The sequence below is a fragment of the Chiloscyllium punctatum genome, chromosome 2, assembly GCF_047496795.1.
Source record: "Chiloscyllium punctatum isolate Juve2018m chromosome 2, sChiPun1.3, whole genome shotgun sequence".
NCBI lineage: Eukaryota > Metazoa > Chordata > Chondrichthyes > Orectolobiformes > Hemiscylliidae > Chiloscyllium > Chiloscyllium punctatum.
Window position 1 is genome coordinate 45555991 of NC_092740.1, and position 60948 is coordinate 45616938.

Genomic DNA, 60948 nt, shown 5'->3' on the forward strand with positions numbered 1-60948 from the left:
TGTTGTAAACTAATTCTAACTTCAGCCTTTATATGTGCAATTCTCTGCCAGCCAGGGAAGATTGTCTAAGAACTAATACATGTTTTTTCCAGACCGCTGTTTTTCCCTGATCCAATCTTGAACTGTGAAATTTCTCCAAACACAGAAGTATATATCAACTACCCTCAATAATTCCTCATATTGGAGTCATATTTAAATTAGACCAGGTGAGGACAGCAAATTTCTTTTTACAAAGGACTGCAGTGAATCATTCCGGCTTTCCCAACAATTTCGTTAGTCATTCACATATTTTTTACTGAAAGCAGCTTTTTCCTTCTGGTTTTCTCAATGTGGGCTTTGACCTCATGTTCTCATGGTCATTAGGTGAAAGTGAGGACTGCAGATACTAGAGATTAGAGTCAAGAGTGTGGTGCTGGAAAAGCACAGCAGATCAGACAGAATCCGAGGAGCAGGAGAGTTGACATTTCGGGCAAAAGCCCTTCATCAGGAATGAGACCTCTCATGGTTATTAATCCAGGCCCTGGGTTCCTTATCCACAAACAGTTTGAGATTGTACGTTAAGAGCCTTCCACAGAATCATGGTTATATTATTAGAGTTTAATTGTAGGCTAATGATTTATTGTAATAAGTTCTTCTTTGAGGCTTCAGTCATAATAGCTTTACTCTCAAGTTTAGGAGCATCAAATTAGGAAACAGAAGCAATATCTAATTTCCTTTGTCTGCCAACTAGATAAAGTATGCCTCAAATTTACAAAATTATTCCTCGGGTGAAATATCCCACACATACTCAAAAACTTTGAAATGGGCAAATAAAAGTATTAATTGTTAATGTACTTAGAACACCTAAAAATCAACGAATAGATTTAAGATATGTTTTCTTTTGAAATGTATAGCATTTGAATTTGTTTTGCTTAAAACTTATTTTGGACTTTAGAAATGTCTCACACAATGATAGAAATGATAGGGTTGTTTTCCAAAAAACATTTTGGTTGATTGGTCTGGGAATAAACCTTCAAATGTATATACTTAGATTAGATGTTGTCATTATTAATGTGCACTTGCCTTCCCCAATGTAATGTTTATTTCAATATTATCCAAAAAGGTGACAATTTGGGATGGCAGGATTGGCCGTAAGGCTTGGTAAGGATTATATTTACTGGCGTTTAGAAGAGAGAAACATGAGCTCATACAAACATACAAAAATTCCAACAGAACTAGACAGGGTAAATGTGGGATGGATGTTCCCAATGAAAATAGAGGTCACAGTCTATAGATGTGGTATAGGCCATTTCGGAGAATGTTTTCACCCAGTGAATTCACCCCAAAGTAATTCATCCAGCTTATGGAATTCTCTGCCACAATAAGTAGTCAAGGCCAAAACTTTGTATGATTTCAAGAAGAAGTTGGATACAGTTCTTAGGGATCACGGTGTATGGGGAGAAATCAGGAACAGGTTACTGAGTTGGGTTATCAGCAATTATCATATTGAATGGGGGATAATGCAGATAAATATTCTTTTCCTTCTTCCTTGTTGACCCAGCACAATATCTACAGGCTAATTGGTGCAAGTATTAGGTGGACGAATGCATTAGAATGCTTGAGGTAATAAAAGGCTTTATAAATTCTCCACAGGTAAATTAGTAGTGGTCCTTAATAATATCTGTTGCAAATCCAAAGATTTCTGATGACACAACAAAAAAATTATTACATTACTGTGCTAAGGTGTTTGGACTATTGTAGCTAGTGTGGTATGTGAGTCTCAGAAAGTTGTCCTGGGTTCAGAAATAAACGCTACACATAAACAATTGACATTAAGCACTACATATCATATATTAAAAATTAATTTGACCGATCTAAGTAGTTTGAAAGGAATTTTGAAACAATTTTGCTCTGTGTGCCATGTTAATTCTCCTCAAGCATGAGTTCATTAAATTTGACAGACTTCTATAGGGGAGCGAAAACATAAGCAATGGTACATAGAACATACCTGATTATTTCGTGCTCTGGTCCTTGGTAAGGTGGGCAATTGTCATCTCCTGCAAAAGCTGTGCTATCCAGAGGGTAGATGGTGTAGTACTGTGGAGGACATGGGCTTGTTCCGGTATTGCCATTAGCTGGATTAGTGCTCTGAGCGTTGTTCAGCGATTGCAAGCAGGTTGTGTTCATGGTAATGCCATCCTGGGCAGGAGATGCATATGGAGGAGGAATATACTGTACAACAGTAGCTCCATGGAAAGTTATAGGTTGATTAATTCCTGTAAAAACAAATGATTGTCCACATGGCATTTGCTCAGGCTCCAATGCACTCTCATTAATTTGCTTGCAAGTTTTGCAAGTTAACATTCGAAACTTACAAACAGCAATCAGAACAAAAGTGACCCCCACAGAAAGTAAAATTGGTCCTAGTAACTGTGTCCATTCTAAATCACTGGTGCCATAATATTTAATCCAGCCCATTATTGTGAAAGTTATGCCCACTAGAACCAAAAAAACACCTGAGAATAACAATGTGGCCCCAGCCTTATCACCATCTGACACCTGGACTCCGGGGGTTCTGGGTTGACAGGGAGTCACAGAAAATACATTAACAGGGAAATCTTCCGAATTGCTGCTGCGCGGCTCCATTTGTATTGCTCAGTCAGTGCCGTATAATAGTCCCATGGAAGTAAAGGGATAGCTACTGTTGGAGTAGTATATAATGTTTAAAGTTCAGTCTAGTTACAATAAAAGCACTTAGGGACAAGTTAATAATTGATGTCAAAATATTAAAAATTCTTGGAAGTTGCAGAACTGGATTGTGTCATCTTTGCATTTTCTATTTTGATGACTAAAGCATTTAATGAAGCATTAAACTAAAAGATCTACCCCAGCGTAGCCTTTCACTTGGTATACCTGTTGGGAAGCCTTCCTAGTCACAATACACATAACAGCATTTATTTCCACAATAGATTTCCCTGTACTTTGAAAAATCCTATTTCAACTTTCTATTACTTTGCTGGTCTTATAGGCAAGTTACATATCAAAACTTTCATAGACATCTGGATCAACAACTGGAACCAACTGTTATCCTCCCACAGACATGATCAATAAACATATTTTCCTCTATTGTTACTTTAAGTTAACATTGTTTGTGAAATAACGGCTACTATTAACTAATGCAGAAAGGGATCCTATGAGAATATTATACATGTAATTGTCATCAGGTCAGTAGTATTTTCCACATTCTTGCATAATTATTTCTAGTCGATGATAAGTTTTCATCTAGTGGAATGTAGCACTTAGTAACATAAATTAAAGCACAGATTACTGATTTAAGTTTTGTTAATGAGATTCTCTTACTGTGTATTGGCTGTAATTGTAGGTAAATACTTTATGAAATCAGATTCACACAGAAACCTTGTTTTTCACAAGCAAGAGTTTTTGATAATTTCGTTTGAGAAAATTATTTTAAACAAAGTGAACTTCATGTTCTTTGAAGTAACATTACCTGCAACTTGTGGTTTTTAAAATGCCTTGGCTAATTAGCCAAACAATTAACCGCATCGATACTGAGAAAGATAAAAAGGTTAAAATTAAGTGCATTGATGGAAGTGGTTTAGAATGAAATTGTTGAAAAAGATGGGATAAGTCAGAGGTACACCATCAAAAGCTGAACAGTTTGCTAATGAAAGAAAATGGACTGCTTTTAATAGCTTCCTCAGCATTGGATCATAGTGTCAATCTGAATTAGGTAGCCAAGTGCTTGATCCTACAACCTTCTGACTCAGAATCAAAAGCACGAGCAATCACACCAATTTAACACAATTGATCAGGAACTATATAAATATTGCAGGAGGACTGTCATGGAAATGTTTGTGAAAGAGAAGCACTTCTGTGCATAATTAATTCTCAAATGATTTAGGATGGAAAAACATGCATGTGAAAACGTCAAATAGATGGTGAGAATTGCCTACTCCAGGGATTCGTACTGGAACCCCAACAGTGGTAAATTTGCAAGGGTTCACTTTTGACTTAGAGCCTCACGAGATAACAGCATGGATCACAGAACTGGCCTTAATTACTGTATAAGCTCCCATGCCGTGAGGCTCCATACCATGATGCCCATGAAAGGATAGGTGATTTACAGTCAGGTGACAAATAGATTTCGGTTTGGCACTTAATAGATGGGCACTGTAGGGTGTGGAATATGTCGTGCAGTGTTTATGTCACTCAACTAGCAACATTATGGTGCAGTTCCAGAATTCTAATTTAACAAATCTGGTGCTTTGAAAGCGAAGGGCTGAAAAATGACAGCTGCCTGATTGTTGTATAAACCAAACTGTGTCAATCATCTCCACCAGGGAAGGAAACTTTTATATAATAGCCCATCAGAAAAACAGAATCCTTGACAGAGCACCACAAAAATATTAGCCAAGATGTTGCACTCAACATGGAGTACAGTTTGCACTTGTGACTTGAAAGCTACCACTGACAGTTGAATTATGGAATACATATGTAGACATAAATTAAATTGTAACTGTGTTTCCTGAGGCAGAGAACTATTTCTTGTTGTTCATTAACACACTTGTTTCAATGAGATCTTGACTGTAACAGTTATGTAAATAAGTAGCTTAAAATCTTTGCCAACTTTCAAGTGATGTCCTTAAAAATTGATGAGCCAGATCTAAAATGTAAAAAGGAATTTGGACAGTTGCCCCAATGACTTAATGGTTAAATGGCTTAACGGCTAAAAAAAAACTTTTGCTATGAGTTCTGTGTCTTACGATCTTATACTCCACAACCACCTGATGAAGGAGCAGTGCTCCGAAAGCTAATGCTTCCAAATAAACCTGTTGGACTATAACCTGGTGTTGTGTGATTTTTAACTTTAATGGTTAAATGCATCACTTGGTGAGACACAGAGACAGACTGGATCCCTGACTGTACTGAGTTACCAAATTTCCATCTTGTAAACGGGCATCATTTAACTCAATGTCACAGAGTAGGGGGGGGGGAGAAAAGTCATGATAATTGCTTAGACACATCCACCCCTCCTTGGAAGGTATGTAATTGGAGGTGCGGGCAATGAAAGTCTAATTTACAGTCTTTCAGAAATACAAAATAACTTTGGTCTTTGGCAACAGTGCAACTTGACCAATAATGAACTGGTGGAGCATTTTGCAACCTGTTTGATTTTCATATCAATGCAGAATGAATTATTGGTTCTGACCAATTTACAGGCTCAACAATGATTTAACTTTCTGCTTGTGATCAAAACCATTTCAATTAATCAACCTGCCAAGGTACCAGACCCCTCTTTACTACATTATTTATTTTATTTATTTATGGAATATGGGGGTTATTTGATCATTTGTGGGTGCTGACATTTCATTCCCCTAAATGCACTTGAAGTGAATTGCTAAACAGGGTGGTTACGAATTGATCATATTGTAAATCTTGAGTCACACGTAGGCCAGGCTAGGTAAAGATAGCAGATTTTCTTCCCCTAAAGGAAATTAATTAACCAGATGGGCTTTTAAAACAAATTGATGACAGCTCCATGGTCACCATTTTGATGACCAGCTTTCGATTCCAGAATTTTTTAGATGATGATTGGCTTTGAAGCCATGTCCCTTGGTCACAAGCCTGGATTTCTAGATTACTAAGTCAGTGACATTATTACCATCTCCTGCACACATGGCTGACTCCTGGTGATGACATGCCCTGCATATCTATTATCAGATACACTTATTCATGCCCAGGCAGGTCCTAAGTGCCTGGAAATAGCCAGCCATGTGTAACAATTGACCTACTGCAACTACACAGCAGCCAGTTAATAAATGAAGTAGAGATACTTGGTCTAATCAATTATGGATCTCTGGGTTGGCATTCCAGGCACCTGGGCATAGCTGCAGTGACTACATGACAGCACCTTCACTGCTGCAGAGAGGAATCCAACTCCTGAACAAACCTCCAATCTCAAGCTTTTAATCTACCTTTGAGCCCCCAGGGATCATCAGAGTTCCAGAATGAACCATGGGGGCATCCATCTGGCATCCATCTCAAAGCAGAGAAAGGCTGGCCCAGGGTTGAGCCCTGTTTCCCTCCAAGTTCTCCCCGAGGCTCTCTGGGAATATCGGAGGTACGCTTCCCCACCGACAGCTTTAAGAGACCCTCATGCTTGTCTAAGGAAATGTGGACAGAGATTGTAGTGCAGGCTAGCGACTGTGGTGTTCAAACTAAAACAAAAAGGGCACATTTCCACTAAATGGCCAGGGTAAGTAAGATGGTGCCATTAGAACGGTATGGCCAAATTAAGGGCAACAAGCAATGTCTCTTAAGATAGGGAAGGAGCAGACATCCATGAGAGAAGAGTTTGACCCAGCAGCAGCTGCACCATGAGGCTTGCATACATGATGGCAACAAATTGCAGCCCAACACTTTTCATTGTTGTCAGAAGATTAAGAGTGTGGATATGTTACCAGGGAGCCTTCATCGCTAGCCAGAATAATGTAAACTGATAATACAGTTAATTGACAATTGAGTTGAGACTCATCCTCTTTTTCTGCCCATAGGAAATAATGCCAGAAAGCAAACAAAAATGCACGAAGAATGTCTAATATTCAGATGTTTATGTTGTAGAGAAACTGCCTGAGTAGCATCACCAGGCATCACAAACAGAGAAACAGGACTGAAGGGAGAAGAATCTAGCCTGGATGTAAGTGAATAAAATCATAGTGTCATAGAGTCTTGCGACATGGAGACAGATCCTTTGGCCCAAACTGGTCCATGCTGACAAAAATGTCCATCCACGATAAACCCCTTTCCCTGCACTTGGCCCATATCCTTCTAATCTTTTTCTATGCATGTATTTGTTGTCAATGTACCCACCTCAACCACTTCCACTGGCAGCTCATTCCATATGAGTACCACCCTCTGTGTAAAAAGGTTGCCCCTCAGGTTCCCTTTTATTCTTTCCCCTCTAACCTTAATCTGATGCCTCTAATCCTTGATTCCCCAACCCCAGTGCATTCACCCTATCCATGCCTCCCATGATCTTATACACCTCTATAAGGACCCTGCGCAATCTCCTATGCTCTAATGAGAAAATTCCTAGCTTGTCCAACTTCTCCCTATAACTCAGACCACTGAATCCAAGCAACATCTTTGTAAATTTCTTCTTATTTCCAGTTTAATAACATCCTTTCTATAACAAGGTGACCAAAACTGAACACAATACTCCAAGTGCGTCCTCACTAATGTCCTGTATAACTGCAACATAACTTCCCAGCTTCTATACTCAGTCCCCTGATTGATGAAGGCAGGTGTGCCAAAAGCCTACTTCACTGCCCTGTCTACCTGTGTCACTGGCTTGGCCAGCATTTATTGCCCATCCTTAATCCCAGTTAAGAGTCAGTCACATTATTTGGGTCTGGAATCACATGTACACCAGAGCTGGTAAGGATGGCAGTTTCTTTGACTGTGAGATTATGTCCTCTAGTCCTCAACTCTCCATCAAGGGGAAACAACCTATCCCCATCTAGCCTGTCATGTCCTCTGAGATTCTTGTAGGGAAATGTCTTCTGTTGGCAATACACCTACTGTCAGATGTGATTTTTGTGATTGAACATGTCAGAGACTATAGTGAATGATTCAACTTTTGATTCCTGAAAGCTTTTCCGATGCTTGCAAAACTCATGTCTGGAATATAATGAAATACATATCAGTTGACAGGATGGGTGCAACTCCAACAAAACTCAAGAAAATAGACACCATCTAGAATAAAGCAGCTCACCTCAATGGCATCCCACCCATCATCTCAGTGACCTCCAGCAATTTTGGTTGATTGTGTCTGCACTTTGTGCCATCTACAACGTGATTACATGCGGGCTGGAGGGGGTGGAAGAGAGGAGAGGGTGGAGAGGGGGCGGCAGGTGGGCACGGTGGCTCAGTGCCTCACAGTTCTAGGGACCCAGGTTTGATTCCCGCCTTGGGCGACTGCCTGTGTGGAATTTGCATGTTCTCCTCATGTCTGTGTGGGTTTCCTCCCACAATCTAAAGATGTGCAGGTCAGGTGAATTGGCCATGCTAAATTGCCCATATTGTTAGGTACATTAGTCAGGGGTAAACATAAGATAGGGGAATGGGTCTAGGTGGTTACTCTTCGGAGGGTTGGTGTAGACATGTTGGGCCGAAGGGCCCGTAAAGAATCTAATCTAGTTACCTAACTACTCATAAAGACATGTGCTAAAGGACAGGATTGAACACAATGATCTCTGTGCCTAAATAGCCATTTCCTTGACTCACATGTGCAGCATACATACTCAATTGAGATGGCAGACCAAAGCCATGGAATATCTCAGCATCCAGCACAATCAAAGTTTAGGACAGTATGATGAGGGCAAAGCCCTGGGGACTCATGCTTATGTCTGATCCATTAATATAAACAAACAAACTGTGTGGCGAATCTCAAGTCAATGACTAAGAAACATTTTTGGAATGGTCTGATTAATCACTAATGTTAACCAGCAATACTGGAAAATTCCAACAGTTTATTTTCTACCTCAGGTGATCACAGTGTAATCATCACAGGTCAAGGCTGTAGTTAATGCCATCTTCAGCTGTTTTACTAACTAGCACACTCAAAAGTGGATTCCTGAAAAGAAATGCTACATGTCCTTCCAGGAGGAGAAATGCCAAGATGTAATACATGAACATGGAATGGGGTTCACTGTAAAACACTTTATTCACAATGATTGAGCACCCACAGAATGCTCAGATGGACTTCTGACTCTTCATTTGTGAATAAGCACAGGTCAGTTCTCCTCATGTGCAACTATGCCCTGACATGCAAGTCCACCCCAGATGTCAAGGATCAATTCTAAGAGGCAGCGGGATTTCCATCAACGAAGGACTGTACCTTCTAAGGTCTTTTATGTGTACTGACTATGCAGATTGGCCAATAGGGCACAGTGTACCAGGGAGTCATCAAGATAAATAAAATGGACAGAGGTCACTGGAGTTTTGCTCTTACCATGAACCCTATGTGATGAGCAGCTACTTCCTAACCAAGCCATGCACACGATGTCCTAGAGACAATGAGATCACACCACTGGCAGCAGCTATATCTCATCATAAATTATGTATCCCCCTCAATAGTGTCCTCATCACTTGTAGCTATCACTTTGCTGACTGTGAAATGACCTACTCCCTGGTGTGTAGCAAAGTCAGGATTCAGCCAAGGAAATTCTACCACTCCAGGAAGGAAAGTAGCCATCAGATCAACATTTAATGTATCGCTAACCCAGAAAGGCCCCAGGAGTTCCTCAGCATCCTTAATCAGGCTTTCAAATAACAATACTCAGGTCTACAGTACAGTGTCAAAGTGGGTTCATTTGCCCAATAAGCCAGGACACCTTGCATTCAGAAAAAGAGTTTGGAGGAACGATGACAGGTGAAGGCTTATTGAACAGAGATGGAGTTAGTTACTGCAAACATGAGCTATGTGTCCCCATTAAACAAAATGGAATCTAGCCTCAGCAGAGCACTCAGCAGACTTTAGCTGAGGAATTATGTGCAGCTCAGGGCCATATTATAAAGAAGAACCTTTAAGGTAATAACTTCATGATTATCATCTGATTCATTAGCAATTTGACAGGACAAATATGGTTAGAGAGTTAAATGTGTGGCTGAAAGATTGCTTTGGGAGAAATAGATTTTGATTCTTAGGGCATTGGCAGCACTGGAACATGTTGGAGCTGTAAGGTTGGGATGGCATTCACCTGAATCATGCTGGGATCAGTATTCTGTTGAGTATCTTAGAGCAACAACTTCTAGAGTCAACCAGAAAGCAGGCTATAGGGAATTGGTAATGTAGCAGAACTTGATTAAAGACCTCATAGTGAAGGAACACCTAGATAGCAGTGATCAAAGTATTAATGAATATCTTAGAAAGTTTGAGAGGCAGAAAAGTGGATGTGAGGACAATTATTCAGGCACAACAACAAAGCTGGTGAAAGTGAACTGGGAAATTAGTTTATGGGTATAGGTCAATGAAAGGTAAAGGTACCATAGTCTCAGAGAACCATGGAACTGCTCCCTCTTTAGAGAAAGCTGACTGGTGATGAGCTTAACCTGAAGGTCTCCACGCCTAATGCAAGAGGCAAGATTGAGAAGGCAGGAAACGTCATGCTAACCTCAGCCAGTGCAGAGGGTCTATAGGTTCATAGAAATGCAGTGACAAACACTTATGGAGATATTTCAAAATACTCAGAAAATATGTACTCCAGTAAGAAAGAAAGTCTCCAAGGTAAGGACACACCAATTCATGAAAGAGAAAATGCAGAATTCTGCAAAGATGAGTGGCAAGTCACAAGAGTGAATAAAATATTAATAAGATTAGAAAAATTAGAACATCATAGAAAGCTAGCTAGAAATATAAAACAGGTAGTAAGAGTATCCACAGGCACTTAAAAGGAAAAGAGTAAATGTTGTTCTTCTAGACAATGTGTCTGGGGAGTTAATAATGAAAAATAAGGATCTGGCAGATGAATTGCACAGATATTTTGTGTCTGTCTTCAATGTAGAAGACAGCAATAACAGACCAGAAATAATTGTGAATCAGAAGATGAAAGGAAGGGAGAAAATAAAGCAATTACATTCACCAATAAAAAGTTACTGAGAAATTTAGTAGACTTAAAAATTGACAAGTGCCCAGGTTGAGAAGAACCTCACCCTAGAATCTTAATTGAAGTGGTGTCTGGAATAGTAACTGCATTGGTTCTTATTTTCTATATTTCCCTACATTCAGGAACATTCCCATCATATTTGAAAATAATGAATATAATACCTCTTGCCAAGATTGGATGGCGATAAAAAACAGGCAACAACAGGCCAGTTAGTCTAATATAGGGAAACTGCTGGGAAATGTTACTAATAATGGTATAGTGTGGTATTTTAAAAATCTCAATGTAACTATGTGGAGTCAAAGTTTTGTGAAAGTCAATTTTGACTAGTTTATTGGAGTTTTTTGAAGAAGTAACACATAATGTGGATAAAGCAGAACATGTGTATCTGCTATACTTAAATTTCCAGGAGGCATTTGACAAAGTGCTACATCAAAGGTTGCTGCATATGAGTTTACTGTGTAGTGGAAACATTACAGCATGATTGAAATTTGGCTAATTAATAAAAAAAAGAGATGGGTTAATGAGTCACTTTAGAGTTGGTAAAACACGATAAGTAGGCGAGGCAATAGCCAAGTGGTAGTATCACTAAACTGTTAATCCAGAGACCCAGGGAATATTCCAGGGACCCGGGTTCAAATCCTGCCATGGCAGATGGTGGAATTTTAATTCAACGACATATTTGGAATTAAGGATCTAATGATGAATTGTTGATTGTCGGAAATCACATCTGATTCACTAATGCCCTGCCCCTTAGGGAAGTAAATGCTGTCCTTACATGTGACTCCTGATATAGAATAATATAGTTGATGCCTAACTTATCTCTGTGTGATTTGGAATGGGCAATTACTGCTGGCCTGACCAGCAGCACCCATACCTCAAATGAATAAAAAAAAAGCAAAAGGCCACAGGGTTCACTGCTGGGTCAGGAATTATTTGTAATTTATGCTAATGACTTGGATGAAGGAACTGGATGTATCATTGCAAAATTTGCTAATTGCCTAAGAGTAGAGAGGGAAGTAAGTTGGGAAGAGGGCACGTGGATTCTGTAAAGAGATATAGATAGGTTAAATGAGTGAGCAACATTTTGGCGGATGATGTTTTCTCATCATTCATGGGATGTGTATGTAGCTGACTGGGCTTATATTATTGTCTATTCCTAGTTGACCTGATGAGTGGTGGTGAGCTGTCTTCTTGATCTACTGTTGTCTTTGAGACTGCGGGGACATCCATAGCATTGTTAGGGAAGGAATTCCAGAATTTTGACCAAGGAATACTGAAAGAACAGTGATATGGTTCCAAGTCAGAACAGTGTGCAACTTGGAGGGAACGTGGAACTGGTGGTTTTCCCATTTATCAGCTGTTCTTAATGTTTACTAGAGGAGTATTGGTGATTTACTGCAGTGCATCTTCTAAATGTTGCCAATCTGTTTTAGTAGAAAAGGAAGTGAATGTCAAAAGTGGTGGATGGACTGCTTTGTCCTGGATGATATCAAGCTTCTTGAATGCTTTTGGAGCTGCACTCATCCAGGCAAATGGAGAATATTTCCTTCCTGACTTCTGCCTTGTAAATAGTGAACCAGCATTGGAGAGACAGTGAGTTACTAGCTGTAGATTTCCTCTGACCTATTCTGGTAGCTATAACATTTATATGATTGGTCTAGTTCAGTTCCTGGTCAATGGTATAAGAGTTCATGAGACAGTAAGAGTTAATTAGAGATTTCTATTTACACAGTAAAGTTAAAACTGGAGAATTCTCCAGATGAACCTTGTACTCTATTAAGGCTGAGAGCTGCAGGAATGTTCCAGACAGGCCTTGGGAACCATAAAGACTTAACTAGTTAGGAGACAGATGGAGAGGATAGAATAAACAGATAAAGATTGAAGCAAATGGTGCCAAGGACAGCCAAGCTACCACAAGATAAGGGTCTTGGTTTGGGCAAAGTACCTAAGACTGGAGACAACTGTTCTTAGTATAGCTATGTACTGATAAGGTTGGAATTTAAATAACAGAATGTGACTAAAGATGTATGTAAGTGCTGAATTTCTTGCATTCAGTAAAGTTTATTCTAATTAATAGGGGACATTCTTTCTCTGGGTTTGCTTGAATAAGCAATCATAAATTCATACTCAGAATCCTGTGGTCAATCATTAGAACTTACCATTATGTTGATTGTGGGAATTCAGTCACATCAATGCTATTGGATAGAATGTCTTTCAATAGAGATGTTCATTGCCTGGCAGTTAGGTGGCATGTATGTTACTTGCTGCTAATCAGCCCAAAACTAGACATTGCCCGGGTCTTGCTGAATTTGGACTTGGATATCTTCAGTGTCTGAGGAGTCACAAATAGTGCTTAACATTTTGCAGTCATCATCGAACATCTCCGCTACTAACTTTATGATGGGGGGAAGGTCATCAATGAAGCAACTGAAGATGATTTGGCCAAGGACACCACCATAGGGAACTTCTTCAGAGATGTGTTTGGACTGAGATAACTGACATTCAACAACAACAGTTTTCCTTTGTGCTAGGTATGACTCCAGCTGGCAGAGCAGTTTCCTCGTGACTCCCTTTAACTCCAGCTTTGTTCGACATCCTTGGTGCTACTACATTCAGTCAAACACAGCCTAAATGACAAGGAAGTCATTCTTACCTCATCTCTAGAAATCAGCTCTTTTGTGCATAATTGGACCAAGGTTGGAATGTAGTCAGGAGCCAAGAGGGATAGAGTTTAAACTTAGTTTGTGACGGAACTCAAACTGAGTGCCATTGAGCAAGTCACTCTTTTGAAAGTGCTGCTTGATAGTACTGTTGATGACTCCTTCCATTACTTTTCAGATGTTGCAGAGTAGACTGATGGGGATGGTAAATGGCCAGGTTGGGTTTGTTCTGCTTTTTATGCACAGAACGTGCTAAGTAATTCTTCACGTTATTGGATAGGTGCCAGCATTGTAGCTTCACTGCAACACTTGGCTAGGGGCACAACTATTCTGGATCACAGGTCTTTAGTACTGTTTCCAGAATGTTGTCAGGGTACATCACCATTGCAGTACCTGTTGCTTTCAACCATTTCTTGGTGTCATGTAGAGTGAATTGAATTGGTTGAAGACTGGTATCTGTGATGCTAAGGTGCTCTGGGACTCCTTCCAAGGGAGCTGAAGGCTTTGTGGTGATATCATTGAAATCATAATCCAGAGGGTTCCACGCTTTTTTGAATGTAGTTTCATGAAAGTGTGTCAGGAATCCCAAGTTGTCAGTTTTGTCATTGTTTCGGGCTCTCAGATTAATTTGTCCTTTGAGGGTGCACATTATTCCATCACAGAACCTCAACTTTAGTTTTGAAAGTTTCATTTTTGGATTGTTATCTGGTGTACCTCTACAAAGGTTTGTGATGCACATAATGTTGCAGGAATTGATTGGCATTTCAGTTTTATTTTATGCTATCATTCTACAGTCTTCCTTCAATAGCTACAAGCCATTTTCTGCTTTAGATTTGACCTTTCCAATAAAGGTGCTGATTAAACAATCTGGATCTTCATCTAAAATCTGTTTGGCATCCACACCTGATTTATCAGAATCTTTGACTGACAGTTCTGCACCAGTGGTGTCCATAGTCAAAGGCTTATTTGTCTTCCTGGTTAAATACTTGCATGAAAAGTGATTTACTTTCTTACACATTTTCCCACGCACTGTACATGCTTTCTTTTTTGTTTTATGTGATGACCTCAGCAGGATTATTGCTTTGGAAAGGTCTAGGCTGCTATTCAACATAGAAGACAGATCTGAATTTTTTATCGTAATAGTGTACAAGTCTGGGATGCTTCACCTGGTTGTGAACAATTCACCTGGCTCCTACGCAGTCACTGCAGCTGTCAATTTAGAAACTCAAGCATACGTTTATAATTTCTTTGACAGTCAAATTTTCTTTCCTTAGCAATTCTCCTGCCATAGTAGAATCAATTTTAAAGTGTCTGAATACTCAGGATTCTGCAAGCTGTATTTGTCAGTGGCTGCTTTTTCATCTTAAGCTCTAATATCGAATACATACAGTTATGTAAGGGCTTTAAAACCCTGGAGCAACCTTGTAATGATATTGTGGAGTTGCATTTCACTGGGCATAAATAACATGTCATGGGTGAATTGAGAGGAAGAAAGAAATAACTAGAGAGCTGGCCAGAAGACTTAAGTCTAGCCACATGAAAGCTAGAAACACATGCAGATAAGTGTGTGGATTAGACCAACTAGCATTAAGAGCTAAAGTTAATGAAATGATCTCTCAATAATGTAACAGTAAGATTAGACCCTGAAACAACATGCCCTATAAACTCTGATGTTCTGAGCACGGCAATTGGCATTGGCACAGCAATATAGAGTTAATATCCAGTTCTGGAGGTCACTGCTGCACATGGACCTCAGAGACCTGAGCAGCCAAGAAAAATATTAGAGGGAACACTGCTCTGATCACCAAGTATTTAGATTTAATATGTAATAAGCAGTGTTTTAAAAGAAGCTCAAGTGTGAAGATAGTTGTTGGCCTTGCCTTCTCCTCAGTAAGACAGTTTTGAATGCAAACTGTTAGATATGGGCATAAAAATAACACAACAAAAGACATAACATTCATAATTTATAGCTGTCATGACTCTCTGAGATAGTCCATTGTTAATCAAGCCCCACTATTGCTGGAGTTGTCACAAATGTGAAAAGATTTAGTCAAACAGTCCAAGATCCCCAATTTAGCTGACTGGCAAATTCAGGTTAAAAGAAAACACTCACCAGATTTCTGGACTCAACAAAAAAAAGTTTATTATGAACAAATTATATTTAGCCAATAATAAGCAGGAAATATGAATTACAAACTATAGGTCCACAACTTAAACTCTATCCCATTTTAAATTATCAAACGATCAAAATGAAATGGATACTAAGGGTGAAAAAAAAGAACAAGGTGAACACAATTTGCGAGCACCAATAGAAGTTAATGAGTTGCGTCCTCTGGTTTCTTCTAATTCTTTTTAGTTTTATGTCACTGACGAAAGGCTTTGGACATTGAATCTCTCTATCACTCACTGGCTGAGAATTTGTCTTTTCACCATCTTGAAGTAACTTTATTCTTCCTTAAATAGGGGATTTGCAGAGAGAATTGAATAGAAATCTGAAAACCTTCTGACACTGCCACAAAACAGAGAAGGAAAAACACATTTTTTTGACAGTTTGTCTTCGCAGGCTGGTTGGATCTCTGACGCACTGGCCACACACAAACCATGGTCACCTGGACATGAGCCAATGAATACATTGTTGGTCTGAAATTATCTCCTTAGGATCCGAACCCATCAGCTTTGTGGTGGCTGCTTTTGTTCTAAAAATTCCAGGGAAAGGCAACATTTTAAACAAATCCCAATGTACTCCAGTAAACACAATGTTTAAAACTGCAGTCACATCTTTGTAGAGACTTCTTGTTTTAAAGCAGTGTCTTCCTTTTTTTAATCCATAGCCCAAAAAAGGGAAGCTAAACAATGTGAAAAAAACCCTCCAAAAACTGCAGATGCTTGAAGTCACGGTGGCTCAGTGGTTAGCACTGCTGCCTCACAGCATCAGAGACCCGGGTTCAATTCTCGCCTCAGGCAACGGCCCGTGTGGAGTTTGCACATTCTCCCCGTGTCTGCATGGGTTTCCTCTGGGTGCTCTGGTTTCCTCCCACAATCCAAAAATGTGCAGGTTAGATGAATTGGCCACCCTAAATTGCCCGTAGTGTTAGGTGTAGAGGAATGGGTCTGAGTGGGTTGCTCTTCAGAGGGTCGGTGTGGGCTAGATGGGCCAAAGGGCCTGGTTCCACACTGTAAGTAATCTAATCTAAAAGAAATTGCTGGAAAATCTCAGCAGGTCTGGCAGCATCAGTGGAGAGAAATCAGAGTTAGCGTTTTGGGTCCAGTAACCCTTCTCTGGAGCTGAAGTTTGAGTTCTGAGGAAGGGTCACTGGACCCAAAACGTTAACTCTGATCTTTCTCTACAGATGGTGCCAGGCCTGCTGAGATTTTCCAGCAATTTCTGTTTTTGTGTGAAGTTAAACAATTTGGTATTATCACAGATAATTGAGGTTCAAAGCATGCCTTCAAGCCTTTCAAGGTTTATGCAGTCAATTTTTCATGTTCTCAGTGTCATTTAGTGTGTAATAGATTTTGTATCTGTCTCTCCCGAACAGTGATAAATATGTAGCTACTCATAGTTGCTCTGGCTTGTTCAGAAAACTTGTCACAATCTTGCCATTGTGAGCAGAAAGACTACCAGTTAGGTTTCACATCACTTTTCAATAGGAGCTACACGAAAAATGTTTACAGCTATTGTGTACCTCCCTCAGTGATTCAGCTGTGGCATGCTACTTCATCAATTTTTCCTTTTTAAGTGTTTTCCTGTGGGATTTAGCACCTTCCAGCTGCTTTAAGCATTTATTCATTCCTCTTCAATTCTCAATGTCAGCTTTACTTCTAACATCAAGTAACAGGTTCGTGGAGTAAAATGTTGCTTATGTTCTAACTTTATGAGAATAGGTTGTAAATGGCTGCCCACAATGAGTGTGCCTTATGGCTGCAGTGAGGTCCGTGGTTACAGAAAGCCAGAAAGGACATTTGAACATAATAGTTTTTCAATGCACACTCACAGTGACCTCAATAATTACCGAGACAACTTCATGCTAGTTATCATAGGGAAGGGCTTTGTTTGCATTGTTGTAACTAGATCAAAGACCCAGTGATACAAGGTTTGCAAATCCCCTGAAGTGGCAGGAGTTTCCTGGAATTGACATCAATCTCCCAGTCGCTGTTGACATAGGAGCAGAATTACGCCAATTAGTCTGCCCTGCTGTTTGATCATGGTTGATATGTTTCTCAAACCCATTTTCCTGCTTTCCCCCTGAAACTCTTGATCCCCTTACTAATCAAGGACCTATCTATCCCTGTCTGAAAGACACTCATTGACTTGGGCTCCACATCCTTCTGTGGCAATGAGTTCCAAGTTTCACCACCTTCTGGCTGAAGGAATTCCTCCTCATCTCAGTTCTAAAAGATCATCAATTCACTCTGAGGCTGTCCCCTCGGGCTCTAGTCTTTTCTGTTAGAAACATCTTCTCTACATCCATTCTTTCCAAACCTCTCAGCATTCAGTAGGTTTCTGTCAGATCCTCCCTCATCCTTCTAAAGTCCATCGAGTACAGACCCAGAGTTCTCAATTGCTCCTCATCTGTCAAGCTCTTCATCCCAGGGATCATTCTTGTTAACACCCTCTAGATCCCCTTCAATGCCAGCATATCCTTTCTTAGATATCGGGCCCAAAACTGCTCACAAGATTCCCAACGTGGACTGACCAGAACTTTATATAGCCTCAGCAGTACATCTCTGCTCTTGTATTTGAGCCCTCTCAAAATGAATGTTAATATTGCATTTGCCTTCCTAACTGCCAACTGAACCTGCACGTTAACTTAAGAGAATCCTGAACGAGGTCTCCCAAGTCCCTTGGTGCTTCAGATTTCTGAAGCCTTTCCACTTTTAGAAAATGCTCAACACCTCTATTCTTCCTACCCCACACTTTCCCACATCGAATTCCATCTGCCACTTCTTTGCCCACTTTCCCAGCCTACCCAAGTCTTTCGGCATCCTCCCCACTTCCTCAACACTACTTGTCCCTCCACCTATCTTTGTTTCATCTGCAAACTTCACAAAATGTCCTCAGTTCCTTTGTCCAGATTGTTAATGTATAACATAAATAGCTATGGTCACAACACTGATTTACCTCAAGCAAATAAATTAATATGTTGTGAATTGGTACTGGCATTGGTCACACATGTAGATTACACTCTCAAATCTGCATTTCCATGGAGAAGGTTAAAGGTTAAGTTTCCATAGAGTCTTCATAGGACACTTACCAAGGAGTAGCGGCATCAGGGAGGCGGGAGGGTGACACGAACCTGTAAGCCTATAAATCTAGTGTGGCTCCTACTGATGTTATTAACCTTCAAAAGGTGAGAAAGACTCCAGCTTGATGAGTACTGGGCACCTGACAATTACTGGTTAATCCATCCTAATCTTACAGATTTAGAGCAGTGAGAATCTAGTTACAGTCAACCTTTTCATAACCTTAGTGATAGAGTAGGATGTTGAAAATTGTGGCACTGGAAAAGCACAGCCAGTCAGGTAGCTTCCAACGAGCAGGAGAATCGACATTTCAGGCTTAAGCCCTTCATCAGGGCTGATGCCCGAAACATTGACTCTCCTGCTCCTCAGATGCTGCCTGGTCTGCTGTACTTTTCCAGCACCACCCTGTTCGACTCTGACTCTCCAACATCTGCAGTCCTCACTTTCTCCCTGATTGAGTTGGAACTCTAATAAAACAAGTCCAGTAATTCTAGTCTAAGGCATTAATTGTGAATTTAAGAGATGTCAGAAGAGGCCAGCTGTCATATGTGTGGAGGTCCTGGATGCTGCCAGTGTCCTACATGTCCACATGTGCCAGAAGTGCTCCCAGCTGCAGAAACTCGAACTCTGGGACTTGGAGCTTGGGTAGCGGTTGGAGTTAGCGGTGGTTTAGCATGAGGCTGAGAGTTATGTGGATAACACGTTTAGAAAGGTGGTCACATTCGTAGCTCAAGGGGCTAGTGGAAAGTAGGGAATGGGTGACCACCAGACAGTCCTGAAGGTACAGGCAGATAGTACAGGAATCCCCTGGAGTCCCACTCACTAACTGTTCTTCCATTTTGGAAGTTAATGAGGATGCTGGTACCTCAGAGGAATGCAGTTGGAGCCAAGTTTCTGGCACCACAAGGCAGGGAAGGAAGATGAACAGAACAGCAATAGTGCTCGGGGAATCTTCAGTTAGGGAGCAGACAGGTGTTTCTCCGGTTGAAGACATGGCTCCAGGATGGTGTATTGCCTCCCTGGCACGAGACAATAGACAATAGACAATAGGTGCAGGAGTAGGCCATTGTGCCCTTCGAGCCTGCACCACCATTCAATATGATCATGGCTGATCATCCTCAATCAGTATCCTGTTCCTGCCTTATCTCCATAACCCTTGATTCCACAATCCTGAAGAGCTGTATCCAACTCTTTCTTAAATGAATCCTGAGACTGGGCCTCCACTGCCCTCTGGGGCAGAGCATTCCACACAGTCACCACTCTCTGGGTGAAGAAGTTTCTCCTCATCTCTGTCCTAAATGGTCTACCCCGTATTTTTAAGCTGTGTCCTCTGGTTCGGCACTCACCCATCAGCTGAGACATGTTTCCTGCCTCCAAAGTGTCCAATCCTTTAATAATCTTATATGTCTCAATCAGATCCCCTCTCAGTCTTCTGAACGCAAGGGTATACAACCCCAGTCGCTCCAGTCTTTCAATGTAAGGTAATCCCGCCATTCCAGGAATTGACCTCGTGAACCTACGCTGCACTTCCTCAATAGCCAGAATGTCTTTCCTCAAATTTGGAGACCAGAACTGCACACAGTACTCCAGGTGTGGTCTCACCAGGGCCCTATACAGCTGCAGAAGAACCTCTTTGCTTCTATACTCAATCCCTCTTGTTATGAAGGCCAGCATGCTATTAGCCTTCTTCACTACCTGCTGTACCTGCATGCTTACCTTCATTGACTGGTGTACAGGAACACCCAGATCTCTCTGTACTGCCCCTTTACCTAAATTTATTCCATTTAGCTAGTAATCTGCCTTCCTGTTCTTGCCACCAAAGTGGATAACCATACATTTATCCACATTAAACTGCATCTGCCGTGCATCTACCCACTCACCTAACTTGTCCAGGTCACCCTGTAATCTCCTAACATCCTCATCACATTTCACCCTGCCACCCAGCTTTGTATCATCAACAAATTTGCTAATGTTATTGCTGATACCATCTTCTATATCATTAACATATATTGTAAAAAGCTGCAGTCCCAGTACTGATCCCTGCGGTACCCCACTGGTCTCTGCCTGCCATTCCGAAATGGAGCTGTTTGTCACTATTCTTTGTTTCCTATCACCAACCAACTTTCAATCCAAGTTAGTACTTTGCCCCCAATACCATTAGCCCTAATTTTGCTCACTAACCTCCTATGTGGGACTTTATCAAAAGCTTTCTGAAAGTCCAGGTACACTACATCTACTGGATCTCCCTCGTCCATCTTCAGAGTTACATCCTCAAAAAATTCCAGAAGATTAGTCAAGCATGATTTCCCCTTCATAAATCCATGCTGACTCTGACCTATCCTGTTACTACTATCCAGATGTGTTGTAATTCCATCCTTTATAATAGACTCCAGCATCTTTCCCACCACTGAGGTCAGACTAACTGTTCTATAATTTGCTGCTTTCTCTCTCTCACCTTTCTTAAAAAGTGGTACAACATTAGCCACCCTCCAATCCGCAGGAACTGATCCTGAATCTATCGAACTCTGGAAAATAATCACCAATGCATCCACGATTTCTTGAGCCACCTCCTTCAGTACCCTGGGATGTAGACCATCAGGCCCCGGGGACTTATCAACCTTCAGACCTAACAGTCTCTCCAACACTAATTCCTGGCAAATATAAATTCCCTTCAGTTCAGGTCCTTCAGCCACTGTTATCTCAGGGAGATTGCTTGTGTCTTCCCTAGTGAACACAGATCTGAAGTACCCATTTAATTCTTCTGCCATTTCTTTGTTCCCCGTAATATATTCCCCTGTTTTTGTCTTCAAGGGCCCAATTTTAGTCTTAACCATTTTTTTGCCTTTCACATACCTAAAAAAACTTTTACTATCCTCCTTTATATTATTGGCCAGTTTACCTTCGTACCTCATTTTTTCTCTGCGTATTTCCTTCTTAGTAATCCTCTGTTGTTCTTTAAAAGCTTCCCAGTCCTCTGTTTTCCAACTTATCTTTGCTATGTTATACTTTTTCTTTTTTAACTTTATATGTTTCTTAACTTCCTTCGTCAGCCACGGCCACCCATGCCTCCTCCTAGGATCTTTCTTCCTTTTTGGAATGAAATGATTCTGTAACCTCTGCATTATACCCAGAAATATCTGCCATTGTTCCTCTACTGTCATCCCTGCTAAGGTATTGCACCATTGAACTTTGGCCAGCTCCTCCCTCATAGCTCCATAGTTCCCTTTATTCAACTGAAAAATTGTCACTTCCGATTGTACCCTCTCCCTCTCAAATTGCAGATTGAAGCTTATTGTATTATAGTCACTACTTCCCAATGGCTCCTTCACTTCGAGGTCCCTGACCAATTCTGGTTCGTTGCACAATACCAGATCCAGAATTGCCTTCTCCCTGGTTGGCTCCAGCACCAGCTGTTCTAAGAATCCATCTCGGAGGCACTCCACAAAGTCTCTTTCTTGAGGTCCAATACCATCCTGATTCTCCCAGTCTACCTGCATGTTGAAATCCCCCATAACAACTGTAGTAACATCTTTGCGACAGCCAATTTCAGCTCCTGATTTAACTTACATCCGACATCCAGACTACTGTCTGGGGGCCTGTAGATAACTCCCAACAGGGTCTTTTTACCCTTAGTATTTCTCAGCTCTATCCACACTGACTCTACATCCCCTGATTCTAGGTCCCCCTGCGCAAGGGACTGAATATCATCCCTTACCAACATGGCCACCTCACACTCTCTGCCCGTCAGTCTGTCCTTACGATAGCACGAGTAGCCTTGAATGTTCATTTCCCAGCCCCTGTCCACTTGAAGCCACGTCTCAGTTATCCCCACAATATCGTAGCTGCCAATTTCCAAAACAGCCTCAAGCTCATCCTGTTTTATTTCTAATGCTTTGTGCATTCATGTATAGTATTTTTAATTTGTTACTGCCCTCACCCTTCCCATCAACTCCTATTTCACTCAACCTTACAGCATGATCCCTTTCTGAGTTTTCTGCCTCATTGATACAGTTGTCTTTCTTGACTTCCCTTGTTCTAATTTTCCCTCCAATTTCCTTCTTAAACATCCAGTCTGTTCCCCCCCCCCCCGCCACCACTTAGTTTAAATGTAGCTGTGTTGCAGTAGCAAACCTGCCTGCCAGAATGCTGGTCCCTAACCTATTAAGGTGCAAACCGTCTGTCTTGTAGAATTTATGCTTATCACAAAACATACTCCAGTGATCCAAGAATTTAAATCCTTGCTTCCTGCACCAGTGCCCCAGCCACACGTTCAAGCCCATTATCTCCCTGTTTTGGCCTCTCCAGCCCGAGGAACTGGAAGCTAACTGGAGATAACCACCCCGGGCGTCCTGCTTTTCAGCCTTCTTCCTAGTTCTCCAAAGTCCCGCTGTAGTATGTTCCTCCTCTTCTTCCCGACATCATTTGTGCCGACATGTACCACCCCCTCTGGCTCTTCACCTTCGTCCTTGAGGATTTTCTGCACTCAGTCTGTGATGTCTTTAACCCTGGTACCAGGAAGGCAACACACCATCCTTAAGTCCCGTCTGCTGCCACAAAAACCCCGGTCAGTTCCTCTCACTATGGAGTCCCCTATTACCACTGCTCTGTGCGATGTCCAACTCTTCCGCTCTGCCTCCACTCCAACTTTTGATTGACAGACCTGGCCACCTCGCGGACTGGCAGTGACATCTGTCTTTACTGTTTCCAAAAGATTCAACTTGTTCCTGACAGGTACTTCCCCCGGGATCTCTTGCACGTGTCTCCTCTCTGCCTTCCTCATCGTCTGCTCTCTTCTGCTCTCTTCTGGTATGATTGGTGTAGTAACCTCACTGAAGGTCTAGTCCAGAAAGATCTCATTCTCTTGGATGAGCCTAAGGTCCTCGAGTTCTTTCATCAGTGCTGCAATATGCTCTGTCAGTAGCTGAATGTGCACACACTTTCCACACTTATACGAGCCAGACACACCAGAGTCGTACTAGGGTCAGGGATGTCACTGAAAGGCTACAGGGCATCCAGAAAGTGGAGGGTGATGAGTTAGATGCCATGATACATGTTGATGCTAACAATTTGGTCATAGTAAAGAATGAGGCATTGCATCAAGATTTCAGAGAGCTAGGCAGTAGATTAAAAAGCACGACTTCAATGTTCGTAATTTCGGAATTACTCCTGGTGCTACGTGCTAACACGTTTAGACATAGGAAAATAGAAAAAATGAATAAGATAGGGGTGTAGGTCTGGATGGGATGCTCTCAGAGGGTCGGTGTGGTCTCAATAAACCAAGTGGTCTGCTTCCACATTGTATGGATGCTATGATTCTATGAATGCCTGGTTGAAGAGTTTGTGCAAGAGGGAGTGTTTTAGATTCCTGGATCACTGGGATAATTTTTGGGGAAGGTGGGACATGTACAAATTGGACAGTCTGCAGCTGTACCATATTGGGATCAATACCTTTGCAGGTAGATTTGCTAGTGTTGTTAGGAGGAGGTTCAACAGGGGGAGGGGGACAAAATATCAACAAAACAGATTCAGATCATACTACAGAAAAGGAAGCAAGTCTTAGTGAGTTCAGCCATATTGAGTGTCATGACAGCAACGAGCTGAAAATGTGTTGCTGGAAAAGCGCAGCAGGTCAGGCAGCATCCAAGGAGCAGGAGAATCGACGTTTCGGGCATGAGCCCTTCTTCAGGAACCTTCCTGAAAAAGGACTCATGCCCGAAACGTCGATTCTCCTGCTCCTTGGATGCTGCCTGACCTGCTGCGCTTTTCCAGCAACACATTTTCAGCTCAGATCTCCAGCATCTGCAGTCCTCACTTTCTCCTGTCATGACAGTAAGGTAAGCCTGGATGGTCTTTAATGCTAAAAATGTAATAGGTCAAACTGATGAGTGGATTGACACATGGAATTATGATATTGCTACCGCCACAGAAACATAGTTGAGGGAAGGTTTGGATTGGCAGCTCAATTTTCTGGGTTATAGGATCTTTAGGTGAGACTGGGTGTATAAAGGGTGATGGTATAGCACTATTAATTAGGAAGTTATTTACTGTAATAAGGAGATATGATAGTTTGGAAGGTTCCTCAAATGGGGCTTTGTGGATAGAATTTAGGAATGTTAAGGAGGCAACATTTTTACTGAGAGTGTACTATAGGCCCCCAAAGAGTCAGCCAGAAATAGAAGGAGCAAATATGTAGGCAGTTCACAGGTGTGAACGAGTAATAATTGGATAATTGTAACAGAAGATTTCATCTTTCCCAACATAAATTTGGGATAGTCATAGTTAAGAGTAGGCAGACTTCTTGAAATGTATCCAAGAGAGATTTTTTTTCTCTATCAATACCCAACAAGGCTGGATCTGGTTCTGGGAAAAAAGCCAGACAAACGTTCAATGAGTCATGCGGGGAGGGGACATTTTAGCGATAGTGACCACAACATGTAATGGTTCAAATTCATTCTGGACAAGGAAAATGATGGCCTGCAAAAATTGGCTTTGGATTCGGGGAAGGCAGATTTTATTAACATAAAGCAGGATCCAGCTACAGTAGACTAGAACAGATCCCTGCAGATATGTCTACAGCAGAGCAATGGGGAGCATTTAGGAAAGAGCTGGGAAAAGTAGAGATCCAACATGAACCCTTTAGAAGGAAATACAGGAGCAATAAGTTCAGAGAACACTGGCTCGCTGGAACATTGCAGTACTGGATGAGGAAGAAAAAGAAAGACGTTTAGCAAGTCCAAAGGGAGCAATTCAGCTGCAGTCCTCGAGGAATACAAAATGTGCAGGAGGGAACTTAAGAAAACAATTCAAAGAGCAAAAAGGGGTCATGGAAAAGGACTTGCAAACAGGATTAGGAAGAATCCTAAGATATTTTAGAAATATATTAAAGGGTAGAGGTTAACCAGGGAAAGAGTAGGGCCCATTAGGTACTAAGGGGGTCAATCTGTGTGTGAAGCCACAGGATATTAGAAGGGTGTTAAATTAATACTTCTCTTCAGTCTTCACTCTGGAAAAGAAGAGCATAGGTATGGTATTCAGGAAAAGGGATTGTGAGGAACTTGCACAGTCTGATGTAGGGCAATGGAGGTTCTCAGGATTTAAAACAGACAAATCCCCTTACTGGGATGAAACACATCCCAGACTGCTTTGAGGGGCTAGGTAGGAAATTGCTGGGACTCTGATACAAATTCTAGATTCCTCTCTGGCCACAGGGGGGAAATGTGCCAGAGGACTGGAGGACAGCTAACATTGTTGCACTTTTCAACAAGGGTGGTAGAGATGAATCAGGAAATTACAGACCCAGTCTCATGTCAGTGGTAGGAAAATGAAATAACTGCACAGACACCAGTACTCCATCACCAAGTCACCCTTCATTTACTTGTGTGGTTAGCCAGCTCAGAGTCAACCCTCTGAACTGAGGAGATTCTAAATCTCTTGTTATTTTTATTGACAGTACAAAATACAAAGAGATAATAAACAATAAGCAGCAGTTAAAAAAAAACACTATCTACAGGGGAAGGGACAGCAAAGCCAAACCCCAAACCCCAGCACACAGTTCACAGAGAAAACAGGACAAACCTCAAATCCCACCTAAACTCATAAAAAAAAATCACAAGCTCAGACAAGACAGTACATACAAACAAACAAACAATAAAGCAGTACATAGACAAAACCACCCCTGACAATCCAGTAAACCACCCACCCCTCTCCTGGTTATATTGGTCAGCCAGGGCTTTCCTGGTTGGCCTAGGTTAACAATCAAGGATCTTGTAGTCAACAAGATCCAACTGGTTCCAATCACTACAGAAAACTATTGGAGAAAATTCTGAATTAATATCCACATAGAGGTCACAGAGTCATAGAGGTCTACAGTGTGGAAATATGTCCTTCAGCCCAACTTGCCCATGCAACTTGGAAAGAGATAGGTTAATTAGAGATAGTTAGCATTACTTTATTGGAGGACATCATGACTAAAAAATTTGTCAGAACTTATTGAAAAAATGATCACGTGGATGAGGAAAGTTCAGTTGATGTAGTTTTTATGGAGTTTAGAGAATTGTTTGTCAAGGACCCACATGGGAGACTGGTTGAGAAAGTTAAAGCAGATGGAATTGAGGAAAACTTAGTGAGATAGATCAGAAACTGGTTTAGTAGGAGTGGTGGAAGGCTGTTTGAGTGAGTGGAGGCCAATAACCAGCACTGTACTACAAGAATCAGTACTGGGAATGTTTTTGTTTGTTACATACATAAATAATATAGACAAAAATATGGGGGGAAGGTTAAGCAAATTTTCTGATGACACCAAGGTTGATGGAGTGGTCAATAGTGAAGAAGATGGTTGTAGGTTATAGGAAGAAATAGATTGATTGATCAGATGAGCAGAGCAGTGGCAGATGGTACACAATCCTAGCAGATGTGAAGATAAGAGTTACAGGGAAGTAGTTACTTGAGACATGAAGAAAGCTGGGTAACTTATAGAAAGGGGACAAAGCAGTCAGTGCAGGGATCCCCCGTGGTCATTCCCCTGAAAAACATATATACTGCTTTGGATACTGTTTTGGGGGGGATGGCTTACCAGGGGCATGTACTGGGGTGCAGGTCTCTGGCACAGAGTCTGTCCCTACTGCACAGAAGGGAAGGGGGTAAAGGAGGAGAGTGTTAGTCATTGGGGACTCAATAGCTAGACAGTAAGTTTGTTGGGAATGAAAGAGACTTATGGTTGGTGTATTGCAACCAATCCCAGGTGCCAGGGATAGGGATGTTAGGCAGGATTTCAGAGAGCTAGGGTGGAAGCTGAGAGCAAGAACAAACAGAGTTATCTCTGGATTATTACCTGTGACAAGTGATAGTGAGGCGAAGAACAGGAAGAGATATTAGCTGAATACGTGGCTGCAGGAATGGTGCAGGAGGGAGGGTTTCAGGTTTATGGATATTTGAGGCTCATTCTGGGGAAGGTGCAACCTCTACAAACAGGGCGGACTTCACTTGAACCAGAGTGGTACTAATATCCTGGGTGGGAAATTTGTTAGTACTATTCGGGTGGGTTTAAACTGGTTCAGCGGGGGAATGGGAACCTAGTTGTCGTTCCAGTGCACAGGAGGATGAGAGTAGGGAGGCCATAGACAGGATTTCACAGTCACAGGAGTGTGCTGCAGACAGCAAGCTGGTTTGAAGTGTATCTACTTCAATGCCAGGAGTATCTGCAATAAGGTAGGTGAGCTTGCAGCATGATCAGGTACCTGGGACTTCGATGTTGTGGCCATTTTGGAGACAATGGATAGAGCAGTGTCAGGAATGGATGTTGCAGGTTCCAGGATTTAGATCTTCTATTAAGATCAGGGAAGGTGGTAAAAGAGGGGGAGGTGTGGGTTTGTTAGTCAAGGATGGTATAACAGTGGCTGAGAGAATTTTTGATGGGGTCTCATTTACTGAGGTAGTGTGGGCTGAGGTTAGAAACAGGAGAGGAGAGGTTACACTGCTGGGAGCTTTTTATAAGCCTCCGCAAAGTTCCAGGGATGTGGATGAGATGATTGGCATTGTACGCATGATGAAGATTGTATACACATTGAGGATTATATGAGGATTGTATGCACCATGAAGATTGTATACACATTGAGGATTATATGAGGATTGTATGCACAATGAGGATTGTATACACATTGAGGATCGTATGCACATTGAAGATAATATGAGGATTGTATACACGATGAGGATTGTATACACATTGAGGATCGTATGCACATTGAAGATTATATGAGGATTGTTTGCACGATGAGGATTGCATACACATTGAGGATTGTATACACATTGAGGATCGTATGCACATTGAAGATTATATGAGGATTGTATGCACAGTGAAGATTGTATGCACGATGAGGATTGTATGCACGATGAGGATTGTATACACAATGAGGATTGTATGCTCAATGAGGATTGTATGCACAGTGAGGATTGTATGCACAATGAGAATTATATGAGGATTGTCTGCACAATGAGGATTGTATGCATGATGAGGATTGTATTAAGATTGTATGCTCAATGAGGATTGTATGCACGCTGAGGATTGTATACATGATGATGATTGTATACACGATGAAGATTGTATACACGATGAGGATTGTATGCACAATGAGGATTGTATGCTTGATGAGGATTGTATGCACGATGAGGATTGGCTGAGAACCCAGAAATACATTGGGCTGTTGAAATAGCTAGTTGGCAATTCTGGCTCTCTGTCCGGGACACAATACTAATTTACATACATGTAAGAGGTTTCCAGTAATTGCATTGTCAACAATTTAAACTAAAATGCGTTTGGTGATTGACACATTCTTGATTTTGTTAACAGGGCTTTTCATAAGAAAATGGCCCTTTGCCCCTGCTCTGCCATTCAACACAATCATGGTTAATCATCCGACTCTTTCCCTGTTCCTGTCTTCTCCACAAACCTTTTAATCCCTGTAATGCTAAGAACGATATCTAGTCCTTGTGAAAACATTCACTATTTTGGTCTCAACCATTTTCTGTAGCAGAAAATTGCATAGGCTCACCACTCTGGTGAAGAGAGTGAAGAAACAAAAACAGCATCTGGTAGCATTGTGGAGAGAAAGCAGAGATAACAGTTTGGATCTAGTGACTTTACGATGTTTTTTTAAAAATGTGGTTCACATTTAAAAAATAAATTTCTCCTTATCTCGGTACTAAATGGGCTATCCTGTATCCTTAAGCTGTGACCCCTAATTCTGGATTCCCAGTCATCAGGCACATTCTTCCTGTGTTTACCCTGTCTAGTCCTCCTGTTAGAATTTGATGGGTTTCTATGTGATCCCATCCTGCCCCAATCCAGTGAATATAGTTGTAACCAGTTCAATCTCTTTTCTACATCAGTCCTGCTACCTGAAGAATCAGACTGGTAAAACTTCATTGCATCCCTCCATAGCCAGAACTTCAAAAATACTTTTCAATGAGACCACATCTCATTCTTCAAAACTTTAGAGAATGTGCCCAGTTTTCTAATCTGTCTTCACCCCAGAAATAAGTCTGATGAACCTCCATTGCTCTCCCTCAATGGCACTAATTTCCAATAAGTTCTTTTAAAAGCATAAATGTCCCAATGGCCTTAAAAGTAAATGCTTTTTTAAAAATCCTACAAATGTAGGATTTTTGCTATCTCAAATGAAGTACTGTCTACAATGTTTCAACATGTAATCTCAAATAACATGTAAATAATGAAGCATTGCTGAGTTCAAATCAATCCAAATTTTGGTGGCAAGAGGGCTTACATCCTCCACTGTGAGTTTGAGTTTTTTAGATATAAGTGCTCATAAAGATTGGGTAAGACCCCTGGACATTTCAAGCTGTCAGTGATTTAAATTGCAAGACATTTAAATATTTTAAATGAAACAGTTTGTCTGTGTGCATAAATGTTTGTAGTTTTGATAAATGTCTGTTGATATAACCCAATGTTGTTTTATTACAGAATCAGCACTGCTTGGTTACTTCCATAGCCTCTTGTTAGTACAGTTAATGGTTTTGTGGACAGTTCCAAATGGTTATTGAAGAATTAGCTGCCTTTGATGTGTGGTTATGCACATAAGCATTTGTTTCAATTTGGGATTTAAAACTGAGAGGATTTATATGTACTGAATAAACATTTGTGAATGATCTTTTAAGCTGACACAGAGGCTATAAGAGACTTTAATGGGAGAGTAGGTGTCATGAATTTGTACTCCAGTCGTATAGGGTCTGTCAGGGGTTGTGGAGTGCAGGGGGCATCTGTTGGCATGCAAGTTATGAACAGCAACTGTGGGTGTGTGGGGACAGTCGAGTGTTGGCATAGAGAGTATGAGTAGCAATAAGGATGGATGTCAGGAATATAAATTGGCATTGGCACTGGTATTGGGTGGTAAAGGGCTGATGAGAGATGGCTAGAGGGCCTCATATTTAAAAACACAACTGGGTGTAAGTACCAGATTACCAACAGCTTTTTACCAGTTCACATCAGCACGTCATAGTCCCTGTGCCTTCCTTTAATCTGCGTTTGGGGATGACAGGCTTTTATTTAAGAAAGGAGTGAAAGCGAAAACCAGAAGTGACAGACCTGTTAGCTTAAGATCAGTCATAAAGAATGCTCAAATTTACAATTAAAGACATGATTATATAATGATAAAATTTGGCACAGTCACCATGGATTTAAAAGAACAAAGAACAAGAAAGGGAAACCATGTTTAACAAACCTGTTGTACATTTTTGAGAATTTAGCTAGTAGAATAGATAAGGAGGGATTGGTGGATGTGGTAAATTTAGATTTTCAGAAAGTCCCACACCAGCATTTAGTAAAGATAATTGGAGCACAGGAAATTGGGAGGAATGTGTTGGCTTTGATTTAGAACTGGTTAATAGGCAGAAAACAGGGGGTAGGAATAAATGGTTCATTACAATTTGGCAGTCTGTAACTGTTAGGATACCTTAAGAATCAGTGCTTGAAGCTTGGCTATTTACAATCTATGTCAAGATGTTTTGAATATGGAGATTAAATATAATGTATCCATGTTTGCTGATGACACAAAAAATGGATGGAAGTATGAGTTGTGAGGGTGACACAAAGTTGCTTTAAAGGATTTAGAAAGGCTAAAAGTAAGTGGGCAGAAAATTGGCAGATGGAATACATACGTACATATATAAGGAGCAACAGGGTAGCTAGGGAAAGGTTAATCCACTCAAGGACAAAGGAGAGAATTCATGTATGGAACTAGAGGAAGTGGGTGAGATCCTTAACAAATGCTTTGCAAAAGTATTCACAAAAGAGAAGGACTTGGTGGATGGTGAGTATTTGGCGGGGGGTGGGGGGGGGGGTGGTATGTTGATATTCTGTCAATATAAAAAAGGAGGAGGTGTTGGATGTTTTAAAGAGAATTAAGGTAGAAAAGTCCCCAGGACCTGATGGGATCTGTGGGTGGCAGTGATGAAATAGCTGGGGCCTTTTACAAAATCTTTGTATCCTCTTTAGTCACAGGAGAGGTGCCAGTGGACTGGAGAATAGCCAACTTTGTTCTTTGTTTAAGAAGGTCAACAAGGATAATCAGGGAAATTGCAGGCTGGTGAACCTTATGTCAGTGGTAGGGAAATCATTGGAGAAGATTCTTAGGGCTAGGATTTACTCACATTTGGAAATAGGTGGACTATGAGCGATAGGCTGTGTTGAGAAGGTTGTGTCTCACAAACTTGATTGATTTTTTTTTGACGAAGTGACAAAGATGATTGATAAGGATAGGGCAGTAGATGTTGTCTATACTGACTTTAATTAGGCCTTTGACAAGATCTCACACAGCAGGCTGATACAAAAGGTGAAGTTACATGGGAACCACAGTGAGTTGTTAAGATGGATACAGAACTGGCTTGACTATAGAAGGTAGAGATTCGTGATGGAAGGGTGTTTTTCTGAAGGGAGATCTGTGACCAGTGGTGTTCCTCGAGGATCAATATTGAGAGTCGAAGAATGTGTTGCTGGAAAAGCACAGCTGGTCAGGCAGCTTCCAAGGAGCAGGAGAATCGATGTTTCAAGCATAAACCCTTTATCAGGAATAAGTGCTAGGATACCTGCTTTTTGATTTGGTGGAGAGTGTAACCTTAATAGCAAATTGAGGATGACACAAAGATTGGGAGATTGCAGATAGTGAGGAGGATTTCAAAAGGGCTTTGCCGTTGAGGCATCCACTCAATGGCTCTCATTTGCCACATTCTCTCAAATTGCTGAGCCTACCTGTGCTCTGCATATCCTACTTACTCACTGAGGACACATCACCACATCTTTTACTCCTGCATCATCACTACTGCTCTACCATCCACTTCCATCAGACTCAATCTCTCCCTTTGACTCACTGCAGAAAGGATTGTCTCATAATCAGGGCAGGAACTGGTAGGGTGGCAATGGACATCAGGCTCCTGTCTCTTTATCAGAATTTCTGGAATTAGCCAGAGAAGCGCATGACCTCTCAATGGCCACCAACCTAGCAAGCTTCATAGTGCTAGGTTGCACAGTTTTTTTCCATTACTATCAGAGCCAACTCATTCTCAATCACAAGTTTATATCCATCTTAGACAACTAAGTTACTGTTTTCTTTCACATGGTCATTAAAGGAACACAGCAAGCGTCTATGAAGAAGTTAGTTCCATCTCCAGCTCTGAGGAGGAAGCCAGTGAACTCCCAGAGGATGTGCTAACAAGGCTTTAACCTGCACCCTTCACCAGCACAGAAACATTTATCTAAATTAGTCTCAGGGCCTAACCACATGAGGACATCACTGACATATCTACAGTTAGCCAAGGAAGAAACACTCTAGCTCTCTGACACTTAGATGACTGTCAGAGACCTGGAACCTGCTCAGCCCAGGCAGAAGACACTCCTATTGGTTCAGCCATTAATGAGTTTGTCAAATGCACAAGCATGAAAACATAAGGCAGGTTTGGCAAAGCCAGTCAATAAGCCAGAGAGTCATACAGCACGGAAATAGACCCTTCGGTCCAACTTGTCCGCACCAACCAGACAATGCACTCCTCCCAACTCAATTATAACATAATCACTTCAAAGTTGCATGAATATTTTATTGAGAAAATCTTGATGAACATATATATATTTGTGACTATCCCAACATTTAAAAATGCATTCCATATATTTTAACATTGTAAACAAATTAAATATCTCATCTTACAAAGCTTGCTTCATGCTTAATTAAAATGCTTTTCTGTTGCTTTATTCATTTGGGTATAGGGTGAAAATGTAGTGTAGATTACTTGCAGGAAACTGAATTCTGAAGGAACCATGCAGTAACAGCCAAAGTCAGACAACATGATCATTTTCACACCAATCTGATACATAGTAGACTACCCCCTTATCCAAATAAACTCTTCACTTCAAAAATTAAGAACTCAAACTCGTCCTGGATTATGTTTCTCTTGGTACAATCATGAGATCAACAGGATCTACCATTTCAAAAAATGGTGACCTTGGATGCGGTTTGGTTCTCCCCAACTAAAGTTATACTTTCTAAAGAGGGAGTACACCAGAGATTCACTGGGCTGATACCAGGGATGGCAGGACTGTCCAGTGAGGGAAGATTGGTTCAACTGGGCATATATTTACTAAAGTTTAGTAGGATGACAGGGGATCTGATTATCGAGTCATAGAGTCATAGAGATGTACAGCACGGAAACAGACCCTTCGGTCCAACCCGTCCATGCCAACCAGATATCCCAACCCAATCTAGTCCCAGCCCATATCCCTCCAAACCCTTCCTATTCATATACCCATCCAAATGCCTTTTAAATGGTGCAATTGTACCAGCCTCCACCACTTCCGCTGGCAGCTCATTCCATACATGTACCCCTCGGTCTCTTTTATATCTTTCCCCTCTCACCCTAAAACTATGCCTTCTAGTTCTGGACTCCCTAACCTGAGGGGAAAAGACTTTGTCCATTTATCCTATCCATGCCCATCATAATTTTGTAAACCTCATATCAAGGAACCTTTTTACATTATCTGAGTCTTATTTTGATTGAATCATAGAGGCTGTTTGGGCAGTTATGATTCCACTGGCTCCTGGAAAGAGCAACAATGCTGAGTCATTTTCTTTACTATTTTTTGTTCATAACTTTGCAAGTTTCCCAACTTTGAGTGGCAGCACAACTTGCTTTTAAATTATTTACACAATTTGCTTCCACCACAGTTTCACGTAGAGCGATCCAGGCAACAGTGAGGGAAGAAAATCTCTTAATTTCCCCTCTAAATCTTTTTCCAGTGATTGCTAACCCATGATCTCTCTGGTTTTAAAGTCATTTGCAAGGAAGAATTAGCATCTTTTCCATATCCTCTCTATCAAAATCTGTGTGACAGGAGAGATCACACTGGATTATAGGTGGTATGTAACTAGTGACAGAGAACCTGGGAAATCCACGACAAAACTAGTGTAAAGCTAAATGTGGCTAGATAATATCCAGATGAAAATACTAAAATTCTAACAGGACTGGACAGATTACTTGCAGAAAGGATGTTTTCCCTGGCTGCAGAATCTAGAACCAGGAAACAGACTGAAGATGCAGAGTAGACAATTTAGGACTGATTAGGGATAGTCAGCATGGCTTTCTGTGGGAAATCGTGTCTTACTAACTTGACAGAATTTTTTGAAGAGGTGACAATGAAGATTGATGAAAGCAGAGCAGTAGACATTGTCTATACGAACTTCAGCAAAGAGTTTGACAAGCTTTTGCATGGTAGACTGGTTAATAAGGTCAGATCACATAGAATCCAGGGGGGGAGCCAGCCAATTGAATACAAAATTAGCTTGAAGGTACGATGTTGTTGGGGTTGGAAGATTTGAGTTACAGGGAGAGGTTGAATAAGCTGTGACTTTTTTCCCTGAGTTTTGGAGGCTGAGTGACATTATAGAGGTTCATAAAATCACAAGGGACATGGATTTGGTGAATAGCCAAAGTCTTCTTCCTCGGGTGGGCAAGTACAAAGCTAGAGGGTATAACTTTAAAGTGAGAGGGAAAGATTTAAAAAAGACAAGGGGTAACCTTTTACGCAGAAGATGGTGCATATATGGAATGAACTACCAGAGGAAGTAGTGGAGACAGGTACGATTACAACATTTAAAAGGCATCTGGATGGATACAGAATAGGGATGATATGGGCTAAATGCTGGCAAATGGGACTAGGTCAGAATGGGATGTTTGGTTGGGAGCTGTATAACTCTATGACTGAAATGAGAAACCATTTCTTTCCTCAAAGAATAGTGAACTTGTGGAATTCTCTACTTAGACAGCTGTGTAGGCCAAGTCACTGAATTTATTCAATGAAAGAGATTGATAAATTTGTATATTTTAAAGTCATCAAAGAGTGTGGGGAAAATGTTGGAATGTGACATTGAGATTGAGGATTAGCAATGATTATATTTGAAATAACTCCATAGAAGCTGGTATCCATTCACCAAGTCACATTTTATTTATACATGGAGAATCTTTGACACTGATCCAGCTCCCTCAGAGCCAGCGGTAGAGTGAACAGAATCTCTGACACTCCTGTTTGTACCTGTCAGCCAGGTCTCCCTTATTGGACCAGATTAACAGCCCCAGTCAGGGAACTCATATTCCATGAGGTCCACCTGCCTGACCTTGTTACAATCACTACAATATTGAATGGTGGAACTGGCTTGAAGGGCTGAATAGTCTTGTACTCAGTTTCTATGTTTAAATAGCAATACAATCATTTTATTTACAAATTTCCCTGAGCAACATCAATGGCTCTGATTAATGCCTATCCTTTAATGGTACCTATGGTTCAGCAACATCTTTGGACTACTATTATGAAAAAATAACAATGAAAAGAATAAGGCAAAAGTGAGGACTGCAGATGCTGGAAATCAGAGTCTAGATTAGAGTGGTGCTGGAAAAGCACAGCAGGTCAGGCAGCATCCGAGGAGCAGGAAAATCGACGTTTCTGGCAAAAGCCCTTCATCGGGAATTGCCTGAAACGTCAATTTTCCTGCTCCTCGGATGCTGCTTGACCGGCTGTGCTTTTCCAGCACCACTCCAATGAAAAGAATAAGGCAACTACAGAGCCAAAATGCCTCCATATTCAAACAAGTACCCAGATAATTTCACATTAAAATAACATTTACTGTGAATGGTAATTCCCTTCAGCAAATTCAACCTAATACTATGCAGATATAATTAATACACACTACAACCAATTCTAGTAAGTACATGCTTTCTGAAAAAATGCAACTATTCCAACTTTGCGAGCATCCATAAAAACATGCATTTGGTATTAGCAGCTTAAAAGTAGCCATAAAATGAGGTTTACCAGCTTTGTGTTTAGATTTAAACAAGGTGAATAAAGAACCTAAAGAAAAAATGTTTTTTAAAATTTCATAAATAAACTTAAATTAAACAGAATTAGAAAGAGAAGGAAAAAGGTGGGGGCAAGTGAAAGGGGTAAGAGAATAGGGGAAAGTAGGGAAAGAAAATAGAACACAAGCAAACATGTGTGAGTGAGAAAACACCAAGAAACAAAATGGAGAGGCATTAAACTGGGACTAATATTTGTTATACAACTGATTGTTTTGCAACTGGAACCACATGAGGGTGTTAGCTGAGTATTGCTAATGAGCCAAGATACAGTATAAGTTATTGTGAGCACTGCAGCTACTTCAGGGACACCAGAACCAGTCAGATGTGGAGTTTCAAGCAGACAGCTAGGACAACCTTATGCAAAATAACTTCAAAGAAGACAACTACAGTTGCAGTTTTTTTATAGACATGTAGTATAGAAACAAGTTCACCTATGAAGAGTAGCTGCCTTAAAAAGCTGTTGAGTTTCAAAATAAAATCAGCAAAAGGTGAATGTCTGGGTGATGACCAAGGACATCATAGCATCATAAGTGATGCAAGGGCTATAACAGACAAGGTATTTGCTTCTATGTTGGGTTAGAATTTTGCCTATTCTTAAATCTAACATTTTTAATCAAATGTTATAAGTTCACATAAAAAGCATGATTCAAATTTGTGATAATGTGAGGTATTGGTTTTCAGATTGGAAAAATGCACTGAATATAGGCTTAAGTACAGATAAATGGTCATCAGATGAAAGCAAGAAAACACGATCGTAAAAACTGTTTCAAAGTAGAACTGTCTATCAACACAGGTTAGAATCAGAAGTCACATGACACCAAGTTATCGTCCAAGAGATTTATTTAAAATCACAAACTTTCGGAATGCTGCTCCTTCAACAGGTGAAAGACTATAACCTGGTGTCATGTAACTTCGGATTTTGTCCCGCCCAGTCCAACATCAACATCTCCATGTCTCGTGTGGTTAAGGGGTTGGAAGGGATTGCAAAGATGAGGCCATGAAGAGATTCAAAATCAAGGAAGAGAATTTTAAAAGTAACACTGCTTGATCATGCTCCAATGTAGAACAATGAGCTCAAGAATAAAGAATATAAGGGCACAGAAACAGGAGCAAGACATTCAATAAACTCATGGTTAATCTGATTGTGGGCTCAACTCCTCCTCTCGTGTCAGTCCCTTGACCATCTTGTCAATCAAAGCCCTATCTAACTCAGTCTTGAACATATTCAATGATTTGGCTTCCACTGCTCACTGGGGAAGAGAATTCTAAAACAAGACTTTCTGGGAGAAGAAATTCCTCTCATCTCCATTTTTAAAAAAATAATAACTCATGGGATGTAGGTGTCATTGGCTGAGCCAGAATTCATTGCCCAGCCCCAGTTACCCTTGAGAGGTTGGTGGTGAGCTGCCTTCTTGAACTGCTGCAGTTCATTTGGTACACCCACATGCCACTAAGGAAAGAATTCTTGGACCTTAAAGAGGAGAGTCCTTCCTTTTACACTGTGTCCCCTCATTCTACATTAACATGTAAGGAAGCAGTCTCTTGGCATCTACCCTGTCCAGCGCCCTCAGAATTTTATAAACTTCAGTAAGAATCATACCTTATTCTCCTAAACTCTAATGAGAATGGTTATGCCTCCTTAACCTTTCCTAGAAGATGTTTCCCAGGAATCAGCCCTTGTGAACCTTCTTTCAACTGCTTCCAGTGCAAGTGTGTTTCTTGCTAAGTGATGAAAACTGTGCACCATGCTCCACATCTGGTCTCAGCAATGCCATAGTTGTAGCAAGACTTCTCTACTTTTATATTTCACTCCTCCTTATAATTAAGGCTGACTTTCTTTATGCTTTTGTAATAATCTGTTGTACTTGCATGTTGACCTTTTATGATTAATGCACAAGGACATCTAGGTCCCTCCGTAGTGCAGCATTCCATAGTATCTCTCTGTTTAAGTATTCTGGTTTTCTCTTATTCCTACCAAAGTGGACAACCTCACAGTTCTTCCACACTATACGCCCATGTGTCAAATTATTGCCCAAATATTTAACCTACCCGTAGTCTTTTCCAATATCTCTTAAATCTCCTCATAGCTTGCTTTCATTCCTGGCTTCACATTTGTTCACAAGACAGTCAGTCCCTTCCTCCAGGTCATTATACACTGGACATTACTGACTCCTGTGATACTGCACAAATTAGATTATGCCATCCTGAAAGTGACACATTTGTCCCAGCTCTCTACTGGAGGTGTTGATGGGACTGCCAAGAGCAGGAAACATGAAGTTTGAGAAATGTTGATTCCCAGCTGCTTGGTTGAGAAGCAGTGATAAACTCAGCAGCAGGTGAGGCAATATGCAGGAATGGAGCAAGTTCATACTTGTAAGACAACTATACCATGAATACTCAGTAACATTAAACAGCCTTCAATAAGATCTGACTTCAAGATAAAGTTGTGGCATTCAGTTCACAATCACTTAAAGGTGGCATGTATCCATCAGGTTCACACAGGCTTACCTCATTTTAATATACACCTTAAGAGAAGGAAGCAGGAGAATGGACTTTCACATTAAGGCTTGCAACAAGAGTGAATCAGTGATGAGGGGTATACTGGAGTGGGGTCAGTGGCCAATGGAGAATTAGAGGAAAGATCCAGGGGAGAACAGAAGGGGGATAGAGGGAAGCAAGGAGGAGTGAAGTGGGAAGGGCCTGGGTGCTGTGCGGTGCAGAGGAAGAGGGTGGGGACAGTCAGTCTCTTCAAGAAAATGTGGGGCCTAGAGGGCAGTGTCAATACTGTCCAATCGTATGTCACTCTCCGGGTGTTGACTGGCAGACCCTGCACAGAGGTTTGGGTTCACGTAGAGCATTTACAATGCAGTGGAAGACAGCTGAGCTTGCAAAATCAGCTGTTCTACAGTGTGGTAAGCACCACACTGGACACTAATACGACATTCAACAACAAGTGAACTCAAGAACACATCTTTATTTACTCCACAATGAAAGAAAATCCCCAATCTCCCTGTAACTATCAATGCATGCCAACTATGAGACACTTTGCTGTCTAGGCTAGTCCAAACAAATAACAATGATGCACACATGAAGAAACTGAAACTAATCCGAAGTGAAATATTTAAAAGTGAATGCTAATATTGAATAGTCCCCTTGCCACCTTTGTACTCTGAAGTCTTAAGTTATTGGCAATGAAGTTGGATGGGTAAGTTGTGGCCATAATATAGAGCTTTCATGTTTGACCAAGAGACCTTTCAAAAGGCTGCCTCTGGATACAGTATTGCCAGTTCAGCAATGAAAATCTTCCCCAGCTGCTAAATTGAATATGTTGGCACATGCACGCCACTGACACTCAAAAATTTAAATGGGTAAAAGTCAACAATTAGAAAGAAGTGGTGCACAGTTCCAGTTATGATGTCAGAAATGACTCACTGTTAACGTTGCTTCATGCTAGTTATTAATCCTTTACAGAGAACATGATGGGGTTAGGAGGTTTAAAACAAATTTAAGACATAGGCAGCAGACATTTGAATAATCTCAAATTTACAGAGGGCAGAATATTGGAGATCAACTAGGAGTGCATTGAATAATCAAATCTAAAGATAACCAAGGTATGAATGCAGATTTTAGCAGATGAGCTGAGACAGGGACAAATTGAAGCAAAATTATGAGGTGAAAATAGACCACATTAATGATGGTGTTAATATGAAGTCAAATGTGAGCTAAGATGTGCCTAGTCATTGTCAGATAGTTGCCATGGAGAGGAATAAAATAAGTGGCTTAGTGAATAGAGTTTGGAACAGGAATCAAAAACAAAGGTTTCAGGCTTCCCAATATTTATTTGGGAGGAAATCTCTGTTAATCCAGTAGTGAGTCTGAGGCAAGCAGTCTGATACTTTAGCCACAGTGGAGGAGCTGAGAGATGCTCGTGAGGTAAAGCTGGTATCATCAGCATACATGTGAAAACTAACACTGTGCTTTTGGATGATATTAGATTAGATTACTTACAGTATGGAAACAGGCTCTTCGGCCCAACAAGTCCACACTGACCCTCCGAAGAGCAACCCACCCAGACCCATTCCACTACACTTGCCCCTTCACCTAACACTACGGGCAATTTAGCATGGCCAATTCACCTAACCTGCACATTTTTGGACTGTGGGAGGAAACCGGAGCACTCGGAGGAAACCCACGCAGACACAGGGAGAATGTGTAAACTCCACACAGATGCCTGAGGCGGGAAGTGAACCCGGGTGTCTGGCGCTATGAGGCAGCAGTGCTAACCACTGTGCCACCATTGTGAAGGGGCAGCACAGAGATTAGAAACGTAGAAACTTATAAGGCTGAAAAAGTTATATCAGCTACAAAAACCCACAAGAGATTGCTCGATATTATCCACCTTGTCTAATAGCATTTTACTGCTTGTTCCTCATATCCTTTAATTTTCCAGATATGCAGATGAGTCTTGACAATAGGTTTTTACTAGATTTGAGGAGCTAATGGAGTGTCTTGATTGATGTCTTCCAAGATTACAGTAAGTTATGGTAGGGTAAATAGTATTCATTGTTTCAATTAGTCAGTGAGATGGTAATGCAAACCCAAGACAATTAGCAAGATAATTAAAGAAACTTAATGGTAGTGATTAAAATGTGCACTTTACACTGTCACAAACAATTAATGAAGCAGTGCTAACTTTTGATTTTATAGAAGAAAAGTCATATATCTTCTTGAGACAGAGACTGTTAAAAGAGAGTAAGGAGAGTAGAAATAGATTGGGTGCCTCATTTGGAGAACCCTTCTCACTCCCAAGCATCGAACTGGTGACTAAAATAGCCTTTATGTGGTCATTAATGTTCTGAGAACAGCCACATATAATTTTACCAAAAGTGCCAAACTAAAGAAAGCCAAAATGAATTTATCTAAGATACTGTTGGATGAAGCAGTTGGTTGTTCATCTGAAGTCTGGGTTTCTTCATCCATTGTTGATAACTCTGATAGAAAGCAGCAGACACCAGATATATCTGCCAATGTGCTGGAAACCTCATAAGAATCAATCTAACATCCATCATGTTGGAATTAGAGCTCTCATCTTCCTGGGTCCTGCCAAGAGGTTAAAATGAAAATTCAATAATTTATAGTAAAATGATCTCAGTTTAACAAAATGAGGCTTGGACATATTAACCAATGACAAAGTAATTCTTTGCTGTGATTCTACATAAGAAAGGTTTAAACTAAACACAGTAACTGTTCCAAATTGGTCTATTCTTAAGATTACACAAACACAAACAATTGAAAAGGATGCTACAAGTTCCAAAGGTCACTTGGTTAGGATGCTTTTACTATGATTTTGTTTTAAAGCTGTGATAATTAATTACTGAATGATGTTTGAAAATACAAAGACCATTTCAAACAACCACAATTATAACCATCAAGGGAAAACTCTGTTTCAGTGAACTGTATATACAAAAGACTATGGTTCAAAACTTAAGTTTAACTCACTTAAGTCAAAATTTCCATGAGTTTTCAAGCCCTGACAAAGTCCATGGCTAGTCAATGCTCACACATAGATATAATAACGTATTATATGTAGCATTAAAAAAGACAAACAAGGTGTGCAAACTTTGGGGAGAGATAGACAGACAGACAGCAAGAAATAGGTGTGGATGCAAAAGGTTTAATTAGGTTTATGTACACAGACTAACAGTTACAGTACATACATATGAATGTACTGAGCATGACAAATAAGGTTGGTGAGCTGCAAGCCTTGATAGATACTGCTGATGGGAACATGCTGCTGTGGTGATAACAGAGACCTGGTTCAATAGAAGGCAGGATTAGGTACTTAATGTTCCCGAATACTGGACAAGGAACAAAATCTACTTGGTAAGAGTTCAGAAAAGATAAAGATATTAATACTGCGGGGGCTATAGGTCAGCAACTTGTGAAAAAATATACATGAATAAATATGTAATGATGTAGAGGTGCCAGTGTTGGACTGGGGTAGACAAAGTTAAAATTCACAACACCAGGTTTGTTTGGAAGTACAAGCTTTCGGAGCATTGCTCCTTCATCAGGTAGCTCGTGGGGCTAGATCATAGGTCACAGAATTTATCGTATAATATCAAAGGATCATACAACTTATGTGATGGATTGAACAAACCTAGATTGCTGTTAAGTCTTTAATCACTTCAAATTGGGTTTGATTGATTAGTATGATCATGCCCCACCAGCCACTTGACGAAGGAGCAGTGCTCCGAAAGCTTGTACTTCCAAATGAACCTGTTGGACTATTAGCTGTTGTGGTGCGATTTTTAAATGTGTGATGCAATTAAACATTTGCAAATAAATAGAGAATTGCTGAAAACACAGGTGTTGCTTCTTTGGCTTGCACTGAAGAATGCTGGATTTCAGACACTCACAACAATTTGTACTACATGAGAAAAAGTGCTGATTGGTTGGCAAGTCAACTTTAGTTGACTGAGACATTGGTATGGAGAAAGCAATGGAAAACTACAGACTTGCCATGCTTCTGGAATATACAAAAAATGTGCAAGGTTTGAAAGTATTCCTATTGTATAAAATGGTTCCTGTGTATGAAGCTTCCAGCAAGTTTAAGCAAGTCACCCTAGAGCTTGATTGATTCTTTTGAGTACAATGATAGTGAGCTATTCTTGCACTCAACACTGTTCAACAAGTGCTACCCAATCACATCAATTAGCAGATGTTTTGCTGTGGGCATGGCAAGCAGGGCTTGGTTGAATACTATTATGTGGAATTCCATAGTTATTATCAAGTATATCCAAATCTTGAGTGTTAAAGTCCTGCAAAGGGACTTGACGCCCAAAACCTTATGAGTCAGAGGCAAGAGTGCTACCAATGATGTCACAACTAAAACTTGGCAACAGAAAATTGAGAGGAGCGTTGATAGAGCAGTTAAAAACCATGAAGGGTCTTGAAAAGATAGGTAAAGGAAACTGCTCCCATTGACAAAAAGGTCAAGAACCAGAGGACACTGACTTAAGAAAAATAGAGGAAAGATAACGTGATGATAAACTATTTAAACAGCAAGGAGTTAAAACCTGAAAAGCACTGCTCGAGAGTGCGCAGAAGGCAGACTCAGTTGCGGCTATCGAAAGGGGACTGGAATATTATCTAAAAGAAAAAGAATCATAACTGCAGAGCATGATCAGTGGAGTAAGACACGTCTGATTTGTTCTTTCAGAGAACTGGCACAGTCCTGAAGAGCTAAATAGCCTCCATCTGGGCTGTGAAATCAAACAGTGACACCTTTTGTAGGATATATGGTGTGGAATCAACAGCTTTAAGACAGGAGGAGTTAAATCAGTAAAGAAGGAAAACTGCTTTGGACTCTGGAATTGATTGGTGGATTAAATATTTAAACAATTTGAAGTGATAAGTGATTTACTTTGCTCCCTCCAACTAACAGAGTCCAGTCGTGACCTATTAATTTTTGAAAACAAATATCTTTCAAGCAATCTTGCTCCATGTCTCCCCGAGTGTTTTCTAATTTTAGAATTAGAGTTTGACAACTGTAATTTAGAAAGAAGCCTTGTCAGGATATGTGACCTTGAGGATCTGTCCTGCATTGTTTCTAATTTTCATCATACTATTCTTCACTCCTGAAAAAAAAAATTCCAATTAAAAGTTGTTTTGAAGTTAGAAAGAACAAACATAGGCCCAGATCCTCCGATCTCCAGATAGTTGCAAACCAGACATTCCCCAAAGATTCATGTCAAGCCCCTTCAGATGTCCTGATGGGCTGACTCCACAGGAATTGCCCATGAAGTTAAAACTCTGAGTCCGAGTTGGAGATTTGGGAGAGATCTGACTTACTTACCCAGGAAATGTGAGACAGATTAACCATGTCTACCTCCTGGATGACTATCTGACTGATTGCACTTCCCTTCACTCCAAGTTCCCGACTCTTCCTACTTGCTCCCCAAACCCTCTGCTATTCACTGATCCACCAACCTTTGGACTACTCTTTTGGCCCACCAAACCCTTGACTCCCACCTGACCAAAACTCACCACTCGACGACCACCCTGGCACCTTACCAACTTACCTCAATCATACTCATTCATTAACGTGCTAAAGCCTATTCAAACAGCGCAGTATGTTCGTGAATGAAGACTTGCCAGAAAATGGTAGTTATTGCTGTAAAAGGAGCCTTGGTCTGACTATCCCCAACAAACCTGTACTATGAAGAGGATTGTAATATCAGGTACCCTCTGCATTTCTGAAGAGGCCAGCTTCGTAGGACCCACTTGTTGTGGGGAAAGTGGGCAGTAGGGGCAGCAATCTAATGGAGATTGTCGGTCCATAATTGTTTAAAATCTGTCGCCTAACAAGATTTGTTATGAGTGAAGGTGGCTATAGCAACAAATCTAATATTTGTTGACTTATTGAGAAGGTTCACCCAATAAATTTAAACTTGATGAAAAATGGCTGTCTCACAGGGACAGAAGCACAACAATATAAGTGGTAATCAATAAATTGGGTGTACACAGCATAAAGTGTACGTTGATCTTTTGAATGACTCTATCATGAGAAGAGATTGCTGATTAGCTAAATAAGATGTTCAGACAATATTTCTAAAACACCTGGTGGGACACTACCTGCAAGTTTCAATTCTAAAATTAAGAGGCTGATTACTTTACCTGCAGTAGATGACACTGTAATATGAGGGAGGACTGTCACTGGGAACAGGTTGACAGATTCCATTGTAATCATTTACAATTGGTGGTGGTTCAGGGAAATAAGGTGGTGGTGGTGGAAGGACCAACACAGAGTTATCTGAATGCAAGTAAAACACCAGTTAACAAACAGTACAGAATCCGAAATCAAGCAAAACAACATATTTCATTTATGTCATCTTAACATTCAAAAACAAATATCAAATCGTAGAGTTTTACAGTATGGAAGGAGACCATTCGACTCCTGAAATACTTATACAGCTCTTCTCATTCTCCAGCCCTATCTCCATAGCCCTCTAAATTCATCACCTTCAACTAGATATCCAGTGGTGTTCTGAAATCTCATATGGAACCTGGCTCAACCACTGTCCCAGGCATCTACAAACAGTTGCTCCCTCCATCACTCATGCATTTGCAAGAAGCACTGCAACAAATCACCCAGACTCCTTAGACAGCACCTTCTAATCCCACAACCCCTTAGAAGGACAAATGTAGCAAATACCTGGGAACACCACAACTCATAATTTCTCCTCCAAATCAAACACCCTTTGACTTAGAAACACATCATCATTCCTTCATTGTCACCAAATCATAATCCTGGAATTTTCTCTGTAACTGTGGGGGTACCCACATTATGTGGACCATAGTAAGGCTCAAGAAAATTCAAGGAAGGAGACCATCAATACCTTCTCAACAATAGTTAGTGATGGGCAATGAATATTGACCCAGTTAGTGATGCCCTCATCCTGTGAATGGATTTCAAAAAAAGTGATGTGGCCAATGATATAGTGAAAGGAGAGAGACAGTGCGAGTCTACAAAAGGCCAACATCTTAAGAATGAGGTGTGTCCAGTGGCAGTGTTACACAGGGCCAAGAATACAAAAGAGAATACAATGTGCAGAAGGAGATTGCTGACAGAATGGAGAAGCCATTAGTGGAGCTGAAAAAGCACAGCAGGTCAGACACCAACCAAGGTGCAGGAAAGTCAACATTTTGGTCTAAACTCCTTTGTCAGGACTGGGGAGTGGAAGGGGAGCCCAGAAGTAAATAGAGGGAGGGGGTACGGCTGGGGGAGCAGTAAGTGGGATGGTGATAGCTGGATGTAGGTAGGAGGTTATTGTAATTGGTCAGTGGGAAGGGTGGAGTGGAGAGGTGGACAGGTAAGGTCAGGTTAGGGAGGCAAGGAGAAGGGGGAGGGCTGGGAGTGGAGGGACTTTGAAGCTGGTCAATATTGACTTTCCTGTCCCTTGGATGCTGGCTGACCTGCTGTGCTTTTCCAACTCCACATCGATTGACTCTGGTTTCCAGCATCTGCAGTCCTTACTGTCTCCAAGAGATGCACTAGTAGCATTCGGATAGGTAGCAATGGAACAGGCAGTCATATTGAGGGAAGATGTGAAAGAGCATTTCTTGGTTAAATTCTGGTCAGAGCTTGAGAAGATTACAATCACTCAAGATATTAGTCTTACGTTAGGTCAACTTAGCACTGCATAATAAGGAGGAAAGAAATCAAACAGGACATTTACAAAATGATAGACTTAGAAAAGGAGACAAGACAATAGTTGACACGGACTGAAGGTCTATTGAGGGAGAGAGCTATGACAACATTGGTCGTAAAGGAGTCAAGGGTGGTGCCTGTGAAAAATAAACCATTGACAATGTGAGCGAACATGGTGGCAAAGAAAGGAGTTGTGTGAGAAGGAAATTGAGGGAGCGCGAGGCTTAAATCTGCGAGAAGTGGAGCTTGGGGATAAGATTGGTGAGAGAGAAAGAGAGACAACAGAGGCACTGTGAATGCATTGTTTCAGTCTTGGTGCCACAGCTGTCTGGCAACTCCTCATACTTGTTATTGAAGAGTGGGGCAAGATGTAATTAAACAATAGCTCGCTTGTGGGAAAATTTGAGTTTGCATACTTCAACTTTTCACAAGGTAATGTCAAAGTTTCTTCCTATTTCCCCAGCAGCAAATGAAACAGTTAGGCAGGCCTATTAAACAAAGTTAATTGTTTTATTGTGAGCAAGAAATCATCTGGATTAATGAAAAGAATACACAAGCTAGTCATTGAATTCTGATAGTATTTTAAAAAGTGAAATATATCTTCTCTATAATAAAGCCTTGCATCTAGCATCTACTTCTTTATGCAAACTGATATTTCCTACCTTATAAATATTGCGCACGGGTGGCATAATGTTGTCATGTCTTTAAGCACTGAGACTGAGAATTGGTTTCTGCACTGTTCCATATTTTTCAAGCTCCCCACATTTGTTTCAAGTGGTGTCTAACTACACTTTCCTCAGCAGATTTGCATATTAAGTTCATCCTGTATTTAAATACCAAGAAGCTTGGAACATTTAAGAGAAGCATAAATATTTGAGATAGAGGAATATGCTCTTGACATGTTGCAATTGCATGCATCAAATTATTCTACAAACAATGAAGAACTTTGGAGCAACACTTGTAATATGCCAAATTATTTATCATGGGTCTCCCTTGCTCACAGAAGTGTGTTATGAAGTAGCAGAGGGGTTGGGTATCCAACCTTTCACTCCACCTAATCCTCTGTCACAAACTTAGGAAATTAAAAATATTCATGAACTAGTAACCTGCCCATTTAGTTGGTATGATTGAATACATCTGGTCTACAAACCTTAAGGGAGGTAAGTAGATAATGGTGGGAGATGTTTTGGACTCCTCCAGCAAAAGGAGTCAATATCTGATGAGTTGACTGATTTTTATTTCCTCGTGGGATATGGGCATCACTGGCTGGACCAGCATTTTATTTCCCATCCCTTGTTGTCCTTAAAAAGATGGTGGTGAGCTGCCTCCTTGAACCACTGCAGTAGGTTTCCTTTGAGCTGTAATCTGCCTTTTAGCTACATCCTGTGGGCCTACTTGTGCTTCCACTCACAGCATCATAGTCAGACTGGGCATCCCTTCCATTATTCATTGTGGCACTAATATTGACATTCACTCCATTGGTCTGTTTTGGGTTCAAACAGTGAAACTGCAACTAAAATGCCCTTCAGGAAACTATTTCCTAAAATAGTGCGACTATTTCCTAAACACCCCCCCACAAAGCATAATGGAGAAGATATTCATTAAGTAGTTGAATATCATGCAACATCGTTATATTTGTTTTTATGTGTCATACTTGATTTATATTGAAAATTAAATCAAGGTTTTGAAATTAGGAACCGGGTATATTAGCATTTGTTCATTAAATAATTGGTCCATGCCCAACTCATTTAATCCAAATTAGAAGAGGGAGAAAGGAATCCTACATAAATGATCAAACACACTTATGCTAATATTAAAAGAGCCCAGTTTCATCTCACATAATCCAGGTGGAGGAAGTAGTTCCTAGATTCTTATGAATGCATATAGTTTGTAGATCAGAATACTATTTGCACATTGATCACAATTCATGTATTCCTAGGGGATAGGTTTCTGGAGTAGTAATTTAAAGAACCAACTGGTGCTTAAAGTATTTAAGATATAGATCTATGTAATATGAAATGGCTAATTAATAGCCTTCTATAAAGGAGCCATTAGGGAATAGTAACCATAACATGATGGTGTTTTACATTAAGGTTAAAGTAATATAGTTCGTTCTGAAATTCTAATCTTATTAAAGGAAATTATGAATATATGAAAGGCAAGTTGGCCATGGTGGATTGGGAAAATACCTCAAAAGAATTCATTGAAGGTAAACAATGGCTTTGATTTGAAAACTCTTACAGGGTCTACAACAAATATACATCCTCTAAAGTACAGAAACCAAACAGGAAAGCTGAGTCAACTACTGTGAACAAAAATAAGTCAAATATTACATTTGATCAAATGTGCCAAAAGTGGTAAACATTAGAATTGGGAACAATTTAGAAAAGGAAGACCAAAAATAACTCATAAGGAAGGCTGAAAAGAATATGAATTCAAGTTTGCTGTAAGATTGCCTGTAAAAGCTTCTGCATGTATACAAGGAAAAATGTGGGCCCATTTCAGGCAGCCACAGAAGTATTTATAATGTAGGATAGAAAAATGGTGAACAGTTACTTTCTGTCTGTATTCCAAGAGAAAGATAAGAAAATCTTCTTGAAGTACTAGCGAAACCAAGGGACTTATGAAAATGAGGAAATGAAGAAAAATAAAAGAGGTTACTTGAAAAACTAATTGGATTCAAGTTTGATAAATTGCCTGGGTCAGATGAGCTGCATCCCAGACTAATAAAAAGTGGTGATTAAATTAAGAGTGGAAGCATTGGTGGTTATTTTTCAAAATGCTACAGATTCGCGACAGGTTGTTGTCGACTGGAAGTGCAGCAAATGTAACTCCACTTCCTAAGAGGGTAGGGAAAGAGAAAGCACAGTATTATAGATCTGTTAGTTTTTAAAACTTAAAAAGAGACACATTTTGTTGAAATCTTTATCTTGTATTCATGAGGACATTCATAAAAAAATCAGTGTAAAGGGAAAACTTGGGGCAGCATAATGGCTCAGTGATTAGCACTGCTGCCTCACAGTACCAGAGTCCCAGGTTCGATTCCAGCCTCGGGCGACTGTCTGTGTGGAGTTTGCACATTCTCCCCGTGCTAGGTGGGTTTCCTCCGGGTGCTCTGATTTCCTTCCACAGTCCAAAGATGTGCAAACTAGGTGAATTGACCATGCTAAATTGCCCATAGTGTTAGGTGCATTAGTCAGAGGGGAAATGGGTCTGGGTGTGTTACTCTTCGGAGGATCAATGTGGACTGGTAGGTATTCTAATCTAATCTAATACTGGACACTAGAAGAGGACTGATTGGTTGGCAAGTGGATTATGATTAATAGTTGTTATGGAGAATAGTTGTTAGCTTAAGACTGTTAACTGGTTGTCAGTATAACTCTTTGCACACTCATGATTATAGAGCAAGTGCTGTCCAATTGCAGAATAACATCTAATATTAGACATTATTTTGAATTTTACCAGCAGGTAATTATGCTGCTAACCTATTTAAGATTATCAGTTAGGTTTGCAGTCAATGCGCAGTCACTTTGATGGTCTGCAGCATGTTATCAATGAGCTGACTCCACTCACATCATTGGCCTCTGGTTCCGGAAGTCACTCCAGGTGGGACCTTGGAGGTCTGTGCAGCCAAAAACATACAGCCCAATACTTGCAGACAGAAAGAACATACTGCACTTGACTGAACTCAACAAAATAGGTGACAGCCATTGTCTGGTTCATTTCTCAGAGAAATGCCCTGTCCGACCTGCTGGTTTGAAATTTAAATACAGTTGGCCAGTTACCTGCTGGTTATCATTCACCTGACAAATTCCCTCTGGCAACACTTCTACCCATGAGAGTCCACTTTTCAACCAATCAGCATTCTTCTTTCATACATATAATTGTTTTACCCATTTATATTGGCATTTCTTGCATTGTCCTACGGAATGTAAGCTGAAAAGCTTTAACAAAATGTGTCTTTTTTGGCAGGAGGGAAGATATTGAAACCAATTATAAAGGATGAGATGACTGGATACTTAGAACGTAATGAGCAGAATCAACATGGACTTCTGAAATGGACATCAGGTTTGACAGAACTGTTACACAATTTTTAAAGGATATTGCTTGTAGCATAGATAAAGGAGAACCAGTGGATGTGATGCATTTGGATTTTCAGAATGCTGTTGACAACTTGTCATTCAGGAGGTTAGTAAATAAAACTACAGTTCATGGGATTGAAGGGAACACACAGAAATAATTATTAATTGGTTAATAGACAGAAATCAGAAAGAGAGAATAAACAGATCATTTTCACAATGGCACGTGGTAATTAGTGGGGTACCACAAAGAACAGTGCCAGCTCCAAGTTGGGAGAAATTATATATATCAAAATTTAGAATTGGTTGGGAACATAAGTTGTAAGGAGGAACCAGGCTGACTTCAAGAAATTTGAACAGGCTAAGTGAATGGACTAGTACAGGCAATAGTGTAATCAAGTATGAGGCTATCCACTTTGGGAGAAAAGGAGAAATGCAGAGTATTTCTTAAATAGTATGAGTCTGAGCAGCATTGATGTCCAAAGGTACACGGATGTCCTTATTCATGAGTCACTAAAAGCTAGCATGCAAATGCGGCAAGCACTTTGGAAGGTAAAAGGTACATTAACCTTCATTGCAAGAGGATTTGAGTACAGGAGCAAAGATGTCTTGCTGCTGTTGTACAGAGCCTTAGTGGGACCGGGTTAGAGTACTGTGTCTAGTTTTGATCTCCTTATCTAATGAAGGGTATATTTGCTATCAAGGGAAACAGCGGGCCACCAGATTAATCCCTACGATGATGAGATTATCTTGTAAAGATAGATTAAGGAACTGGGTTTATATTCCCTAGCATGTCAAAGAATGAGAGGGAGATCTCATCAAAACTTAAAAAATTCTTACAAGACTTGATAGGGTAGATAAGAGTAGTGTTTCCTCTGCTAAGTGAGCCTAAAACCAGTGAACACTGCCTCAGAGTAAGGTGTGGCCCAATTATGAATGGGATGAGGAGGTATTTCTTCACACAAAGGATGATGAGACTTTGGAATTCTCAGCCTCAAAGAACTGTAGATGATCAATCATTGAGCATGTTCAAAACGGTCATCACCAAATTTGTGAAGACAAATGGCATGAAGAGGTAGGAGGTTAGTGGGAGAAAATGGCATAGAGATGATTAGGCATGATCTGTTTGTTTGGCAGAGTAGGCTCAATGGCCTTAATTGCCTAAAACCAAAAGACGTAGCAACAGAAATAGACCATTCAGCCGATTGAGTCTTCTCCATCATTCACTTTTCTACCTTTTCCTCATAATCCTTAATTGCCTTGCTGATTAAAAATCTCTTTATCTCAGTCTTGAATATACTTAATGACCCAGCCTTAACAGCCCCCGATGGTAAAGACTTCCAAAGATTTATAACCTTCTGAGAGAAGAAATTCCTCCTCATGACTATCTTAAATGTGTGACTCCTTATTCTATAATTATGCTTCTGTTACTAGATTCTCCCACAAGAGGAAACAACCTTTCCTGTCAAATTCCCTAAGAGTATTGTACATTTCTGTTAGAGATTGTGTCTCATTCTTCTATATTCCAGTGGCCACAGGCCCAACCCACTCAAGCTGTTCTCATATGACAAACTGTCTACATGTGGTATCAGCCTAGTGAATCTTCCCTGTACTACCTCCTCTGGATGCCAGGATACCTTGCCTTGGACATTATTTGGAGATGACGGTGTTGGACTGGGGTATACAATGTTAAGAATCACACAAGACTAGGTTATAGTCCAACAATTTTAATTGGAAGCACTAGCTTTTGGAGCACTGCTCCTTCAACCACCTGATGAAGGAGCAGTATAACCTGGTGTGTGATTCCTAACTTTGCCTTAGATAAGGGGTCTAAAACAGTTCACAGCTGTGGTCTGGTATTGTTTTAGCAAGGCCACCCTCCTTTTGTATTCCATTCCCTTTGATATAAAGCTAACACTCCATTTGCCTTCCCTATTACCCACTGAATTAGGATGCTGGCTTTTGTTGACTCATGGACAAGGCCTCCCAAATCCTGCTGTATTACAGCTTTTTGTAGTCTTTCTCCATTTAAATACTATTCAGCTCCTCAGTTCTTCCTGCCAAAATACCAATATTTCCCACATTATATTCCATTTGCCAAGTTTGTGCCCACTCACTTAACCTGTCCATATCTCTCTATAGACTTGATCTGTCATCACACTTGTCTTTCCACTTCTTTTTGTGTCATTACAAACCTGGCTACAGTGCATTCACTTGACCTCATCCAAGTCATGAATATTTATTGTAAATAATTGTGGCTCCCAGTTCTGATCTCTATGGCATACCACTAGTTACAAGTTGCCAGCCTGAAAATATCCCCCTTATCCAAACTTGCAGACTTCTCTTAGTTTGCCAATGCTCTTTTTATGATAACATACCACCTCAAACACTATGGGCTCATGTCTTGTTCAGTAGCCAAATGTGTGGTACCTTATAAAACACCTGGCATATTCCTGTTTCTATTTTCTATGTAGCATTTTAACTCAACAAATTTGTGTTCATGATGGATGAGGACTTAGACAGAGCTGAAAGATGGGATACACAGTTCTTGCCCCACTCTGTTACTTGTAATATTATTGTCGTGGGTGAGAAGACCTGTTGCAAATATTTCCCTACATTAAAGCAGTAACTACAGTCAAAAAATAGTCATTAGCTGCAAAGTGATTTGCAATGTGCAAAATAACGTAGAAACACAAGCCCTTTTTATTACTGACTACACTCTAATTATTTACTTTAGGAAGAAGCAATGGTGTATAACTCACAGTAAGCATCAGTTTTAATCACTTCACTTACCTATTGCTATTTGACATGGTCCTGATCTATGTGGCTGTTGATTACTTCTGGATGGGCATTCTTCTTCTGGATTTAATGTTACCTTCTTTTTGACATGGGCAATTAGCAAGAAGCAAATACCAATAAATGTTACCACAGGGCCCATAATTTGCAAGAAGAGTAGTTTACATTTCTCATTTCCATTAGTTTTACTCTTTAAATTGAATCCTTCACCTTCCTTGGTGCCAGGGCAAGTGATTGCCCAAACTCCGATCATAGTTAACAGCACTCCACTGAAACAAAAGAGGATGCCAAAAATAAGGAAACGAGCAAAAGTGTCCTGCTCACTGCATGAAAGAAAGCATCTTTGATCTGCTGATTGGGCCAGCTGCCTCAGATTCACCAGAGACTTGGATCTCGCTAGAAGTAAGAATACCAATGCAATGCCACACAAACTTGGTCCGGTTGCCTTTAGAATCACATTGCAGCTGCCACCATTACGATCACATGACTGGAACCCAAAGGTAGCAATAATGACTCCAGCGGATAGAAAGGAAACTCCAAATATAAGTAGAAAGAATCCCGTTTTATAAGAGCTTCCATCTCCCTCTATCCTCTCCAATGCTGGAACAGTACGCATTATCAACTCCTCAGAATTGAAATGTTCTTCAATGTGAAATGACTGAATCTGTGAATTTAAGTAAATATTGCAACAAGTTTATTTTAGCATAAATGAGGTCTAATCATTATTATTTTGCCTCTAAAATAGTGTGGGCACCACACAAAAAATATTGATCAACAAACATAGAAAAAGCTGGAAATACACAGCAACCATCCAGAATAAAACAACAGAGAAACAGAGGGAAATATGTTAGCCATTGACTTTTCAACATCTAATCAATTTTAATGTCAGATTTCCAGTGGCCACAATCGCCTACTTTTATTTTAGACTATGAATTATAAAAAATCAGTTTTTTAATGAATGATCAGATGTACTGCAGTATTGAAGAATTTTGCAGAATTACGATTTTTAGGACCAGATTTTAAATAGAAACCAGATTTCAACTTTCAAATGAATATAAACAGAAGAACAACCAGAAAGAGGAACAGGAGTAAACAGTTTGGTCTGTTGAACCTGCTCCAAACATTCAATGTGATCACAACTGATCATGGTTTCAATTCCACTTTCCTACCTGCTCTTCAGATGCCTGGAGTCACAGGCAGACCAGAGATCTGTCACAGCCGTATGTATATTCAATTATGGCACATCAATAGTGAAGAATTTCAAAGAGGTATAACCCTTTGAGTGACAAAAGGTCATCGCATTTAAGTCCTAAATGATCGACCCCTTATTCTGAGACTGTGTCTTCATGTCCAAACTACCCCAGCCAATTGATGCTGTAAAACCTTGACAAAAAAAAAGTTTCCTGACGCCCTCATCAACATTTATTTCTTGACAACATCACCAAGGCAAATTAAATGGCTAATCTTCTGCTTGGAAAGTTATTTAATGAGGAACTTTGGTTTGTCCTGAGGACTGAAAAAAGGCAATCTGCGAATGCATGACCTTCCATTCACTAGTTCTGAAAAAATTAAAGATTTACATGAACAGCAAATCAAGATAAAAATAGGATATCATCCTTGCCATGAAGCAGGTCCAACTTGACCAAACAGAAACACTTTGGTAATGATTAACCTCTAGTTATTCTTACTTCAATTGCAATTACAAAAGGAGGTTACTGTATCATGCATAATAAAAATAATCAAAAATTGACTAAACATTGTGGACTTTCCAGAAAAGAAAATAACTTAATATTATTGTATTCCTCACTAATGCAAAGAAAACATGAGTCCACACAAACACTCACACACACACACACACACACACAAACACACACACACAAACACACACACACACAAACACACACACACACAAACACACACACACAATCTATCCAAAACAAAGGAAATTCAACTAAAACAATAACCTGCTCAAAATGTAGAACAGAACGCTAAAGAAAGGGAAGTTCTTGCAACTACAGACAACACTGCTTTCTAGTGAAGAGTTCTCCAAGTCGGCGTCAGGTAACTGCCTATCCATGCCAAGTCAAAAGAAGACTTTGAGTCTTTTTATTGCCTCAAAAAGTAGTCATGCAAAGTGCAGATGACAAAATGATAATTATGAATATGGTTACCAGAATTTATTGGCAATTTGTTCCCTAGTCCTCAAAGCCTGTGCAATTCTATTATCTCTTAAAGTATACAAAAGTTGTAACAAGGTGTAAATAAGGGGAATGTTCACTATTAGTTTTGAAATGACTTGGAAGTTATTTCACATATTCCCTTTCTGTTAAAGATGCATTGCTTTTGTGTGTTAACATTTTGAGAGCAGAAGTTCTTACAATTGATGGTAATAAAGTTTCTCACTTTATCCATGTATTCCTTTTGCTACTTGAGCTTTATATTTGTTAACAGTACTTTGAAATGAAATATGAAAGATGTGGAAATAGGCTGTGAAAAGTCTGGTTCAGTCTCAGAAAGTGGCCAGAAAAGTAATGAACTCATTGGGAAGTTGAGAGTTTGTAATGAAACTGAAGTCAGACAATAAAATATGTAAACTAGCACACCATCAGTGGGTGGGTTGTAAGGGCAGAAAGTGTGATGATTCATGTGATAATATCACTAAAGGGTAATATGTAGATGAGAGGATCATGGGTATTCACAATTAAGCAGTGGGAAAAGAACATCTATAATTCTTCTGACCTGAACTAGACAAAATAATCTATCATTTTTGTCTCAACACAGAAGAAATGTTGGAGTAGGATGGCATCATGACTTTTTGAAGTCTGTAGAAATATCAAGAAGGAATAAGACACCGTGGTTAATCACTTTGTTAGAAGCAATGACAAACTCTGAACAACGGATGGAATCCAGATTGGGCGGATTCTGAGTGGTGAGTTTCAGGAGGGCTGGAGTGGTCCTAGGAGGTGACGACATGATTCGGAACAGGGGAGCAAGGTTGAATACAGAAAATAGCAAGTACAGAGAAGTGAGAAACACATTGTACATTCATTTTTAAAAGGACAGGATTGATGAGCTTTCAAGGGGAGTTGGTTTTGTGCTCAAGGAGAGAGAGCTATTCATAATATCAACTAAAGTAGGGGTTTAAAAGGGAGGTTGATTGGCAAGAATTAACTAAGTCTTAAGGATGAAATAAGGCACCAACACTTTACATTTACACGGAACCTTTTACTAGTATAAATATGCTAAGGCATTTTACAGGCATGATTAAGACAATATTTTACAAAAAGTGATATTGGGTGAGATTCCAAAATCTTGGTTAGAAGTAGATTTTAAGGAGCAGCTAAATGAAGATGAGAGAAGTAGACAGGCAGTGAGGTTTAGGGAGGGAATTTCACAGCTAAGAGCCCTGACAAACATTTGCTTGAAGAAAATCAGGGATGCACAAGAAGCCAGAATTGGACATTGCAGAGGTTAGTAAGTCAGCAGGACATTACAGAAATATGGAAGCAAATGTTGAGAATTTTAATATTAAGGCATTGCTCAACTGAATGTTGAGACAACTCAGCAAGCACAAGGTTGACAAGTGACTGGGACTTGGTGTAAGTAAGATATTGATCGCAAGAACTTTGGATGCATGCTGATTTACGGAGGGTTCAGAGTTGTGACAGTGGTTGGGAGAGCATCAGAATAGTTAATAAAGTGGGGCAAGTGCTGACTTACAAAGTGTTCAGAGTTGTGACAGTAGCTGGGAGAGCGTTAGAATAATTAATAAAGTGGGGTTAAGATTGGGAAGGGAGAAGCTATGTTTATCTTAGTGGGTATGGGCATGAGCAAGAGGAAGGGCTTGAGGGAGAGGCAGGGGAGCAACAAAAGTCGCCAATTAGTTGATTCTAATTAAATATAAAGAAACTCATAAGTTGCTCGCACTTCTTGCTTGAGGGGGGTGAAGGAGTTTTTTAAATCCATACTTTTGCTATAAAACCAATTTACTTCCCTGCTCTTAGACTGAACAAAAATCAATACTGTTTAGATCAAGGTACAATTTAATCCTGACTAAAACAAATCAATTATTGAAATTCAAAGTCTGGATGGCTACATTATGTTGCACTGCAGCTAACACACACAATATGCATTAAATAGTAACTTTAAACCAATGTCATTTCACAAGTATACCAAGGACACAGACATTGTGATAGCAACGATTCTCCCAATTATTTGTGAAGTGTAATGTGCATTTAGCGTAACCAAGTAGTACAGCAGTCCAGCTCACAGCAGGCTCTGCCAGTAAAGCAGCTATGCACATAACATTTCAAGGGATTAATTCTTGGTGAACCATTGGCATGAGGAAAGCACATGTGAGAACGTTTATTTATGAAGGAAAGACTGGCATTTATATGGTGCCTTCACAACCTCAGGATGTATTGGAGTGCTTTACCACTGGATGAACTATTTTTGAAGTGTAGTTTGTTTTAAGGAAGGAAATACCACAGCCAATTTGCATATGGCAAGGTCTCACAAACAACAGTGAGATAATGACCATATAATCTGCTTGAGTGATGTTGGTTGAAGGATAAATATTAGCCAGGACTAAGGAGAAAATTTTCCTACCCTTTTGTGAAATAGTCCCATGGAATCATTTACGTCCTTTTGCAGGGTCACATTGGAAGGACAGCATGGGGGATGGGATGTTATTTTAACATTTCAGCCAACAGGAAACATAATTGAACGCATGCATTCCTTCAACATTATACTGAAAGGTTAACTTGGATTATATGCTCAAATTTCTAAAGTGGGACTTGAACCTACAACCTTTGTGATTCAAAGACTAGAGTGTTGCCATTGGACCATAGTTTAACAGTTCCCAGATGGTCTATGTCTGAATTATGTACAATTATACCAGCTTTATGGGGGCTCATGTGCATAGTGGGAGTGTCCCTACCTCCCTGAGCCAGAAGTCCTGGGTTCAAGTCCCACCTGTTCCAGATGAGTATTATGACATCAAGGAACAGGTTGATTAAAATGGCTAAATTCTAGACTGTGATGACATTTTTTTTGGCTAAATGTAAACTCAAATGAGTGCAATATAATTTTCTGATGATGGTGCCACAATGCTTGGGTTTTGGTACTTTAAAGCATTAAATAAAATCATGATGCTGAAATTGTAATTGTAATTGCATGATAATGGCACCTAACACTGCTTGTAACTTGTAACTTTAATATGAAATGCTGTAGGAATTTATTTCAGTGATTTGCTTTATATAATAACTAACACCCTCTTGTCCCATCTAAAAGAATTATTTAAATCAATTGAACTTCCTCACAAGCAAGTCCAGAAATTACTATAATAATTCATGGGCAAATATATCACAGCGGGCAAACTGTGTATGTTACCCTTTTAATGTTTGTAAAATGCAGCTATTCTCCAACTGCTGATATTGTATGTATCTATGACAGCAATAGCTCCTGGCAATACATCCCTGGCTCCCAATAAGGGTCAGAACTGAGCACTTACACAAAGGAGGAACTTCTCTCTCAGGCCTTCCTTTTTAGCTATTATGGGCCAAAGATTGTTTATTTTAAAGATTATCTATAGTTCTCTCTCCAAGGATGTGCCTTGACATTTCTGCTTTTACATACGGTAATTTTTGAGTCCCCTATTAGGAGCACCTACTTTCTCAATTTTTTTTTCTTGATTTTTATAATGCCCAGAGCGTGTGCCTACTGTGGGCTGTCAAAAAAAAATCCAAAATCTCAGAGATCCTTTCATGATCTAAGATGTATCCAGGCGTTTTACAGCGATTTATATATTAAACACTTGCAATACAAGGCTGCCAATTTGTCGGCAGAAAGATTCCACAATCAAGATGATTAAATTATTTTTTTGAAGATGTTATTAAGGGGTAGCTCTTGGCCAGCTCACTGTGAAGCACATACTTATTCTTTGTTGAAATAGTATCATGGCATTTTTATATCAAGCTACGAGACGGCCCCACTTTGAACACCTCCCCCGTTTGCCAATATCGTTCACAGTGCAGGGCTCCCTTATTACTGCACTGGACAATCGGTGTAGACTTTAACCCTATTAAACCAGTGAAATTCAATAACCAGACTAGGAACTAAACCAGGTGCCTCTTCGTTTAACTGGGCATGGAATGTTATTGAAGCACAGTGTAATTCAGGGTAATTCCTCAATCTGTTTCATGGCGAATTGAGACGCGAAAGCAGAGTAAATTGCAATTTACCGGTGAAATATAGACAGATCTAATTGCACAGTAAATGCTCGGTGTTTCCAATTAACTGGATGTGATAGCGAGTGTGAAGAGACAGTGCTCTCGATGCTGGTCAGAAACCTGGAAGCACAGCTCTTTCACATTTCCCTGGAAAAGAGCACCGAGCGCCTCGGGTTGGGTGTTCAGTGCAGGGGCCTGACCACTCCGCAGCCTTCCCAAAGCAGGTCATGCAGCAGTTAATACTGAGGCGAAGACAGACCGACCTTGCTTGGCTGTGCGGAGCTCCTCTGTCCCATCCAACAACGAGTTACCATCGGGAGCACCACCGCTTCTTCCGGCTCTGTCCCTGATGGTCAGGGAACGTCGGTGATCTAGACCAGGCTCTTGTAACCACATTATCACAAACAGATCGATAGCAGTTATTTATATCTAACAGAATTGGGAAACATCCACGCCCCTGATGTCTGCGAGATAGTTACGTCTCCCCAGGCTGCCTTGTCAAACCCACTCCCAACTCGCCCTGACTGGTCCCGTCTGGATCCAGATCCCTGCTCAACCCTCCTCACTTGACCCCGAGTGAAGGAGGCGACTCGCCACTCCGAGATCGTTTTACCATCGGGTGCTATATAAAATACAAACTCCTTAAGAATGACACTTCTCTGCTCCAAATGTGCTATTTCTGGGCAAAGGTCTCAGTGAGAAGGACGGCAGCTTTTCACCAACTTTGTAGGGTTCCCAATCAGCCCCTTCGAAATGATACCTGAATTCCATACATCTCGCTTCTTACATCCCTTCCTGCCTTTGCCTAGCAAAAAGCTGCCATCTCAGACTGAAATTATTCATTGAACTAACGTCTAATGCATTTTTTTTTCGGGAGACATGCAATTACCCTTGGCGCTTCCCTGAATGGCGTGGCTTAGAGTTTAAAGGTTCCATAGTCAGAAAATTCCACAATCAAAGTATTTCTTCATACGTATTCCTGGGAATACCAGTCCAGTTTGTGTAATCCTGCCTCAATACCTATAACCTATATGTAATCTTGGTCAATCTACACTCCCACCAAGGTCAAAATACGACTTCCATAGTGCCATAGACCCATTATCACAATATTCTCCCAATGTCTGCCTGGGTTTCCTCTGGGTGCTCCAGTTT

The 60948-nt window shown here is 40.4% G+C and overlaps 2 protein-coding genes across 5 annotated transcripts in view; both read right to left on the reverse strand.

Annotated features, from left to right (window-relative positions):
• Positions 1–2557, reverse strand: part of LOC140493066 (transmembrane protein 174-like) — a 9689-nt gene extending 7132 nt beyond the window's left edge. Inside the window, exons 1-2 of the mRNA XM_072591738.1 lie at positions 2496–2557; positions 1988–2255 (exon numbers count right to left, since the gene is read on the reverse strand). Of these exons, the coding sequence (XP_072447839.1) occupies positions 1988–2166 (179 nt within the window). The 5' untranslated portion in view covers positions 2167–2255; positions 2496–2557. The remainder of the gene's footprint in view (positions 1–1987; positions 2256–2495) is intronic.
• Positions 2558–36151: 33594 nt separating this feature from the next.
• LOC140483533 (transmembrane protein 171-like) lies at positions 36152–60388 on the reverse strand. Of its 4 annotated transcripts, XM_072581736.1 has the most exons (5): positions 60060–60388; positions 53564–54230; positions 45158–45293; positions 44066–44118; positions 41482–41578 (listed from the first exon to the last, which is right to left on the reverse strand). In XM_072581736.1, exons 1-4 carry the CDS (start codon positions 60108–60110, stop codon positions 44106–44108), a joined length of 867 nt encoding a protein of 288 aa, XP_072437837.1. In that variant the 5' UTR covers positions 60111–60388; the 3' UTR covers positions 41482–41578; positions 44066–44105. The 4 variants fall into 4 exon arrangements, with proteins under 4 accessions (XP_072437809.1, XP_072437820.1, XP_072437837.1 ...); XM_072581708.1 differs by lacking the exon at positions 44066–44118 and having other exon boundaries at positions 36152–41578; XM_072581719.1 differs by lacking the exons at positions 44066–44118; positions 60060–60388 and adding an exon at positions 54736–54794 and having other exon boundaries at positions 36152–41578.
• Between the last annotated feature and the right edge of the window lie 560 nt (positions 60389–60948).

Bases quoted from the DNA above. Each gene is read 5' to 3' on its own strand.
- LOC140483533 (XM_072581708.1), bottom strand. From the start codon at position 60,110: ATGGTAACTCGTTGTTGGATGGGACAGAGGAGCTCCGCACAGCCAAGC. The intron at 45,294-53,563 runs GTAAGTGAAGTG...ACTTGCATTCAG, and splicing joins ACCATGTCAAATAGCAATAG to ATAACTCTGTGTTGGTCCTT. The intron at 41,579-45,157 runs GTAAAGTAATCA...ACCTCTTGGCAG, and splicing joins TACAGTGTCATCTACTGCAG to GACCCAGGAAGATGAGAGCT.